The sequence below is a fragment of the Capricornis sumatraensis genome, chromosome 1 (genome assembly GCF_032405125.1).
Source record: "Capricornis sumatraensis isolate serow.1 chromosome 1, serow.2, whole genome shotgun sequence".
In the NCBI taxonomy this organism is placed as follows: Eukaryota; Metazoa; Chordata; class Mammalia; order Artiodactyla; family Bovidae; genus Capricornis; species Capricornis sumatraensis.
In genome coordinates this window covers 19,206,979-19,277,320 of record NC_091069.1, presented here as the reverse complement: position 1 = coordinate 19,277,320, position 70,342 = coordinate 19,206,979, and the positions used below count along the sequence as shown (strand labels likewise).

The window sequence follows — 70,342 nt, the reverse complement described above, 5'->3', positions numbered from 1 at the left end:
AAACCTCCATTGGGGTGATGGTGGAGACATAAACTTAGTAACATTTTAATTTTACTTTACACTTGGCCTTTCAAATTTGCCGTAGATTTTTGCCCTACATGTGGCAAAACGCCAGAAATGACTGATGAGATCCAGGAAAGAAATGATTAACCAGGATAAGCTCTAACAGCGCACACACTCAGGGCTGTCACTGAGTGAGGCTTGGACTTTGTACAATGTCTTTTCTAGATATAATACTTTTAAGAGGTGGGGGTAGGGAAGATACCCTCCCCACAGAGGTCTATTTCTTGGAGTACTGTATACTGTGTTTAAAGTGTTCTCTAAGCTTGAGAAGAAAGATCAGCGACCATTATATCTCTTAGACAAAGCAACAACTAAAACTTTGGTCTCAATCATGTGTTTGAAAGCAACTCACAGACATTGTCAGTTTCCCCGTCGGCATGTACCTCCAGAAAATGGGTGTTTTTATTGACAGATGTGATCATAGCTTTATCAGCCATAAAACTAACAAAACTATCGAGGAGTCCTTGGTATCCTCTGATACCTGACTCACATTCCGATTTCGGGTAATCCATATCCGAGCTGCTCCTTTTGGTTGCTGCCCCAGGCACCATGTGCTTTTTTATAAGCTCCTGCTATATCGTCTGTGCACGGGTACCATAAAGGCACTCTGAGAGCCAGAAGCTGTGACTTCATTTTCTGTTGAACAGCCACGAGGCAGTGGTGGTGGAGGTGGGGGACGGTAAGCCGCCTTCCTCACCGTCCCCTCCTCCCACCTCTGAGTCATTCCGGCTTGTCCCGACTTCCTCCTACATCGGGTTTTTACTGCTCTCACTTTACAAAGGAGGAAGAAACGGCCAAAGGCTACGTGGCCCCGCCGAGGGGTCACACATCCGGATCAAGGTTCTGGTCTGCAGTGGCCCCGTCCGTCTCTTTCCCTGGGTACTGTAGAGGGAAAGGGCCCCGGCGGGACCAGGTCCGGCCCAATCCCCGGAAGAGAGGATGCTCCCGGCAGCCGCCAAGCGCTGGGATCTTCCCCCTTTTCCCTTCAGCGCCCGTTTTGACAGCTACTCTGCGACTGGTCCGCACACGGAGGCTCCGCCCCCAACTTCCGGGAGGCCGTGCTCATTCATACCTTTGCGATCCCACGCCGGCCACCGCAAGCCTCACCCCGCTTCCGCCGCCCGCCCCCCAGTGGCCACGCCCCACAGAAGTCGCACTTTTTTTTTCCGCCTGGAGGCGCGTGAGATGCGGCGTAGAGACATCTACCCTGCCCCTCGCTCGCTCCACCCTTAGGCAGCATCACTAAGGGTCAGCTCACCCAGGGAGCTCAAGTGAGTTTCAGGGAGCTCAAGTGAGTTTCCCGATGCCGCTCACGCCTCCATATATACCTGACATCGTGCTGGAGACTGTCATAGTAATACTAATGACGATGACCCTATAGCCGCTGGACCAGGCGATTTACACTTTAATCCAGAGACAGTGGGAAAGTAGGTGTTTTCAGCCCTGGTCTTAGGTTGAGACTAAGTGCTTTGGCCACCTCATGCGAAGAGTTGACTCATTGGGAAAGACTCTGCTGCTGGGAGGGATTGGGGGCAGGAGGAGAAGGGGACGACAGAGGATGAGATGGCTGGATGGCATCACCGACTCGATGGACGTGAGTGTGAGTGAACTCCAGGAGTTGGTGATGGACAGGGAGGCCTGGCGTGCTGTGATTCATGGGGTCGCGAAGAGTCGGACACGACTGAGCGACTGGACTGAACTGAACTGAAGGCCCGAGAGGCAAGGAGACTGCCCGAGGTCTCACAGCTCCTTTCACTGCACAGCTGCAACTTTTCTCTTCCAACTTTATTAACAGTATTTTCAACAGGGACTTCCGTGGTGGTGGCCCAGTGGATAAGAATCTGCCTGCCAATGCAAGGGACTCGGTTTCATCCATGGTCCAGGAAGATCCCACATGCCTTGGAACAACAGAGCCTGCGGGCCACAGCTACAGAGCCCACGCGCCCTGGAACCCAGAGCTCCAGAACAGAAGCAGTGGCAATGAGAAGCCCCTGCTCCCAGCAACTAGAGAAAGCCCCCGCACAGCAACCAAGACCTAGTACAGCCAAAACATAAAATAATAATAAATAAATTATTATTTTTTTTAATTTAAGAAATGTATTCTACAGCCACTTCCCTCGTAGTCCAGTGGCTAAGACTGTAGAGGTCCTGGCTTCAATCCCTGGTCAGGGAAGTAGATCCCACATGCCACATCTAAGACCCCACACAGCCAGATAAATATATATATATATTTTTTAATGTTTTCAACATACAGAAAAATGGGAAGAAGTCTACAGTGTTCACCCATCACCTAGGATTCAATAGTTTTTTCCCTTTTGCCCTATTTGCTCCATCCTCCTTTACAGGTATGTGACACTTTGTTTTTTTCTGGATCATTTGATGTGTGTTGTAGATGATACTTCACGCCTAGATATTTCAGTATACTGCAGCATGTAGCTGCTAAAAGCATCCACATTTTCTAACATAATCACAATACCATATTCAGACCTAAGAAAACTAACATCAATTCTGTATATCACTTAATATCTAGTCCATACGTCTCTTAATTTGGTTTGTTCATTTTTGGTGCAGGATCCTATTAAATGCGTGCATTACAGTTGGTTATTGTGTGTTTTTAGTCTCTTTTGATTCGAACAGCTCCTCCACCTTTTTCCTCCATGACACAAACTTTTCAAAGTCCAGGCTAGTTTTCTTGTAGACTGTCCCACATTCTACATTTCTCTCATGTGTCTTCACATTATCATTTAACTTGTCTTGCTAATCCCTGTATTTAAACTGAAAGATCTAAAGGTTTTATTAGATTAATTTATCTTTTTTTGCATGTGGTAAAATATACATAAGCTAAAATTCACTGTTTGAACCATTTTCAAGTGCTCATTTACAGCATTATGCAAACATTGTCACCATCCATCTCCAGAACTTTTTATCATCTCATTAAACACTAGCTCCCCATTCCTACCTCCCAGCAATCTCTTGTAAAAACTATTCTACTTTCTGGACTTCCCTGGTGGCGTGGTAGATGGGAGTCTGCTGGCCAGTGCAGGAGCCACGGGTTCAACCCCTGGTTCAGGAAGATCCCACATGCCACAAAGCAGCTAAGCCTATGCATCACAACTGCTGAAGCCCTGTGCACCCTAGAGCTCTTGTTTCCCAACAAGAGAAGCCACTGCAATGAGAAGCCCACTCACCACAATTGCCCCAATTAGACAAAGCCCTCACAAAGCAACAAAGACCCAGTGCAGCCAAATATAAATAAAGTTATTTTTTAAAATTCTACTTTCTATATGAATATAAGGGCCTCATGTGAATGCATTCTTAGAATATTTGTCCTTTTGGGTCTAGCTTTTTAAATTTAGCATAATGTCTTCTTTATTCTTATTTTTTAATAGAAAATAGTTTAGGTATTGCCATGTTTTACAGCTTTTTAAAATTGAGGTACAGTTAACATATAATGTTATATTAGTTTCAGGTGCACAACATAATGATTTAGTATTTGTGTGCATTGCAAAATGATCTCCACAATAAACTAGTTAACATCTGTCACCATCAGTTCAGTTCAGTTCAGTTGCTCAGTCGCGTCCGACTCTGCAACCCCATGGACTGGAGCACACCGGGCCTCCCTGTCCATCACCAACTTCCAGAGCTCAGTCAAACTCATGTCCATTGAGTCAGTGATGCCATCCAACCATCTCATCCTCTGTCGTCCCCTTCTCCTGCCTTCAATCTTTCCCAGCATCAGGGTCTTTTCAAATGAGTCAGTTCTTTTCATCAGGTGGCCAAAGTATTGGAGTTTCAGCTTCAGCATCAGTCCTTCCAATGAATGTTCAGGACTGATTTCCTTTAGGATGGACTGGTTGGATCTCCTTGCAATCCAAGGGACTCTCAAGAGTCTTCTCCAACACCACATTTCAAAAGCATCAATTCTTCAGCACTCAGCTGTCTTTATGGTCCAACTCTCACATCCATCCATGACTACTGGAAAAGCCATAGCTTTGACTAGACGGACCTTTGTAGGCAAAGTAATGTCTCTGCTTTTTAATATGCTGTCTAGGTTGGTCATAATTTTTCTTCCAAGGAGCAAGCGTCTTTTAATTTCATGGCTACAGTCACCATCTGCAGCGATTTTGGAGCCCCCCAAAATAAAGTCTGTGTTTCCATTGTTTCCCCATCTATTTCCCTACATAGTTACAATTTTTTTCCTTGGGATGAGGACTTTTAGGATCTACTCTCAGCAATATTCAAATATGCAATACATTATTATTAACTAGATATGCATTACACCCTATGACTTGTAGCATAATGTCTTCAGCATTCAGCCATGTTGTAGCCTGAGTCAGAACTTCATTCCTTTTTAAAGCTGGACAATATTCCCCTGTGTGGATATCCCACAGTTTGTTGATCAGATTTCCTTTCTGCAGTCTATCGGGCCCTCCCCTCCATGGAGTTCTTTGTTTCCCAACTGCTAGGGAGCAAGTCAACCCTCCTCTAAACTGAGCTACGTATGTGGCTCTAGAGCACCTCCTTCCTCTTCTTGAACTTGACGCCCCACCTTTCAGACCTTCTGGATGCTCAGGCTTCTCTGTTGAAAACACATCATTGGGAAGCAGGAAGATGGAATACTCCATTCCAGGCATGACTGTGGGCTGTGGAATTTCGAGAGCAAGGCAGTGGGCTGAGGGGTGGAGTTGGATCCACCTCCCTCTGCCCTCCAGTCTCTCTGCCTAATGCCAGAAAACTTGCCAAGGGACATCCCCCTCCATATATCCATTTCCTTTGAAAATGCACACCCCTATCTTACCCCGGGGGGACCCCATATTACCCTCCTTCCTCCAGTCTGGGCCTTTCCATACTCTCCTGTCTGTCTCCAGAACCCTGCTCTGGTCTTCCTGGGCCCAGGTCAAGCCCCTCTCCCAAAGGCTGTGGGTTTGCCCCTTCCAGGCTATGTCTGAAAGACTGACTTGAAAAAGAAAGAAAAATAGGAATGTCAGGCCATGATTGTGCAGGTCCAATGGCACCCCACTCCAGTACTCTTGCCTGGGAAATCCCATGGATGAAGGAGCCTGGAAGGCTGCAGTCCATGGGGTCGCTAAGAGTCAGACACGACTGAGCAACTTCACTTTCACTTTGCACTTTCATGCATCGGAGAAGGAAATGGCAACCCACTCCAGTGTTCTTGCCTGGAGAATCCCAGGGACGGGGGAGCCTGGTGGGCTGCTATCTATGTGGTCGCACAGAGTCGGACACGACTGAAGCGACTTAGCAGAAGGTTAGTTTAGTTCTCTCCCCAATTCAGCTTCCTGTCGGGTTATTACTGAATAATTTCTTCTCTAATAGCCTTTTTCCCTGGATAAAGAGGCCATCATATTGACTTTTTTCTAAGTACAACGGTGTGTGTGTGTGTGTGTGTTTGGGAGAATGGGGGTGCAGCCACCTTAATGTTATTCTGAACTGGTCGACTGAGAGAAACCTAAACAAACAGGATGTAATTCCTGCTTTTAGTGAGTGTGTAGGGGCCTGCGGGCTTGCTTCCCTGATGGCTCAAGTGGTGAAGAATCCGCCTGCCAGTACAGAAGACTCAGTTCGATCCCTGGGTTGGGAATATCCCCTGAAGATGAAAATGGCAACCCACTCCACTATTTTTGCCTAGAAAATCCTGTGGACAGAGGAGCCCGGTGTGCTACAGTCCATGGGGTTGCAAAAGACATGACATAGGGACGTGACTTAGGGACTAAACAATAAGGGGGCTAGGGAGGGGAGGGGGAAAAGCAGGGTCAGCTCCAGCACAGAGATAAAATATCCTAGGCCACTGCCCACCATCTTAGCTAAATAACAACTTCAAGAGGGAGAGAAGAAAAGCCCAGGAGAATCCACCCACAAAACCCCGACAATTCACTTCCTGGCAGTTCAGGTGCTTTTAGACCAGATCAGTATAGTGGAATAAAGGGCCCAACACTGGATTCAGGTCTGAATTTGTGTCACTTCTTATTTATTTGATGGCCTTGGACCAATCACTTGACATTTCTGAGCCTGTTGCTCTACTGATAAAATGGGCGTGATGATTTCTACACCACGGGGTGAGCCTAAGGACTAAATGGGGTAAGATATTTAGCTCAATCCTTGCCATTTAGTCAGTCTCGCTGAACACTCTTAGCTCCTTGGAACACAAAACTCAAATTACTCCAGTGTGTTTTTCTTAGGTTCCTAGCTCAGTTCATCTCTGGGTTGTCAGTTAACCACAGCCCTGGATTTGCTATTCCAGCCCCTCTGTCCCCATCTCTTTTTTCTCCTCCCCATCACCACCACAGTATTCCTCATGCCGATGAGTGAAGCAGAAGCAGCCCCTGTCATCCAAGCCAGAGGGCCCTGCTGCACCCGCCGGCCATCACAAGTGGGGGCCAAGTTTCCTCCAAGGAAACAAAGGGGTAACTCATTAGGAAGAGGGAACCAGGCCCAATTGTCTCAACTCCACAAAGCCCCTATGCCTCCTCTCCTAATTCTTACTCTCAGGAAAGCGTCCATCCCTTGAAATTCTGACCTGAGGCCTGTCCTAACTAGCCAGGTCTGATGACATCCATGCTAAAGGGTGTCACCTCTGGACATCCCAGCTGCAGTGTGTGCCTGGTCTTAGCAGCAACTTGACTGCTGTCTTCAGGCCTGATGTCTGTGTTATGCAGCTGCCCCATCACTCCTCAGCTTGTCATTGTCTGCTGTGCCGTCTTAGGTCATCAGATTGAGCATGGGGATGGGGGTGAAGAAGGCAGTGCTCGTGAGTGGACACACGATGGTTGAATTCAAAGAATGAGGAAGAAGAGGCATCATGGCATAGAGATCTTGAACCTAGACTGTGAATCCCAGCTGCACCAAGAAGCACTTCCAGCCTGCAAGAACTTTGCACTGGACCAAAGAACAAAGAGATACATGAGGGGGCTTGGGTCAAAAGCCCAGGAAAAATTATGTGTTCCTTTGTGTCTAACTCTCTGCAGCCCCATGGACTGTAGCCTGCAAGGCTTCTCTGTCCGTGGAATTTCCCAGGTAAGAATACTGAGTGGGTTGCTATTTCCTGCTCCAAGGGATCTTCCCGACCCAAGGACTGAACCCACGTCTCTTGAGTCTCCTGCATTGGCAGGTGAATTCTTTACCACTAGTACCATCTGGGAAGCCCACTCAAAAGCCCAGATTTTCTCCTATTTAATAGAAGGAGGACATCTTTGAAATTCACCTTTTCATTGTTCGAAGAGAACTAGCCTTTGTTAAAGAGAATGTCTCTTCTTGGAAGAAATGCTGCCCACAGGTTTTCTCTAGTTGCGTCCAGCAGGGGCTACTCTCTAGTTGTGGCAGGCAGGCTCCTTGGGGCGGCTTCTCTCCCTACAGAGCACAAGTTCTAGGGTACCGGCTTCAGTAGTTGTGGCTCAAGAGTTAGTTATCCTCATGGCATGTGGGATCTTCCCAGACCAGGGATCGAACCTGTGTCCCCTGCATTGGCTGGCAAATTCTTAGCCACTGGACTACTTGGGAAGCCCTGGCCTACCCTTTTAGTTAAAACTTTGAAATTAATTTATGTACAGCTCACCAGAATTGGGCAGGAAATGGTTAAGCAGGAAGAACCCCACCCCTCCTTGCCCCAAACCGTTGGAGCATTTGATATGGGCCTCAACCATACCGAAGATGGGAGAAGAATTTAGGCAGTTCTTGCCCCCACAGCCTGGTGGAACCCTAAATTCCAGACAAACAGATTCAGGTCATCAGTCATCCAGACAGAACCAGGCAGCCAGCACAGTGCAGGACTGAGACCAGGGCTTTTCTTTTTCCTGGGGTAGCCCCTAAAAAATGACATTGAAAAGTAGCATGCTCCTTTGTACACATGTAAGTTGATCTTTAAACATCTTCGTGGCAAGTTAAAGTAGTTGCAGGGGATATCATTTCCACCATGTGGCACAAATATTAGCATCTCAAAAACAATGTGTTTCTTAAAATCCCAAATCCACAGACTTCTGTAGGCTTCTTATGTTTAAATTCTTACTCTTTTCCTTCTAATCTCCAGTGTTGATGGTATGACTTCCATTCTAGGTGGCTCAGTGGTAAAGAATTGCCTGCCAATGGCAGTAGATGCAGGAGATGCTGGTTTGATCCCTGGGCTGGCAAGATCCCCTGGAGAAGGAAATGACAACCGGCTCCCGTATTCTTGCCTGGGAAATTCCATGGACAGAGAGCCTGGCGGGCTATTGTCTATCGGGTCACAAAGAGTTGGACATGCCTGAGCAGGTATGTGCATGTAATCCAGTTTATTGTTTTTCTTTTGAAGTTAGTTTACTTTGTTCGCCTGGGAAGGGTATCAGCTCCCCAGGGTAGAGCCGGCCTTGGAGAGCTCTGGAGAGGGTGGTCCCCCTACATAAGTCAGCACCTTCTGCATCCTCCTGGAAGCTTCACTTTCACCTCGAGGGAAAAATGAGCTCCAGCCAGAGGAAGAGCTTTGCAAGACACACGTCCCCTGGCTGGGGCGTGGGGGCTAAGGGCAGCGCCCCAGGCTGTGTAGTTCCTATATGCTTTTTTCTTCCAGTTTCATTGAGATATAGTTGACATACAGCACTGTGTATGTGTAGAGCACAATGGATTTTTATTATTTTTTGCTTATGAAAACATGTATTTCATGGAACAAAACACAATTTAGGAAATGCTGATATAAAAAAACAGCATAGGCTCTAGAGTCGGGCTCGGTGGGACACACCACAGCTGTGTGATCCTGGGAAAGTTACAGAATTTCCTTGGGTCTCAGGTTTCTATCTCAAGGAGTTAGGAAGACTGATCCTGCCTATCTCAGCATCTCCAAGTTGTGCGTGCTTAGTCATGTCCAACTCTTTGCAACCCCCATGGACTGTAGCCCCCACCCCAGACTCCTCTGTCCAAGGGATTTTCCAGGCAGAAGACTGGAGTGGGTGGCCATTTCCTGCTGCAGGAGCAGAATGATTTTTGAAACCATTTGATGTCACTTCAGGGGCTCCGAAGAGCTCCTGTATCCCAGTTCTTTATGTCTCAGACCAGAAAAGAATTCAGTGAGAGGCAAAGTGATAGATAAGAAGTGGCTTATCAGAATAAGATGCTTGTAAGGTTTACAGTCGGGTGGGCAAAGGGATGCCACACCCCCAAGAATATACTGGGCTACAGTTTTGTAATTAAAGGAAAAGTGGGGAGAGTAAGAACTTTGTCTTTTTTGGGTAGACATGCTTCCATCATCAGCTCCTCACTGGCCCGTCTCCCCAGTGGTAAAACAGGCATAATAACAGTGTTTAGAACCTACCTCATAGGATGGTTGTGAGGGTTAAACTGAGTTACTACATGTAAAATACTCAGGAAAGTTCCTGGAACATTGAAAGCAACAAGTGAGTAGTAGTCGCCATTATTGCAGTTTGTCTAACCAGCCCCCTGTAACAAGTATGCAAGCCATCTCCAGTTTTTTACTATTATAAATGACACTGCAACATATATCTTTGTGTTTCCTAGAAGCAGAATTACTGGATCCAGTGAGGTAAACATTTAAAATTTGGATAGGTGCCACCAAGTTGCGGGTTAGACTGTTGGCCAATCCCTACTCTCACTGGCAGTGCCTGGGAGTGGCTCTTCCTCTGAATCCATCAGTCTTTATGGATGGAAACTCAGATTTCCTTGTCTTATTCTGAATGTATTTGATTATTAGTGAGGTTGAATGTAGACATATGGACATTAGTATTTCTTCTCTGAACTTCCTGATATTTGTCCACACATTGATTGAGCTATTTATTTTCATGGTGATTTATAGGCGCTCCATACATTTTGAATGGCACCTCTTTTTTCTGTAATATATGTTGCAGTTTTATTTCATCATTTTTCATTTACATCTTTTTTTCTCTTTTTTTCCTAAAGGATAAGTTTTTATTTTGAAAGATTTCAAGACACAGAAGAAACTGCAAAATTAGAACAAGGTTCTTGTGTATTTCACTCAGGTTCCCTTTACACCTTACACAACCATCGTGCATTGTTAAAACCAGGAAGCTGGCACTGTTGCAATCCTGTTAAGTAAATTATCACCTTTATTTGACAATTTCACCAGTTACTACATGCACATTTTACCAGTTACTACATGCATTCATGTGTGTGTGTACATGATTCTTGGAAATATTATCGCATGTGTAGATTTGAATAAGCATCACCAAATCAGGATGCAGAACTGTTCTGTCACCGGAAGGAAACTCCCTGGGCTAGTCCTTAATAGTTGTCTTTTTAAAAAATATATTATTTGTTTACTTTTGGTTGCATGTCTTCGTTGCTGCAGGCGTTTTCCAGTTGCAGCGAGCAGGGACTACCCTTGGTTTCCACGTGTGGGCTTCCATCGCAGTGGTTTCTCTCGTTGCAGAACATGGGCTCTGGACACGGGGGCTTCAGCACTTGCAACGCGTGAACTCAGCCGGAGTGCCACAGGGGCTCAGTTGCTCCACAGCACGTGGAATCTTCCCGGGCCAGGGATCAGACTCGTGGTCCCCTGCATTGGCACTTGGTATCACCAGTGTTTTATTATTTCAGCTGTTCTAATAGGCCTGTAGCATTGTCTCATCAATGCTACATGCCTATTTGAACACGTTGATCTGAGTTACTTAGAAGGTCAAAAATGTTAATTATCCATGTTAGTTTGATTTCAGTTTGGGATTCTTATCCACTGTACCACCAGGGAAGACCTAGTCCTTAATAGTTAAACCCTCCCCAACCCCCGACTCCTGGCAATCACCGGCCTGGTCTCCTTCCTCACAACTCTGTCACTTAGAGAACACCGTATAAATGGAATCCCAGTGTGTACCCTTTGAGACAGGGTTTTTTTCACTCAACGTAGTGCCCTTGAGATGACCCAGGTTGCCGAGTGGATCAGAAGTTTGTTCCTTTTTGTTGCTGAGAGGTGTCCATGGTGCAGATGCGCCACTGGTACAGGACCTTGGGGTTTTCTCCAGGCTTTGGTGAGAACAGATCAAGCTGTTAGGAATGTGTGCACACAGGTTTCGGTGTGAACGTAACGTTTTTATTTCTCTAGGATGACTACACAGAGGTGTCATTGCTGCATCACATGCTGAGGGGATCCTAAACTTTATAAGAAACTGACAAACTGTCTTGCACGGTGGTTGTGCCCTCATTTGCATCCTCACCAGCAATGAAAAAGAACCCCAATCACTCCCCTTCCTCACGAGCACTTGGTATCACCAGTGTTTTATTATTTCAGCTGTTCTAATAGGCCTGTAGCATCGTCTCATCAATGCTGCATGCCTATTTGAACACGTTGATCTGAGTTACTTAGAAGGTCAAAACTGTTAATTATCCATGTTGGTTTGATTTCAGCTTGGGATATCTTTTAGTTTCCACTCTCAGTTTTTATTGCAGTAGTTTGTAACATTCTTTGGCATTGTGATCAGAAGACGTGGCATGTTTTTCTTCCTCTTTAAAGAAAAATGTCTTTAAGGGGACTTCCTGGCAGTCCAGTGGTTAAGACTCCCAGCTTCTGATGCAAGAGGCACACGTTCTATCCTTGGTAGGGGAACTGAGATCCCATGTGTCACACAGCCAAAAAAAAAAAAAGTGTTCTCAAGTACAGAGAATAATCTAATTTTTTGAACAACTGCCATATTGTTTTCCACAGTGGCTGCATCGTTTTATATTCCCACTAAGACTGCATAAGGGTTCCAACTTCTTTATCTCCTCGTCAGCACATTATTTCACTTTTTTTTTTTTTTTAAAAGAGGGACTTCCCTGGTGGTCCGGTGGCTGGGACTTTGAGCTCCCAGTGCAGAGGGCTTGAGTTAGATCCCTGGTTGGAGAACAGGATCCCACATGCTGCCTCCTGAATGTCACAGGTAAGACCCATCACAGGCAAATAGACAAATATATGTATTTTTTAAGGTGTGATTTTTATGTACATTTCCAGCATTAACTTTTATAGGAGTATTTTAATAAGCGGACCATGTAGAGTTTGGAACAAAATTGATACTATTATCTGTTGCATATCACATGACACCATTCAGTGAAAAATGTTGAAAAGAGACCAGATTCATGTGAGGTGGACACGGAAACAGTGGGGGCCTTTAGAGCCAGACACCCCGAGGCAGACCCTCCCTGCCACCTGCTGGCTGTGTAACTGGACAAGCTGCTTTTCCATCGCACTTTACCTCCCTCATCTGTGAAATGGGTATCCGCACTGCAGGAGGATGTTGTGAGGCTTAAGTGAGGACCCACGGCAGGTCTGACACAGTGGCTGGCGTGCTGCGATCCTCAGAAAAATTTGCTCCAGGAGTTTCCAAGGCCCCCGCCCTGTACCCCTCACCCAAGAGGCCCACTGCTTCGTTGCCCGAGGAGACCGGGGAGGCATCGGGAGGCGTCGCTCTCCTCTCTCCACCTGTGCCTGATGGGAGGCTTATCTGGGCTCAGCTCCGGGCAGCAGGGGGGTAGATTAGACATGTGGTGACTGGGCCTGACTGATGCACATTTTCAGAAACCTGCAGAATCACACTTAGGGTGGGTAGACATAACCCAAAGGGGCCAGAAAATGTCCCAGGAAGTAGAAGGATGAGGATGAGGTCATGGAGAGAGTGCAGATGGGGGCCAGGATGCCAGGGTCCCACATTCTGTGCTGATCCTGATGCCCTTTGTCTTCACCTGTCTCATCCCACGCAGAGCAGAAGTGCGAGTCCTTACGAGGCCCACAAGGCTCGTGAGATTTAACATACAACTCATTCCAAACAGTGGCTTTCCAAAGGGCATCAGTCAAGCTCCACAGCCGCTCCCACTCCCTCAATTTAGGGGCAGGTGGCAACCCCTCTGCCTCTCCCATGTGGAGGTTCTGGGAGCCCCCTTGTTGTTGTTCTTCAGTCCCTGAGTCATGTCTGACTGTTTGTGACCCCATGGGCTGCAGCATGCCAGGCTTCCCTGTCCATCACCATCTCTCGGAGTTTGCTTAAACTCATGTCCGTTGAGTCGATGATGCCATCCAACCATCTCATTTTCTGTCGCCTCCTTCTCCTCCCACCTTCAATCGTTCCCAGGATCAGCGTCTTTTCCGATGAGTTGGCTCTTCACATCAGGTGGCCAAAGTATTGGAACTTCATCATCAGTCCTTCCAGTGACTATTCAGGGTTGACTTCCTGCAGGATTGACTGGTTGGATCTCCTTGCTGTCCAAGGAACTCTCAAGAGTCTTCTCCAGAACCACAGTTCAAAAGCATCAATTCTTTGGCGCTCAGCTTTCTTTATAGTCCAACTTTCACATCCATACATGACTATTGGAAAAACCATAGCTTTGACTAGACGGACCTTTGTTGGCAAAGTAATGTCTCTGCTTTTCATTATGTTGTCTAGGTTGGTCATAAATTTTCTTCCAAGGAGCAAGCGTCTTTTAATTTCATGGCTGCAGTCACCGTCCGCAGTGATTTTGGAGCCCCCCAAAAGCAAATCTGCCACTGTTTCCATTTTCTCCCCATCTATTTGCCTTACAAAGCTCCAACTGGGATTCTTGTCCTGGAGAAAGTATCCCACTAGTGGTCAGCAGGGGGCGTGCTTGGCCTTTGGGACACAAGTTTTTTCCGCAGAAGGCTGGGAGCCAAACAGAAGGCAGCCTTGCTGTTCTCCAGAAGCTGTGAGAGCGACTGTGATGCGAAACATGACAGAATAAGACATGGAAGAAGGAAGCTTAGGCCCCACGTGCCGAGGCCAAGAGCAGTGGTATAGTCGTTCATTGTATAGAAGACACCAGGACATGTGTTTATTACAAAGAAGACATTTTAATCCCTGCATAGTCAGTTAAGGGCTTCCCTGATAGCTCAGTTGGTAAAGAATCCGTCTGCAATGCAGGAGACCCCAGTTCGATTCCCAGGTCGGGAAGATCTGCTGGAGAAGGGATAGGCTACCCATTCCAGTGTTGTTGGGCTTCCCTTGTGGCTTAGCTGGTAAAGAATCTGCAGGAGACCTGGATTCGATCCCTGGGTTGGGAAGATTCCCTGGAGAAGGGAAAGGCTACCCACCCCAGGATTCTGGCTTGGAGAATTCCATGAACTGTATAATCTGTGGGGTCGCAAAGAGTTGGACACGACTGAGCGATTTTCGCTTTCACTATAGTCAGTTATTAATGTGGTTGAGGTCAAGAGCATCAAAGAGATGATTCTGGAAGCAGAGAGACCTGTGTTGAATTCCTCTCCCTCAACGGCTGGTGACGCTGGGAAGCTGTGCACTCAGTGTAACAGGCATCTGATTAAGATGCTTCATCCACGGGCTTCATTCAGTCCTTACAGCAGGACATGGAGTTTGGAGGAGTGTGAGGCACGTGCCAGCTGTGTGACCCTGGGCGAGGCATTTGCACCATCTCCAGGCCTCAGCTTGATCATGCTGAAGGGTGGCATTTAGACTGTCGTCGCTAAGGGTAAGCTTCCTTGGTGGTGCTAGGGGTAGAGAACCTGCTTGCCAGCGCAGGGGACATAGGGAACGCTGGTTTGATCCCTGGGTAGGGAAGATCCCCCGGAGGAGGGCATGGCACCCCACTCCAGTATTCTTGCCTGGAGAGTCCTGTGGACAGAGGAGCCTGGAGGGCTACAGTCCACGGGGTTCACAAAAAGTCGAACATGACTGAAGTGACTTAGCACGCACGCATGCATTGCTAAAGGTTCTCTGAGTTCTGCCCTACTTTGCTTTCCGACCCTATTGATAAGATGAGTCTGGAGCCAGCAGGCAGAACCAAGTTGAGCGGTGGTTAAGAAGCAAGAACTGCCTGTCATGGCTGCGCTGACCAGCATGTCCCCAGTGAATGTTCACAGAACTGGGATCAGCCTTGGGCTGATTATACATCCTCAGTTCCATTACCAAACTCTTCTCATGAGCTCTAAGGAATAATTAGCTTTTTCTATTCATTCTCTGGGAAAATGTATTTTGGATTTTAAACGGTCACCTTTTACAAATGCATCTGAGCTCACATTCTTTGAGTGCTTGTTACGGGCAAGACGCTGTTTTGTGCTGATGGCTTGACATGCGTGACCACATTTAATTTTATTCACTTGTCACAGCAGCTTCATGAGGCAAGTACTATTAATCCCCATTTGATGGATGGAGAGACTGAGGCACCATGAGATTAAGCTACAGAGATGGTGTCAGAGTCACACCTGAGTGTCTCCATTTCCAAGGTGCCACTGCTCCATAAAGCTGACATTTGAGAACAGACCCCATTTCTGGGTTGAGCTAGGCAGAACCATGTTCGTGTGACATATTTCTGCTCTGGAGAAACAAACACCTACAACAGAACAGTTCTGTGAACAGTTTGCCCATGCTTGTCCCTGGAGAGCAAGAGTGACCTCTCTCACACTAATCACTGACTCGGCAAATAGTTACCAAGGGCCAACCACTATTCTAGATGCTGGGGTCACTGCCAGGGACAACACAGAAAAAATTCTGGCCCTGGGAGCTTGTATTGTAGCAGGAGAAAAACAGAAGCAAGTTATCAACATAATTAATAAGTATATCAAATTGTATGTTAGAAGGAGAATGGGCTTTGGAAAGAAAATAGAGCCAAATAAAGAGGATCTGAAGTGTAGGAGGGGAGATTCAATTTAGAATAAGCTTCCTTGTGATAATGAAATGGGAGGGGGCTTTGCGGGGGGTATGGACGGATATGAGCTGTACAGCTTTCTGGAAGGGTGAGGCAGACACAGTCAGTGCAAAGGCCCTGAGGTGCATGTGTTTGGCATGGCTGAGGATGAGCAAGGAGTCCAGGGGGGCTGGAGAGAGGTGAGAGAGGGCAATGGAGGTGGTAAGAAGGGGCCAGATCCTAGATATGGAGTCAGAAGGCAGAACTAAGGGAATTACTGGTGGTTTAAAGGGGGGCTGTGAGAGAAGAGGAGTCAAGGGGGACCCCCAAGTAACTGAGTAACTGGATAATAGGGAGTTTAGAATGATGCTGGAGCACTAAGAAGAGGCCAGTTCTCCGAACTTATGGTTGCTAGAGGGGAGGGATAGTTAGAGAGTTGGGGACGGACATGTACACACTGCTATATTTTAACTGGACAACCAAGAAGGACCTACAGTGTAGCACAGGGAACCCTGCTCAACGTTATGTGGCATCCCAGATGAGGAGGAAAGTTTGGGGGAGAATGGACACGTGTATATGTGTGGCTGAGTCCCTTTACTGTTCACCTGAAACTGTCACAACATTTTTAACTGGCTATACCCCAATACAAAATCAAAAGCTGTATTTTTCTTTTTTTAAAGAAGAGGCCAGTTCTCATCCCTGTTGTCCATGGTCTCCCTAGACCTTTGCCCAGTGGTCTGGATGGGATGACTATGCCAGAATTAGAGGGGCCAACAGGCAGTGTGACAGAATTATTTTACAGTGTGCCAAGATACTGAAGCCAGCACCTTTTATTTCCATGAAGAAATATGCACAATTTTAGAAACTTTTTATTTTAAAATAATTTCCAGCTTATAGAAGATATGAATTGTACAGTTTCTCTACGGCAGCCAGCTCCCCCTACTGTTAACATGTGGCATAACCACAGAAAAGTTGAAAAATAAGACATCAACTTGGGTGTAACATTACTAAGTACACTGCAGACTTTACACAGATTTCCAGAGTTTTCCCCCTACTGCCTTTTATTTTTTAAAACTTTTTACTTAATATAGGAGGATAGCCAATTAACAATATTGTAATAGTTTCAGGTGGACAGCAAAAGGACTCAGCCATACACATACATGTGTCAGGGGAGTGTGTAATTTCCTTGGTTCTGTCTCACCACACCAATCGCTGGAAGCAGCAGACCAGTGTTACAGCTCGGTTACAGCTCAGTTTTATTTGGCAAGCAAAGGAAAACACATCCTCGAGGCGTGAGGGTGGGCCGACCCGAAAGAAGAGAGCGGTTCAATTTTGGTTCCTCTTTTTATCTGTTTTTCCTCCTTCCCCTGAGCCTGCCCTATGTAAATTGGGCTAGCCAGGAGGGCTGTGTGTTTTACCTGAGGTTCTCGCTCGGGTCCTCGGGCCTTCCTTTTTCTATTTTTTGGGGCTTCTCCCTCTTTGTCTTTTAGCCACCGCTATTTTGGACTCCTTCCTATTCTAACTACCTGACACAGGTACCCCTTCTCCCTCACTCTCCCCTTCCCGCCAGGCTGCCACGTAACACTGAGCAGAGTTCGCTGTGCCCTACTGTACTGCCACTTTGATGGTACAGAGTCCCTCCCTAAGCTCTCCGTCACGTCCCCTTACTCTCCTTCAGCTCGAGATGGTTTCTCTGTCTCCTTGGCAGTTGCCTGGCACCTCTGTCCTTTCTCCTTGGGCCCCAGGTCTGGGCAGGAGTCTGGGGCCAGCGTGGAGCTCTGGTCAACCACCCAGGGGGCCACCCCCACTGCCCAAGAGAGGAGCAACCCAAGCTTGGTGTCTCCCTGCCCCAGGCTACCACCCTGGTCCCCACCTCACACCCGAGGACCACCAAACCCCCTGGTCACCACGGCCACTTCCGATCCACAGAGCTGGGTCTGAGGCAGAGAAACATCCCCCACCTCTTGTGGTTTCCCCCAACAAAACACAGATGGTTAAGGAAAGGGAGGACCCCTCGGTCAGGATCAAAGCACTGCCTCTGAAATTTTCCCTGGGGCTGAAGAACATGGCAGCCAGTAAGGAGAGGCCCTTCTGCACCTCCTCCTCGGCCCCCACCCTCCTCACTCCCCTCACCTCATCTCACCCCGACCACGGGAGTTCCGCCTCCGCTGTGCCCAGCCAGACAGTGAGCTGCTGCAGGCGCCTTTTGGAGCTGAGACACAGTGGTGTTGCTGGCACTGTTGAAGTCAGGAAGAGGCTGATGGCCCAGTTACCGTGGCAACCAAAGTTTGCTTTCAGAGCAGCTGGTGTTCAGCTCTTGCTTGGACCTAGAGAGGCATGATGTCACGGCGGTGGTTGTGGCGGCTCCAGGCACAGTCAGATGAAGCTCTCCTGGGGGTGGGGCAGTGCTGGAGAGGGTATGAGGCTGCCAGATTGAAACTGAAAGATGGACTGGGGTCTCCCCGGGGTCTGGAAGATGCTGATACTCCCTGGTCTAGGAAAGAGGTTCCTCAGAGGACAGGAGCGCATGCGTTAAAACTGTTGCCAAAGCCCCTTGTGTCACCGTCTGCAGCTCTGCTAGTTAGGGTGGCTCGTTGGTAATAGAGGGACAGCCAGGGCCCAGGTACCTGGGCTCAGTGTTAGGACAGGTGTCAGGGGCCAGTAGGGATTTGTAGCAAGACCACTGGAGGCTCCAGCACTGAGTAACTGTGTGACTGTGGGTAAGTGTCTTGGGCTCTCTGAGCTTCAGTGCCCCATCCATCAAATGGACGACCACAAAATCTACCCTGTGATGCTCCCAAAGGTCAAACCATCAGAACCTCACGGAGTGCCCAGGGCATCTTAGCTCTCAGTAAACAATAGCTCTGAAATCTTTGCCTGGGGACCCCGCAGGAACCACTTTTCCTTCTTCAGGACCCTGTTCTGAGCATGCCCTCCCCGAGGCTCCCTCAGGGCTGACCCCACACCCCAGCCTTTGCTGTGTGCTCCTCCTTGCCACACGTGGAGGACCGCGTGCTCCGAGTGGCAGAATGACATCTGTCTGTCCTGGGAGGGTGTGACGGTCTGGGGAGGGAGAAGCCATCATTACTTTAGGATTTCATTTTGTACCAAATGCAGGATTCTTTTTAAAAAATCAGGGTGCTGCCTTCCCCACTATAGCAGTAAGCTAAGGACCAGGAGGGCACTGGACCAGAGGGCACCAACTCTCATTTCCCTCCTCCCCCCCCAGCATAGGGAGCATCCATATGTCCTTCCACATCTTGATCCTTTCTCATCTGCAATTTGGAAACTCTCCTCCTATTAACACCCAGCTCTAGTGTCTTCTCCATGATGCTTTATTGACCTCTTATCTTTCCTCAGTATTTATACCTGTTATGTCACATTTCTCTCTTTATTTTAATTTTTGAACACGGCTGTCTCCCTCACTGGTCTCTGAGTTCCTGAAGCCAGGAACTATGAATCATTTATTTATATATTCCCCAAGTTTATCACATGGTAAAAGCTTTACAAGTGCTTATAGAGTTGAGTCAAACTGCATTTCTGTGAGATATATACTGGTTCAAACAGACTGAGTTTCTTTTCTGGTGATTTCATTTTGGTGTTTGCTTTCAGTTTAAATAATCAAAACATATTTGGATAAGTATTCTTGAGTAGATTAAAAATAACTCTTAATATATTCCTAGGGTTGATACTTGCAGAAACTCAGAAAGACTTTTTATTTGTATCTAAATAAGAGAAAGGACAGGAAGGAAAATGCTGATAACATTTTATCTGTAGAGAAAAAATAAAATCTAGAAGTAGAAAAAGAGACCTGACTTTGAGATCTCATTTCTGGTTCACACACAAGAAGGAATTTAAATATTAAAAGGGCTTATTTGTCTACAAGAACCTTTTCCCTTGGGTTTCATAACTCAGCAATCTCACCTGGGGCCCCAAGTGAGCACGCTGAGTTAGGTATGAAGGCAGAAATAAGTTACTAAAAACTGTAGGTGGTTAATATTAACTTCCTTTTCTTTCATGAATAAACCCTGTCATCTGGGACGAAACTCAGAGCGCTTTCAACTAAACCAGGGCTCCATGCAGTTTGTGTAAAGGGCCAGATGGACATATTTCAGGCTTCATAAGACAAATGATCTACACGTCTTGAACCTGTGCCCTCTGCAGTGAAAACAGCCCTAACCACTTGTCCATCAGGGAACTCCTTTTTTTTTTTTTTTTTTTGCCAAATGGTCTTTGAAGTAAACCTTCATACACTAGAGATGTATGAAGGTTAACACTAGAGGTGTTAACCTTTTGACAAATGTAGGAAGCGTTAGTCGCTCAGTCGTATCCGACTCTTTGTGACCCCATCGACAGTAACCCGCCAGGCTCCTCTGTCCTTGGAATTTTCTAGGCAAGAATACTGGAGTGGATTGCCATGCCCTCCTCAGGGAGGAATGCAGGAAAGGAATCACTAAAAAGATACATGTGCATGCATGCTAAGTCACTTCAATCGTGTCCAACTCTTTGTGACCCCATGGAATGTATGTAGCCTGCCAGGCTCCTCTGTCCATAAAATTCTCCAGGCAAGAATACTGGAGTGGGTTGCCAACACAATAAACTGTTAACAGTGATTACCTTGGGAGACCTGGATGGCCTGTGGTATAGCGCATGCTTTATTTATACATTTATCTTTCTGCACTCATTGTGCTTTTTTCCCTCTGCCATGAGCATGCATGCTTTGTAGTTTAAAACACTAGTTAATAAAAAGCTATGTTAAAAAGTGAGGGGAAAAATGTCAGAAAGGAAATCTGCCTCTTTTATTACTCAGAGATTTTATGTGACTTGCTGTATTAGTCAGGCCTCTCAGAGTAACAGAACCATCAGGATTCTTGTGCTCAGTGGCGTCCCACTCTCTGAGGCCCCAAGGACTGTAGTCCGCCAGGCTTCTCTGTCCATGGAATTTTTCAGGCAAGAATGCTGGAGTGGGTTGCCATTTTCTCTTCCAGGGGATCTTCCCGACCCAGAGATTGAACCCATGTCTCCTGCACCTCCTGCATTGCCAGGCAGGTTCTTTACCACTGAGCCACCTGGGAAGCCGGAAAGAATACATAAAGAGATGCATACAAGAGGACACAGCACAGGAATTGGCTCACAGGGCTATAGAGGACGAGAAGCCCCACAACCTGCCATCTGCAAGCTGGAGACCCAGAAAAGTCAGTGATGTCAGTGAGTCTGGCTCTGAAGGCCTGAGGATGAGGACGGCTGGTGTCCACGGGCAGGAGAAGACAATGCCCCAGCTCAGGCAGGGAGTGAGAATCTTCCCTTCCCCCACTTTCCGTTCCCTGCGGGCCCTCAACTGCATTGAAGGCCTCGGCTATATTGAGTCCACTGACTCTTCTTGAAACACCCTCCCAGGCGCAACCGGAAATAATGTTTTGCCAGCTATCTGGGCATCCCTTAGATCTGTCAAGTTGGCACATAAGATTAATCATCACAACTACCATTAAAGTAACTTTTACTAAATATATATATATGATATATATTATATCATATATATATATGTTTAAGATTAACTTGACTATTAAACATATTCATGTTTTAAGTCCCCAGGGAAATAGTGGTCTGTGACAACTACAAACCTGACTTTTTTTACTCTCTAGGACCCTGCCTCATTCACAGAATTGACTGTCAATATCTTTTATATTTGGGGGGATTTTTTTTTAATTATATATTTATTTTTTGGCCTCACTGGGTCTTAGTTGTGGCACATGGGATCTTCAATCTTTGTTGCGGAGTCGGACACGACTAAAGCGACTTAGCAGCAGCAGCAGCAGCAGGATCTGTAAGTTGGGGCATGTGAGATCTAGGTCCCTTATCAGGGAATGAAGCCCCTGCCCTCAGCATTGGGAGCTCAGAGTCTTAGCCACTGGATCACCATGGAAGCCCCGAGTGTCAATATCTTTACTTTAGAGTATCATTGTCAGTAGCCTGGATTATGTCACAGGAAGAAACAGCCCCAGTGGAATTGGCTTGGGACAGCCAAGATTTAGTTCTTAGACCTCAAGATGAGTTCTTTAGCGTATCCATCATGAGCAGGATGCTCCGGAACGCTGACTGACAGAGCTGCCACCAGCTTGACCATGGTCCGTCTCCACGGTGGAAAGAGAATTTGAGGGGCTATTTCAGCAGAATTGACTGCTCTAGTCCATAAATGACACACTCACTTTTTTTCACACAAGATTGTCCCAGGACCATCCAGCCCCATGAGGGGAAGTCATCCCACTCCTACATCCAGGAGGAAGCGTTTGCAGAGCAGTACTGGGGACCACCAGACACCGCATTCTAGACCTACCATATTTCTCCGGCTTCCTTTCCCATCTGTGCCCGACTAGTTTGTAAAAACATGACTGGGGCTTTGTGTTTTGATGCTGTGTGCGTGTGTGTACAGGGATTGGGAGAAATTCTTTGGCAAGACAGTGTAAAAAGCTTAGTTTAAAATGAAGTCATTACCTTCATCACTGAACTACTTAAAGTTCTGGGTCAACAGTGTCAGAGGAACTGGTGGAGCCTTGGTGAGCCCATGCTGCCCTTGTCTAGGGGGATGCAACTCTGCTTTCCAGGGGATAGCTTGGCAAATGGAACGTGGCTGGATTGCAGCCTCGACTTGCTGCTTGGTTTGGTATGTTTGTTCCATGAGCAACCTGTGCAACCCTACATGGAGGGTGATCTACTCATCTGCTTGAAAATTCCATGACCCGGAAATACCCCCAGACCCAGGCAAGCAGGAATGGGTCACTCTCCCTGCATGGTAGCCCTGGGTACCAGAGTAGCAGTTCCTCCTACTCAGAGGTCAACTTGTCTATTCTGCTAGGTTTCTCATTTATTTGGGCATAGTTAGCATGATGAAAAGATCTTGTGGACTAGACAGACCTGGGTTCAAGTCCCAGCTCTGCTATTTACCAGCTTTGAGAACCTAGGTATCCTGCTCTTCTAAGCCTCAGCTTTGCATCCATAAAACGGAGGACCTCAGAAGGCTGTTAAGAGGCTCCTTCAGTGAGTTACAGCCTGGAAGGGAACTGGGGCAGCCTCTTAGGAAGAGGCGGTCAATGGCCTAGAGGAGGAAGTTGTGTTCCTGAGAGCCTTCCCAGCAGGAGGACTTAGGCAAACAGCTCACCGGCGTTCATCAGGAACAGCTGTGAGCAGGCTAGGACTTCAGCTCCACTTGACAAGTTAAAGAGCTGTGAACAAAAAAGTCAAGAGATTTAATGTTTAACCTGAGCTTTAAGCAGAGACCTCTTTCCCTTCAGCTCATTAACTCGCTAGTTCATTCTCAGGTCTCCAGTGGGAAGTGGGGAACTGTACGTTTTTCCGCCTCTTTGGGACCATAGGCTGTTTCTGTGCAGAATGGACCATCCAAATAGGACAACTTCCACATTGCAGAATTGCCATTCTTGGTGACAACGTTTGAGCTTAAAGTGGGACATTTCAAGTATGTTACTCTTTTAAAGAATGTGTTGATTTACTGGCTGCATCAGGTCTAGTGACAGCACACTGGGTCTTCACTGTGTCATGCGGGATCTTACGTTGGGCGCACGGCCTCAGTAGTTGTAGCACGGGATAGTTGCCCTGCACATGTGGGATTTTAGGTCCCCAAGCAGGGATCAAACCCACATCCACTGCATTGCAAGGCAATTCTTAACCACTGGACTACCAAGGAAGTCCCGTTACACCCTCTTTTTAGCCCGTGGTACCGCAAAGGTTGACTTCTGTGATAAGCAGAGCATGTTAATGGCCACGTTTACACAGGCTTCCTTGCCCCCTCCTCACCTCCTCTCCTGCTACACAATTTCCTCAAGGTGATCAGTTCAGTTCAGTTGCTCAGTCATGTCCAACTCTTTGCAACCCCATGGACTGCAGCAAGCCAGGCCTCCCTGTCCCTCACCAACTCCAAGAGTTTGCTCAGACTCATGTCCATCAAGTCGGTGATGCCATCCAACCATCTTATCTTCTGTTGTCCCCTTCTCCTCCCGCCTTCAATCTTTCCCAGCATCAGGGTCTTTTCTAATGAGTCAGGGTGATAAATAACCCTACCAAAGCCTGGAATCTGAGTGTGCTTTGAGTGGCCTCCAAATCTCCGATTCGAAACTATGAGTTTATGGAAAGGAAAGTCAGCCCGTGGGCTCTGGGCAGCAGCTCTGCCAGGAGAGGAGACCGGGTGCACTAAGGCCAGCAGATACTGAGCTACATAGTCAGGAGGCCTGCCCTGTCCACCACCCCGGGGAAGGACAGTCCTTCCACAGGAGCCATCACCACGGTTCAGTGGGCAGGTGTGGGCACCTGAACCCAGGGGAGCCCCACTCTAGAGTGACCAGCAAATACCCACCCCCAACACACAGCTCCACACTCCATGTAAAAGCTCAGCAGGAAAAGAGTCTTCCTCACGCAGAAGCAGAGTGAGCCACGCCGGCCACCTGGTCCCTTTTCCTCACGCATGAAGGGGTTTGGGGGTGATGCAACGTCCACCGGAAGAGTCCCAAGCCTCGTCTGTCAGAAGGCCGACCCCTGTTTCCCCTCCAGCCCCCAACAGCTTATCTTAGGTTGTCACTTCTCTTCCTATTTCATCTGGCAGCTCTGTACCGTCAGCTTTCCATCTTCCAAAAGTGTGTGGAAATCTCTCATTTGTGGATTTCTCTCCCTTTTACAATTCCTTCCCCGACTCCCCCTCCTTTTTATTCTTTTTCTGAACTTCCTTTTTTTTAAACTTCAATATCTTAATTTTAGAGTAACAAGGAACAAGAGAAGCAAACTCTGCCTGCTCTGTCCTTTTGAACCAGAAGCCTGGAGATGTCTCTTTAAGCAGTGAGACCTGGTCAACTAATGGAAAAATCTGCATCAGGAATCCTGTTTCCTACCTTTTGTTCAAAAGGATGTAAGTCATCCATGTTTTACTGCAGGGGGTCAGAATCTTTTACAGTGTTATAGAATGAGCCAAAGCAATCATGATGCAAACATGCCAGTTCTGAGGACTTAAGATATGTTTTTTCTTTTTCTATTTTTTAATTTAAATATATGTTTTTAAAATTTTTACAATGTTGTGTCGGTTTCTGCCATACAACAATGCAAATCAGCCATCATTATACATACATCCCCTCTCCCCTCTCCTCCCCCACCTCCTCCCACCCCATCCCTCCAAGGCCATCACAAAATGTCAGATTGGGCTCCCCAGCTGGTACTGCACAGCAACTTCTCACCAGCAAGATATGATTTTTCTGAGTAAATCTTGCAAGAGAGTTCTGTAACTCATTAATAGTCCTTAATGAATGGTTGACCCTCCCTTGCAACTTCTCCTACCCCTCTCTGTGGGGAAGCCATGAAACAGGATGCAAACCCTTGGAGCTTTGCAAGAAGACAACAGCAATTATATGAGATGCTGCCCGTCAAAAGGTATCAGCAATAATTGATAGCACTGTGGCTCTCTCAAGTTACTGATTAAGCATTCAAGACTGAAATCTGGCTTGCCTGTGTTTCAAATACTGTCTCATTTCTCATCTGAATACAAACATTATCCTTCTGGATATTCATAATGACCTGAACCCACACAATATCTCTCTCCTATGTAATAGCTTGGGATGGGCAGGAATGGTGGGAAATTATACTGGTTCTCAGGAGGGAGAAGAGATCTGGAGGGTCCCAGAAGAAGGGTCCTTGAGTATGGCTTTGAAAAGGGAGTAGGTTTTGGCAGCCTACTACAATGAGGGTGGCCCCCAGGCTGCAGTAAGGAGAGGACCTCCTTTATTTCCAGATGCCAGGCTAGTCCCATTGCCAAGAGAAACATCACTCAGGACACACATCCTGCAGAAAGTATCAAGAACTGCAGTTCTCTCCCGAAGTTTACTTTGTTCATTGCAGGATGTTCTTATTTTCTGGGAGCTTAAGCAGACAGCTCCCAAGCGGAGCCTCATCTTCCACCCCCTCACCAGCCACCACTCCAGTCACTACATAAAGAAGTCCTTTGGTAGTGACTGATGAACCTACATGCAGGGCAGCAATGGAGACACAGACATAGAGAACAGACTTCTGGACACGGCAGGGGGCAGGGGTCGGGGGAGGAAGGAGAGGGTGGGATGTATGGAGAGAGTAACATGGAAACATACACTTTACTGTATGTAAAACAGATAGCCAATAGGGATTTGCTGTATGACTCAGGAAACTCCAATGGGAGCTCTGTAACAACCTAGAGGGGTGGGATGGGGAAGGAGGTGGGAGGGAGGCTCAAGAAGGAGAGGACATAGGTATACCTATGGTTAATTCATGTTAATATTTGGCAGAAACCAACATGCTATTGTAAAGCAATTATCCTTCAATTAAAAATAAATAAATTTAATTATGTATAAAAAAAGAAGTTCTTTAGCTGGAGGAGTGTGGCTGCCAGGATGCTTCCCTAAGAGGGATCAGACCCATTTTCAATGTCCCAATAATCCTTTGTCTCTTTGGGACAAAGAGATTCTTGTTTATTTCTAAATAAGATCTTAGGCAGCCTTGGTCATGTGGGAAAATTCAGGCTGTTTGCTTGTTATGGGAAGGTGCTAATAAAATCAATCTGGGTTTTAAGCACGAATAAATGGAAGCCAATCCCAGAATGTGGCTGATTTTAAACACACTCTCAGAGTGGAAAGAACACAGGCTTTGGCGGTTATGCTCACTGAAGCCCAGTGAGCCAGGGAAGTCTGGGGAAACAGGGTTGGAATCAAGAGCCATCAGAAAAATCAGTTGCCCTGGGAGGTGAACACAGGGAGCTCTGGATATATTTAAACTATGAGTCACATGACTAGATGCTACTTAGGCAGAAGTAAAACATGTTTTCCTTTAAATGATTAAACTTAGTTGAACTTAGTACAAGAAAAATGTTTTTTCCCTATGAATGTTTTTTCCCCCAGGCTTAATTAAAGAACTTCAAGATGAGATTTGTTTTCTTAAAGAGAAAACTTATATCCATAGCTTCAAACTAGATACATCTGTGGACTCAGAACACCCAAATGACACCAGATAAGGTAGCCCATCTCCTGCATCTGGATGGTTAAGACAGCACATTTTAAAAAAAGAAAGGTTAGCCAAAATTCATCTTAACAGTTATTCTGCAGTCCCATCTGGATTCAGGTTAATGTCAAGATGAGAGTTAAAACTCACCATGTTGGAGCTGTCTTGCTTTGGAGAGGTTGGATTTTTTTTTTTTAATAAGTGACAAAGGGAGAGAAAGAAGTCTTAAATAAAATGCAAGCACAATCAAAAACTACACCATCGGTTTCAGTTTGAACTGGACACGTCTGGCCTGTTTGCCGCTGTTCTTTTGGGGTTGGTTCACTTAAAAACAATAAACGTTTTTGTTCTTTCTTTTTTACTATCCAGTGACCCAAAAGCTAGAATTAATTATGATCAGTACCTACTGGCTTTTTCCCTGTGGGGAGAGAGAATGCTTTCGTGTCTCTTTTTAAATGTTTTCTTTCTCAAAAGTGGTTACCTTTCTGATGAGGGTTTCTAATGAGGCTGGCATTCAGGTACCAGATTGCCTTTGGGGCAGGAGCCGAGGGACAGGAAACCCAGGGCACCACTTCCTGCTGCCCGCTCCCTTGCTGAAAGCCTGGAGGGGGTAGTCGGTCCGAGAGAGTCGCTCCCTTCCCTCCTTCTGTCCTGTCTTAGGTCTGTCCATGCGCGCGAGGGAGAAGGGCAGAAATGAAAGGGTGCGAGGCCCTGCACCTGTGTCATCTTCCTCCATCCTCAGAGGTGTCTTTACCGTCCTCCCCCCACCCCCAACTCAACCTTTGAGGAACAGGAGGCTGGGACAGGTGACGTCCCCATGCGCTCCACACTGGGGCTGGACCGAACCGAGGAGTCACCTCCGCACGCATCACCACCGCAGGCAGGCCGGGTTGGCCTCTGCAGTGCTTTCCATAAAGGAACGAAAAAGTGCGGCCGAGTTCTCCCAAGCGCCGGTAGGAACTCCAGGGTGTTCAGTTCTTAACTGGCTGCGGGGACTAGGAGGGTCCCTAGTCCCCAGGAGCCAGGGACTGGAGGGCAAACCCCCGCAAGGAAGCGCAGGACCCAAGGTGGGGAGGGGCGGGGAGGAAGAAGTCGGAGGAGGAGAGGATGCCGCGCTCCAGTGCCCTCGTCCCCCAGCCAGTGCCCCCAGACCCGGCCCTCGGTCCCCGGCCCCGGCCGCCGGCTCCCCCAGAGCGCTCACCACCCCACCCCCACCCCCACCCCCCACCCCGGGTCTCGGCCCCCACCAGCAGGCCCGGGCCAGCATCCCGCTCTCAGCCGCCCCCCGGCCGCCTCTTCGCCGTGGGATCTCGTCCCCACCCCGGCCCCTCCTCCCGCCCCAGGCCCGGCTCAGCACCCCAGCCCCAGTCGCGCCTACTCGCACTTTCCCCCTGGTCCCGGGCTCTGGTCCTCTCACGGTGACATCAGGCCCTGCGCTCCCCGCACCGGCGGCTTCGCCCCGCCCCCGGTCCGGCTCGCATCCCCGCCCCCAACTGCGTCCCAGACCGTGATCACCTCCACCCCCCCAAGCCCCGGCCCGGCGCGCCCCCCGCACCTCCCCGCCCCCGGTCCGGCTCGCATCCCCGCCCCCAGTCGCGTCCCGGGCCCGGGACCACCTCCACCCCCCACTCCCGGCCCGGCGAGCCCCCTCCCCCCCACCTCCCCCGTCCCGCTCCCAATCGCGTCCCGGGCCCGGGATCTCCTCCCCCCCGCCCCTGGCCGAGCGGCGCGCCTCCGGGCCTCCTCCAGTCCCGCCGCCCGCCCGCTCCGCCGGCGCGTCATGGGCAGCGGCAGCAGCCGGAGCGGCCGCGCCCTGCGGCGTCTGCGCAGCCCCGACAGCCGGCCGGCGGGGCCCGACGGGGCAGTCCCGGAGGGCGGGACGGGGCCGCGGGTCTCAGCGCCGGCGGCGGCGGCGGCCGGGGAGGAGGCCCCGGAGGCGGCTGCCGGCACCGATCCCAGCCCCGCGGCGCCCCCCGACGGCGGGGACGAGACCCTGCGCCTGCTGGACCAGCTGCTGGCCGAGTCGGCGGGCTGGGGCCCCGGGGAGCTGGCCCCGCGGGGCCCGGCGCGGCCCAGACCCGCACCCGGCGCCGGGAGACCGGTGAGTGTGGGGGCCGCGGCACCCGTTCCCGCCCAGGTGGGGGGTGCCCTCGCCGCCGGCCCACACCCCGCCCCCTGTCTCCCAGCCCGTGGCGCCGTCCCGCCTTGCGCTCCCTGCTCGCCCCCCTTCCTCCCACCGCCCCCCCGTCCCTGCCAGGCTCCCTGGGCTTGCGCAGTGCCCTGCCCCCGCTGCCCTGTGTCACCCACCGTCTGGCCGTCCCCGAATCCCACCGGGGTCTCTTGCTGATTGCACGGCCTCTCCTTCCCAAACATCCCCTCTGAGTCTCTCTGCCTCTTCTGGGTGCTGGTTTAACTGTCTCCAACTTGGGGATTGACAGGGAGCCGGACAGGGACCCAGACATCCCTGAGCAGAAAAGCATCTCCTGGGCTTTCTTCTGGCTAGAGGTCACTTTTTTTTTTTTTAAACTGTGGCTCCTTCCAGCCTAGGTAGGAGCTGGCCAGGGGGCTGCTTGTCTCTCTGGTACCTTCCCCCTCAGCCAGCCTCCAGGGCACTGTCAGAGAAGAATCCTAGGAAATGGGACCGGTAGCCAAACCGTGGTAGCAAAGCCCGGCGCCCGACAGAGGCGTCAGGATCTTTGCCAACTTTGCGAGTTGTCAAGCAACTCGCACCCTGCTGGCTATTTTTAAGATGCTGTGCAATTTCTTTTTGGCTTCCCTCTTCTCTCTTCCAGAACACTTGTAATAACATCCCCGCTGTTCTAGAAAAAGATAATACAAATGAGCACCTTCTTTTGGCAATAGCCACCACTCCGGCAGAACTGAATGAAGGAGATCAGTAGTATCAGCTCCCGGGCTTGGGGAGGATGTACAAGACGGCCCCCTGCCCTGGAGCCCTGCAGGCCCCCCTTAACGACTGTTGGGGACGGGAGGGAAGTGTCTTGGGGGCAGCAGGCAAGCAGGAGAAAGTGGGAAGCTCCTCCGCGAGGTGGAGGTGGGGAGAGGTGGAAAGGACGGAGCCAGCCTAGACTGTGCGGGGTCTTCCTCCCCTGACCACCTCCTGCCCACGCCCTGCTACCCTCCCAAAGTGAGCTGCAGCAAGAGGGACCGAATTATATAACAAGATTCCTTTAGGATTACATCAGCGTTCCGTTATATAACCCTCAAAAGGGATCAACAGTTGAGAAATTCGGGGGAAATTCTGAGGTGGCATGGAAGCAATCTTTGTGTTCAGTTTTCAAGTGCTTTGGAAGTTTCAGAAGTGAAAATGAAAACAGAGAGTTTCCCATCTCACCCCCTGTCCCACCCTCATTGGCTAAGTATCATAGAAACTCCTAGGGTGCTGGGGCTGCCTTATTCACCCTTTCAGTCATTTCTCAGGTATTGTTTGAGCATCTGCTGTGTGCTGGGCATCACTCTGGGTGCTGGAGATGAACACAGATGGCACAGTCTTTGCCCTAAAGAAGTTCACAGTGTAATGGGCGAGAGAGATCCACAGAGTGGAACACCAGTGGGCAGTCCGTCTAGAGAGTCCACTGGAGGAGGAGCCGGTCCCCTGGAGAAGTCACATCAGCATCCCAAGCAGGACAGGGCTTGACCTGTATCTGGAAGGGTCTATGGTGCTAGCCAGGCAAAGAAGCAGTGAAGAGCATTTGGGCAAAGAGAATCCTGAGTGTGGGCAATGGTGGTTGGGGCACGTGGTACCCAGGATGTGGGTGCTAACCGTGGAGTTGAAGAGAGTGGGAAGGATGAATGCCAGGCTCCAGACATGTCATGCTAGGAGTGTTCTGGGTTGAGGCGTTTGGACTTGATCATAAAAACCGTGGGTATTTTGAGGGGCTAAGAGGAGGGGTATTTTGAGGGGCTAAGAGGAGTGGTATTTTGTGTCTCAGGAAGGTTAGGCCAACAGCCATGGGGAGGAGGAACTGGGCCCAGTAAGACAAGGCTCACGGGACTGCTGCAGCGGTCCACACAAGCAGGTCCTGAGTGAAGCAGGGCAGTTAGAGGGCTGAAGGGGAGTCAAGAGACATTAGGAGGTGAAGTCCTCAGTTGTGTTGCTCTTTTGTGTGTGGATAGTATGTATCTTCTGTGCCATAGCTATTTCTTGAATAAATCCTGGAGTCCTAGATTATTATAGCAGAATAGATGCTCCCGAGTCCTATCCATTCTTTTCAGTTCTGGGGAGACTGAGTAAAACAGCTGATGGTGCTTCATGTCCTGGCTCTAGAGGTCTCAGGTAGAAAGTTAACTACCTGTATGGCCAAGTGTGGGGGCTTCCCAGGTGACGTTAGTGGTAAAGAACCCTCCTGCCAATGCAGGAGACAGAAAGATACCCTGGAGAACAATATAGCAATCCACTGCAGTATTCTCGCCTGGAGAGTCCCACGGACAGAGGAGCCTGGTGGCTACAGTCCATGGGGTTGCAAAGAGTTGGACATAAATGAAGCAACTTAGCATGCACGCATGCACATATGGCCAAGTGTGGAGTCTAAGCCTTTCTGCTTTATAGTTTATGCCCTTTAATTGGGTCTCTGGCGACTGCACATTTTCTAAGACTATGAGTTATTAATAAATCGGTAAATAGTGCTTTCTCTGTTTTATAAACAAAGCCGTTTTAGTCCCAGAGAGTGATCATGTACCCAAAGCCACACTGCCAGTAAGTGGAGGAAGCAGAGTTTGTAGCAAGTCTGCCAGGCCCCATCAACAAACCTGGAATGTTACATACCTTTTTCATTTTCCAGGTATCTAGCACTTCCGATGCTCTACTCACAGCAGCTCTAATGCCTGCCCCATTTTTCTTTACTGAATGACCTTTTTTTTAATACATAGTCATTTATTAATTACAACCAAATGACTTTTTTTTTAACATTCAGTAATCCCGAGTGTTCCTCATGCAAACTCATCAGAACCTTTATTTTGTCTGATAAAGGTACTCCACCTTGCCCTCATAATATGCCCTGAATGTTATTTTTGGCAGCCTCCTTGTTCATTCAGATGTTTATATGCTTAGAGATCATACCAGTTTTACTAAAAGTTGGGAGACTCCCTATTATTTACTTAATACATCTGTCACCAGCATCCTTTTCTTTGAGCGTTTTCATGGGCCTGTGCATGTAAGCATGTTGCTGGTCACCCAGGGGCAGAGGCAGAAGAACAAAGAGTAAAAAGACTCAGAATGAGGTCTGGTCCCCGTCCTGACCAGTTTTGATTTGCTCTGAGGTTCACTTACAGTTGCTCAGAAATTGTTAATATGTTGTATTACAGCCACTATTTACTCAGGCTTTTCCGAGACCCTGCTCCTAACATCCAGTGTTTTACTTAATCCTTGTCAGAATAGGTCCTTGCAGAACTGCTGTCATTTCCCCCTAACTTCATGTCACAGGGGAGGGGAGAAGCCCCAGAGAGGCAGTTCACTTGGCCAAGCCCATGCAGTTGGAAAGAGCCAGTCCGAGTCTTTCTGAACACACTCTCTGCAGAGCCCTGTGTATATTAGAATTTCTTTCCCACACTCAGGATCTTTAGTTGCAGCATGTGAACTCTTAGTTGCGGCACGTAAGATCTAGTTCTCAAACCAGGGATGGAACCCAGGCCCCCTGCAATTAAAGCACAGTAGTTAGCCACTGAACCACCAGGCAAGTTCAGTAGAGTTTTGACAGAGCCAGTTTGCCATCAGGAGGGATTATCACTTGTTCCCCAACTCCTCTGGGGCTCAGTTTTTCTCTGAAATAAGTCTCCATTCCCTGGGTCTAGGAGCCTTCACCCATTTCCCTGACTATATAAGATGTGTCCCAGTCACTGAATATGAGTCCAACCCAGCAAAGGTTATGCTTACTTTTAAGTGTTTATTTTTGAAGTTAGAATAGGTAATATACATGTGAGTGAGAAAAATTATGTTCTTGGCTGTTCTCTCCAATAAAAAAAAATCCTTAAAATGACTTTACTTATGAAAGGGTTTAAATAAAAAGATGACCCCTATAATTAGCTTCACTTTACAGCTGTAAAAGAATGTTTGCTCATTGTAGAAAAGTGAGAAAACAATATATATATGTAATATATAAAGGAAATAAAGATTTCGGAGTAAACTGCAGATATTACTGATACTATTTTGATGTACTTCCTTCCAGTTTTCTCTCTCTTTTGTATGTATCTTTTATGTCAGTAAGATCATGGTGTTTGTGCGCTCAGTCCCTTAGATGTAACTGACTCTTCGTAGCCCCATGGACTATAGCCCACAAAGCTCCTCTGTCCATGGAATTTTCCAGGCAAGAATACTGGAGTGGGTTGCCATGTCCTATACACATGTCAAAACCTGTCAAATTCTATTATTTAAATGTCTACAGCTTGTCCCATGTTAATTATATATATTATTGATATGTGTACATATACACGTATAAAACTGTTAAAACCTAAATGTTAAGAACAAAAGAAGCAGGATATAAAGCTGGTGGTTTAGTCACTCAGTGTTGTCCAACTCTTTGCAACCCCATGGACTGTAGCCCACAAGGCTCCTCTGTCCATGGAATTTCCACATATTGTTAAAATAAAATATGCACTGGATTTTCTATAGATACTTCACTTTTTTCCCAAAACCCCTAGTTGTAAGAGACATGGGAGGCTTTAAGAAATCATCTTATTCATTTCTTCCACATATGCTTCCTGCTTCTCATTCTGCCGTGGTGTGGTGTGGTTCAGCCTCCCCAAGACCTGGAGTGATGACACGTCACACGCTCACCCTGAGCTCAGCCCGGTTCCCATGGCCCCAGCCCAGTTCCCATGGCCCCACCCCAGGCGCCATAGCCTCCCCGGGGTTGGACAGAAGTCTGTCCTACTGACCAGGAGAGGCAGGCAGGCAGCTGGCTGGAGGCTGCAGCTTGAGTCTGCACTTGGCCTGGAGCGGCCACCAGGGGCTGCTGTGTCTTTGCTCTTCATCCAAGCTCCTGCGAAGCTTCCACCAGCTGGATCTTATGGGAGATCCACGGTGGGTCAAGCTGGGAGGGTGTCTAATGCGTTTTGCATCTAAGTCAAGTTACAGACAGATTAACGAGAGAAAGAACCACACATGCGAACCACAAGCGCAGAAAGAAACACGGGTAAAAAAGTGAAAGAACAAAGCTGAACTGTCAGGAAAGTTATAAAAGAAAGAGTATGGTCTTCCGTTTGAGTGGAGCTTCAGGGTGTCCAGTCCTCGTACACAATGGACCTCATACTTCATTGCCATCTTGCTTGGCCAGCAGCGTGTCCCCCTTAATAGTGAGTAGAACAGCTCAAGGAAGTGGAAACAGGCTGATTATGCAAATGTTTGATTCCAGTCTGAGCAGTCTTTCACTCAGTTGCCTTTTTTTTTTTTTGCTTATGAGATCTTAGTTGCCCAACCAGGGATTGAACCCAGGCCCTCATCAGTGAAAGCGTGGAGTTCTAACCACTAGACCTCCAGGGAAGTCCCTCAGCTGTCCTCCTGAGGGCAGAAACTATATCTGAACAACCCTTACAAAATCTGGTGATGAAATGAAAAGCCCCATCTGGTGATGACAAAAGCTGGTTCCAGCAGAAATGGGCAAGAAAAAACTAGGGTCCCTACTGGATGACTTCATGAAAAAAATCGCTGAAGAATGGTTGGGTAAAAAGTATTACTTTCCTTCTGTGTTGTCCCTGAGACTATAACTAAGCTCAGTGACTAAAAACTGCAGGGAGGCAGATTGGTGTCAGTAAAAGAAAGCTTTCTTATATGCCTGAGAGAACTGAAGGTAGGATCTCAAAGAGGCTTCATATTCATATGAGCATTATTCACAATAACCAACAGGTAGAAGCCACCCAAGTGTCCCTTGATGGATGAATGGATAAACAAAACATGGTATATACGTACAGGGGAATATTACTCCACCTTAAAAAGGAAGTAAGTCCTGGCATAGGCTACAACGTGGATGAACCTTGAGGACATTATGCTAAGTGAAATGAGCCAGGCACAATATTGCATGTTTCCACTCAGGTGGGTTGTCCAGAGGAGTCACTCTTGTAGGACAGAAAGCAGGATGGCAATTGCTGGGGATTGGGGGGTGAGAGTCGTTTAGTGGGGACAGGTTTCAGTTTTGCGAGATGAAAAGAGTTTGGGAGGTTGGTTGTAAAACAATGTAAATGCACCTAGTACTGAAACGTATTCTTAAAAATGCTTAAGATTGTACATTTTAGATGCTGTGTATTGCACCACAATTAATTTTTTATTAAAAAGAAATTTAAAAGAATTTTTGGATAGTCTGAGCTGCCTGAGCTGAAATGGGCTGTTTCAGGAGGCGGAAGAGGTGAGCGTGTGTGTGTGTGTGTGCAAGTGTGTGCAAGTGTGTGCGCATGCAAGTGTGTGCATGCACGTGATTTCCCCTGCTTGCTCTCGTATTCATCACCCCCTCTTCCCACTGTGAATTCCTTGTTGACGTGGGAAGCATCTCCTCTTCATCTTTGCACTCCCCAGAGGCACGGTGAATTTTCAAAGGAATCTTTGGGGAACACTGACTCCCCCTGGCAGATCTCCAGCATCCAGCAGCCCCCGCGGCCCCTCAGGTATCCCAGGACCAAGTCTGTGCACCTTCGCTGTGCAGCCCGACTCCACATGGAGAGAACGCCAGGTGGGCAGGACAGGCTCTTCTAGCTAGGGCATGGGATGCCCACAGTAGCGGGTTGCCCACCATGGACCACGCCATGGGGCCTGTGTGGCCAGATACACTCAGGGTCAGCTCGCTTCTGTTCAGCACCTCGGGTAACAACCCCCAAGAAACACTAGTTTCTCGGGGAAGAAAGTGCTGTCCTGAACCTCTCAGGCCCCGAACACAAGATCTTCCCTGGGCTCTCCTCCTCCTCATGCCTTCAGGTTCTCTTCTTGCCGGGCCGGGTCAGAGGCTACTTTGGGCTGGACACTGGGTCAGATGTTTTTTGTGGTGTTTGCATGTATTATACTAAGGATGAGACAGACAATCTGTATTCTTTCTGTGGCCCTCAAGGCTAAGTACCTATTACACAGATGAGTAAACTGAGGCTCATAGAGCCTCACAGTCCACCCAAAGGCACATCATGATTAAATGGCAAAACTGGGCCTTGAACTCTTTTCTGCATTGTGCTATCTTTACTCTTACCCCAACTGCTATATAGACAAACTCAGGATTATGACTACCCATCAAAGTGACGTTGAATCTGATTCAGGATCTATTTTATGTTTGTTGTGTGCCCTGCGTAGAGATCTGTAAACTTTAGGAGAGGTGATATTCTTCTTGGGGAGGATTAACTGATGTTAATGTTAATGGCGCTGGGTTTTTCTCCAGTTGTGTCCTCATGTGGGCTGCTCTGGGCAGGGATATCATATCCTGTATGGGCCATAGAACCCTGCGCCTAGCAGGGCACGTGGGAGTTAGTGAGTGAAGACTTACTCACGGCCTTTGATGACTCCACGTATTTGCATATGCTCTTCCTTATCCAGAGTACCCTTCCCTTCCTTTCTATCTGGTAAACTCCTAATCTTTCAAAACTCCAGCTAAAATGTTATTCTTTCCACTCTTCTCAAAAGAGTTTTTCCCATTCAGAGTTGGTTTCCCCTCCTGTTGCAGAGTGTAGGCTTTCCCAGCACCTCCCAGCACCTTATAACTCAGCTATAGAATTCATCATGTGGCATCGCATTGCATCTTTACAAGTCTCGCCCCATGTGCTATGGGCTCCTGGGTTCCTGACAGCCACGGTCTGTATTTAGGATGCTGCTTGTGCCAAGGAGGACCTGTTGCACAAAGCAGGCTGACGTCTGGATGGACTGTGGCCTTGCTCAGCTTCATAGGTCAAAGGCTGGATTCCACAGTGCCAAGTGCCTTATGCTGGGGAACACAGTGAGGAAGCTTATTCAGACAAGCCCCTCTGCTGAAGACAGTTTAATATTCTGGGTATAATTAATGTGATAAGAGTGTCTTTGAAGCATAAAGTGGCTCATGAGACAGTGAGGAATTACCAGCCCAGATCTAAGGAAGGCAGAATCCAGAGAGGCAGGTGACCCACTGGAATGTGCTTGCCTCAGGTGAACGCGAGCTTTGGGTCTGACAGTGTCCAATAGTAAAGGGGACAGAGTTTAGGGCCCAGTGTAAATAGAGACTAAGAGTAGATCCTTCGTTCAGGACCCTCACGGGACTGCAAGGCGAGTGTCGCAGCACAGAACAGTGCAGGAGGGTACAAAAGCCATAGTCTAGCTGTCCCTTAGGTCTGCAGCCCCAATTCCCATCACCTGGCTGGTGCAAAATACCTGAATCCGTCCAGTGCAGTTCAGTTGCTCAGTCATGTCTGACTCTTTGAGACCCCATGGACTGCAGCATGCCAGGCCTCCCTGTCCATCACCAACTCCTGGAGTTTATTCAATCACATGTCCATCGAGTTGGTGATGCATCCAACCATCTCATCCTGTCGTCCCCTTCTCCCTCCACCTTCAATCTTTCCCAGAATCAGGATCTTTTCAAATGAGTCAGTTCTTTGCATCAGGTGGCCAAAGTACTGGAGCTTCAGCTTCAGCATCAGTCCTTTCAATGAATATTCAGAACTGATTTCCTTTAGGATGGGCTGGTTGGATCTCCTTGCAGTCCAAGGGACTCTCCAGAGTCTTCTCCAATACCACAGTTCAGAAGCATCAATTCTTTGGCACTCAGCTTTCTTTATAGTCCGAATCTCACTTCCATCCATGACTACTGGAAAAACAATAGCTTTGACTAGACAGACCTCTGTTGGCAAAGTAATGTCTCTGCTTTTTAATATGCTATCTAGGTTGGTTGTAACCTTTCTTCCAAGGAGCAAGTATCTTTTAATTTCATGGCTGCAGTCACCATCTGCAGTAATTTTGGAGCCCAAAAAGATAAAGTCTGTCACTGTTTCCACTGTTTCCCCACCTACTTGCCATGAAGTGATGGGACCAGATGCCATGATCTTAGTTTTCTTAATGTTGAGTTTTAAGCCAACTTTTTCACTCTGCTCTTTCACTTTCAGCAAGAGGCTCTTTAGTTCTTCGTTTTCTGCCATAAAGGTGGTGTCATCTGCACATTTGAGGTTATTGATGTTTCTCCCTGAAATCTTTTTTTTAAATTTCTTTATTTTAATTGGAAGCTAATAACTTTACAATATTGTGGTAAGTTTTGCCATACATTCACATGAATCAGCCATGGGTGTACGTGTGTTTCCTGTCCTGAACCCCACTCCCATCTCCTTCCCCATCCCATCCCTCAGGGTCATCCAAGTACACCAGCCCCGAGCACCCTGTCTCATGCTTCAAACCTGGGCTGGTGATCTATTTCACATATGATAATATACATGTTTCAATGCTATTCCTTCAAATCATCCCACCCTCGCCTTCTCCAGCTTGCTGGATTTAATTTCAAGTGGGCCCAGACTGAGAGTGCCGCCTAGTGCCTGAACAGAGCAAGTGCATGTCCTCCCCAGAGGAAGGCGTCTTCCTCTCAGGCTTCAGAGAACACCCACAAAGCGTTCTCAAGAATAATGAGCATCAGACAAGAAAAAATAATCAACCACCCAGAGAGTTGTTCTGATGGCTCAGACGACAAAGAATCTGCCTGCTATGTGAGAGACCCAGACTCAGTCCCTGGGTCGGAAAGATACCCTGGAGAAGGGAATGGCAACCCACTCCAGTGTTCTTTGCTGGAGAATTCCATGGACAGAGGAGCCTGGCAGGCTACAGTCCATGAGGTTGCAAAGAGTCAGACATGACTGAGCAACTAATACTTTCGGAGAGCCAAGTGAAAATCAGAAGAAACAAAAACAACGAAAATAGGCTAGTGAGGGCCTGAGTTATTTATTTGGATTACCAAAGATTATTGGCCAAAAAAGGTCTGTATACTCAAAGCTATGATTTTTCCAGTAGTTGTATACAGATGTGAGAGTTGGACCACAATGAAGGCTGAGCGCCAAAGCATTGATGTTTTCAAGCTGTGGTATTGGAGAAGACTATAGAGAGTCCCTCGGACCGCAGGGAGACCAAACCAGTAAATCCTACAGGAAATCAACCCTGAATATTCATTGGAAGGACTGATGCTGAAGCTGAAGCTCCAGTACTTTGGCGACTTAATGCGAAGAACTGACTCATTTGAAAAGACCCTGATGCTGGGAAAGATTGAAGGTGGAGGGAGAAGGGGACGACAGGATGAGATGGTTGGATGGCATCACTGACTCGATGGACACAATTTTTTGAGCAAACTTCGGGAGATGGTGAAGGACAGGAAAGCCTGGCAAGCTCCGGTCCATAAGGTCACAAAAAGTTGGACACAACTGAGTGATTGAACAAAAATAACAATGTTAAAGGATCCACCTGTGCTTCAGGGGATGCAGGAGACACAGGTGCCATCCTTGGGTTGAGAAGATCCCCTGAGGAGGGCATGACAACCCACTCCAGTATTCTTGCCTGGAGAATCCCATGGATACAGGAGCCTGGCAGGCTACAGTCCATGGGGTTGCGAAAGAGTCGGACACGACTGAAGCGCCTGAGCACACATGCATGTTTATTTGTGAAGAAGGACCTATAGAAAGTGACCGAGCATATTTGAAAAACAACCAGATGGAACTTGTAGAAATGAGAAACACAGTAAACAAAATTAAAGATTCTGATGGATTGGGTGAACAGGAAATTAGAGATTTAGAGACGATCAGTGCCCTGTAAGACAGAGCTGAAGAAATGACCAGCACAGAGAGACCAGGATCTGATGAAAGACAGCTTGAGAAAAAAGCCACAGCAAAACTAATATTACATTTGAAATAATTAAACTTTTCCCTTTCACTACAGGAACAAGGCAGAGATGCTTATAATCATGAATTCTTTTCAAGGTTAATACTGGATGTCCTAGCCAGTGCAGGAAGGCTAGGGGGAAAATATGGAAGGATCAGAAAGGAAAGAACCTGAAGGGCCATTATTCCCACATAATGTGAATGGGAAGCAATTAAGTCCCAAAGAATCTACAAATAAATTATTAGGGCTGATTACGAGAGCTTAGTAAAACTGCTGAACACAAAATGTATGTATTTCAGTCGTATCTCTGCACAAACAAGCAGGTAGAAGATAAAATTTTATTTTAAAAAGATATTATCAATAATCTAGAAATTGGTTTAAAAAGAGGTGTCTATGACTTCTACAGTGAAAATGATTAAGACTTCTTAAAAGACATTAAAGAAATCCTAAATAAATGGAGAGATGTTCCCTGTTTATAAATTGGAAGGCTTGCTATTATAGAGATTATGGCCTGGGGAAGGGAAAGGAGAGGGCAGGGTGAATTGAGAGAGTGACACTGAAATATATATATATATATACACACTGTGCTGTGTGCTTCTGTGCTTAGTTGCTCAGTCATGTCCAACTCTTTGCGACCCCATGGACTGTAGCCCGCTAGGCTCCTCTGTCCATCAGATTCTCCAGGAAAGATACAACAGTGGGTTGCCATGCCTTCCTCCAGGGGATCTTCTCAACCCACGGATCGAACCCAGGTTTCCCGCATTTGTAGGCAGATTCTTTACTGTCTGAGCCAGGGAAGCCCATATCTATACACTACCATGTATAAAACAGATGGCTAGTGGGAAGCTGCTGTATAGCGCAGGGAGCTCAGCTTGGTGCTCTGTGATGACATAGAGCGGGGGTAGGGGGGAAGGAGGCTTAAGAGGGAGAGGATATATGTATACTTACAGTGGATTCACTTCATTGTACAGCAGAAACCAACACCACATTGTAAAGCAATTATACTCCAATTTTTTAAAAAAGATATCAAGTCTGCCTGGAATGATTTGTATATTGATTCAACCCCAACAAAACCCCCAAGGGGGACAAGCTGACTCCAACACACATGTTTAGAAGTGCAAAGAACCAGGACCAGTCCAGCTTCATCTGAAGCTGTGGTCACTGAGACAGGGCGGTGCTGACTACAGGACAGGCATAAATCACTGGGAGAGTTTGCAGACAGACGTGAGCGACGCCTGTGCACTCCTGACTCCGGACAGACACGGTACAGCAGAGCAGCAGGGCAGGCTGCCAGGCAAGGGCTTGGGTGGAGGTCAGGACCTCCACTCCCAGAGTGAGAGGTGGGGGCTTGCTGGCTGGTAGCTCCCAGGGAGGAAGGGGCGGCGGCGGGGGTGGGGGGGGTCTCTTGTTTTGAGTTGTGTAGGTCACTCCCTTCTCCCAGCCTGTTTCCCACCTACCGAACAGGCAGTTGGAGCTAGACAGCAGGAGAGCCTTTCCACTTTCCAGCTCTGGTTTATTAGCCGTGGGTTGAACGCAGCAGCTCTGTGTCAGCAGGAAGCCAGTGCGAAGGCAGGCTGCAGCACGGACAACCTTCTGATGCCTCTTCCGTTTGTCCTTCTCAAGGTGTCCCCAAAGCGGAGCATTGAAGACCACCCAGAGGGCAGCTGTATCTCTGAGTAAGTATGGGGCAGGGAGGTGCATCTCTGCAAGAAATCACAGCTCCCCTCCTCTGCCACCCCCCAAGCATCTGCATCTCTGCACCTGCCCTCACTCATTCACTCAGAAACTGTGTTCAGTGCTTATCTGTGAATGAGGCGCAGGCCTGGCCTTCAGGAGTTTCCAGCCTAGAGGGGTGATGGGTGGGTCCCCAATAATCCTATTACAGTGTTAGCAAGAAAACACATTTAAACCCCCCGGAAAGTGTCAGCTGAGGACTCCAGGTGTCCGGTGTCAGCACAACCCTGGGCTGTGTGAGGATTCCCGGGGCCCCCGGAGCATCCTGCACCTGGAGGCTGGGCTGGGCTGACCTGGGCCCCGGCCCATCTGCCCTTGCTTTCTCATCTCTAAGGAGTCACTGTGATGGCTCTTGTCCCTGGGACGCAGGGGATGGTGGTGCTCAAGACCATGGATGTGAGCAGCTGTGAAAACGCTGGCTCAACAGCTATTTTTATTACCAATTCCAAATGGTTGCGGGGCCAGAACCTTGCTGGTTTCCCTTATTTAACAAACATTTGCAAAAGCCTTTCCCTGAAGAGTGGGGTCTCTTCAGATAGGCTCAAGGGAGGTCCAAGAGGGGACAGAAGCAGCCGGTGGGCTTGTGGAGGAGCTGAGGCTTAAATGGCTTGAAGGACAAGTGGTTTCACTGAGGAGGGCAGGAGCACACCAGGTGGCTAGAGCCACAAGCAAGATGTGGAGGTGTGAACAGGATCCTGAACACAGGCTGGTGGCATTTAGAACAGGGTCTGGGGGAGAAGGAGGGCTGAAACCAAGAGCTGTAGATGGCCTGGCCTGCACCAGATTGGAGTGGGGGTTGGGTTCCCAGCATTGAGAGCACCAGATCCTGGCCACTAGACTAGTGGTCAGTGACAAGGACCCTGGCCCTTCAGCTTTGCAGGAAAAAATATCCACAAAGATGAAAAATAGTGAAGCAAGTCAAGTATTGATTAGGAGGGAGAAGAGTACAGTCCGTGAATAGATATAGGCAGACTCAGCGGGAGAGTCCCTGAGTTGCTGAGCGGTGCTCTCATGGTAGTTTGAATTACTTTTATGGGATGGTGGTGGTGGTGGTTTAGTCACTCAGTTGTGTCCGACTCTTTGCGACCCCTGGACTGCAGCCCACCAGGCTCCTCTGTCCATGGGATTCTCCAGGCAAGAATACTGGAGTGGATTGCCATCCCTTTCCCCACTTCTATGGGATATTTTCTTCCAATTTTCCTTTGGCCAATCATTCTGATTTGCCTGGTTCACAGTCCATATTTTGCATATCTCAGGATCCTCCCATGTGTGCACAGGTATCTCTTAGACAAGATGGATCCTACCGGAAAGGTGTCTGGATAGAACATCCCTTAACACAGCTCCTCTTTTGACCTCCAAAGAACTTTTTCTATGCATGTATGGCTGGGGAGGTCTCCTAACTTTAGGAATGAGAAATATGTGGTTTGTGCAAGGTCCAGCCTCCTCCCTTAATTGCCCTGCTATTCTTATCTTGGAGTTTCGGAACAGAGAGAATGTATCTCAATTGCTTTACCATGGGGAGGGGGCCCGTCTGTTTCCTGCCTCAGGGCCACTGCTGTTGAGTAGGAGGACACTGGGTGGGCGCTGGGCCTCCATCATGGCCCTGGAGGTGAAGCGGTGAGAGCTTGTACGCTGACTCGGCCCCCCGCCAAGGCCAGAGCCTCTCTCGGCAGAGTGGAGTATCCCTACCCATTCTCCCTGACGGCCCCCTGCCCCTCACGTGTTCTGCAGACAGCACCGGCCGCACCTTGCACACCAGCTCCAGGGGGGCTCGGCCCCTTGGGCTCCCATGCAGGACTGGGTGCCGGGTCACACTGCAGTGACCAGGTACCAGCAGCCAGCTCTGCTCAGCTGACCCAGAAACCTGTGCCTATGGCGATGCTGAGGACATGGGCCCAGCCTGGTGCCCACGCTGCTTGGTTCCAGCTGCATATTTCTGCTGATTGTAAAGAGGCAGTGACTTTCAGTTTTCATCAACCCGAGGACGTTAGGAGGGTTAAATTCCACCTTGAAAGAATTAGCTATTTATTCTTATTTTGAAACAAATGGGTCCCTTCCCCTCACATGCACATTCCAGGATGTCCTTCACCAGGAGTACTTCATTCATTCATTCGCTCCCTCAATAGACTTTGGTGAGAGTGTGCTGAGTACCACCCTAGGCCCTGGGCTCAGGCTGGGTGACTCCCAGGCAACTCCTGGCACAACAACTGGAAGGGGAGAGAGTCTTGCAGGTGCGGTCAGGGCTGTGCCCTCGGGCGACAGGCTCTGAAGCCACACAGGCCCTCCCCAGGGTCTGGACGTCTGGCAGCCTCCCTCCTCAGGGGAGTCTGGGGTCACAGATTAGTCCAGAAAGCTGGAGAGGGCGTGGGCTGTGGGTCGAGGCCAGTGGGAACCAGAGTCCAAGCAGTGAGATGAGGAGCCAGGACTTGGTCACTTAATACACTGCCCAGTGGGTGGGGGGCCTAGTCACGATCCAGAGGACCCTGACGCCAAATCCTGTCCTGTAGTGGCAGCTCCTGTGAGACCGCCCGAGGGTGCAGACACAAGGAGTGAATCAGCCGGTAGAGGATCTCGACACAGTTCACCATTCTGAGGGCTCTGCAGGGTGCAAGATTCAGGGTCACATGCCGTCCACGCATGGTCTCATTTATGCCTCAGAATGAACTTAGGAATGCGGGTCCATTTTAGAGAAAACTGTCACTGAGCTAGTAAGTGGCAGAGCCAGGATGCAAACCAGGTCTTTCGACCCCCAGGCCCTTGCCCGAAGCACTGCTGGCACTGGCTTCCTCACAGGGGAAGGTCTCGGGTTACACAGCGGGAGGTGAAACCAAAGAATGAGTCAGGAGCTGGTCGTGGAAGAGGTTGAGGATGTGTCCCCAGGCCAGAGGTTTTCAGTCTGAGTCTGAGGATGGATCAGAATTCCATCCATGGCCACTGCGGTTGTCCAGTGGAGAGGTGGAGTTTGAAGGTAACATCTTGCTTCCCGTGTCCGTGTTTCTCACCCATAGAGCCCCAGGCAGCTGCCACAAGAAGCCCGAGAGGCAGTCGGCCATCACATATGACTACTCCGAGGAGGAGCTGATGGCCAGCATTGAGCGGGAGTACTGCTGATGAGGCCAGTGCAGCAGCAGCCCCACCATCACCCAGCAACCAACCAAGGCCCCAGGGGACCGGAACTGGGCTGGGGGCACACGTTCCAAGATCTTTCACAACTGGCCTCTTCAAATCCACATTCAGACAATTCTGAACATGGCTGGCTGCTGGCCATCGTGCTTGCTGGCAAGAGATGATCAGCCATGCAGACCCAGGCAGAAGGAAGGTGTGGGTGCCGGGGAGAGCCGTCTACAAGGGTCTACTGGATCCTGAAACACTTCCCCTTTCTGATGCCCCCTCGCCACCTGCTCCGAAGGAGGCTCATTAGCTGAGTGTGGCTCAGACTCGCGGCTTTGGGGCCTCACACGTGTCCCACAGTGCCCCAGGGTCTCCCGCTGGAGGGCACATCCAGGAGGTATGCCTCATCGAGCTGGAGGAAGTCGCCCTCAGGTCTGCGGATGAGTCTCCCGGAGATGTTGCAGATGCTGATCCCATGGGTCTGGGGCACGGCCTGTGAGTCTGCAGGTCTCAGCAGTTCCCAGGTGAGACCCAGGCTGCTGGGTCCCAGCCGCGCCCAGAGCGGCGGGAATGAGCCCGAGCCTTCGGCCTGGCTGGATCTTCCTTCCCTGGTGCCAGAGGCCGCTCGGAGCCACAGGCCACCCCCCTCCCCAGAGAGAGGCCTGTGCTCCTGCAGTGCATGTGTGTATAGGTGGGGGACAAGAGCCAGAGTCCCCGGTTCTGATCCTTGCCCTCGAACTAACCTGCAGTCACTTCCCCACTCTGGGCCTCAGTGTCTCTCTCTAGAAAGTGAGTCCCGGAGGTGTACCCCCCACCCCCTGCTCTGACCATCTGGGATCACACAATCCCAGACATCCTTGGTCTCTGTGGTCCCCCAGGGGCACGGGACTGCCTCCCCTGCTGGGGTTGAGCCCGGGTCCCACCTGCTCAGGGCTGCCTGCTCTTCCCACCCAGTAGAAGGAAGAAAATCACAGCGGTGAGGCCAGAAGAGCCTTAGAACATCCCCAGCGGACAAATGAGGAAGCCGACACCTTGTGAACCAGGAGGACCCCAGGGGGGAGACCCGCAGCCTGGCTGGAAGGGAGGCCCCTGCTGTGGGCCCAGCATGGCTGCTGTCAGAAAGCTCGGGGTGGCAGGCGGTCAAGAGCCCAGGAGGCGGAGACCAGGAGGCGGGCTCTCCAGAGCAGCTGGCGAGGACATGGGTAAAAAGGGCCATGTAGAGGGCACCTATTTGCCTCCCGAGGCCAGAACTGGTCTCGGCTTGTCCAGTGCTTCCCACCTATGTACAGGTGACTCCTCCACAGTGTCACCTGCAAGAGCATCTCGGGGCTCGAGCAATGGCCACCTGGCACCGTGCCCAGGCCACAGGCCTGCTGCCCAAATGGGCAAACAGGCATTTCCACAAACCTCTGTGACTTGGCAAGGGTGCCTTTGATCAGATGTTTCATGGCAGGGAGATTTTAAACTTCGAGGCTTTGATGGAACCATGGAGCCTTCCAGCAAACGCCCTGGAGGGTTGGCTCAGAACCTCCCCTAAACCAGAGCTATTTCTCATCCAAGCCCAAACCATTTGTTTTGATATAAAGATTAAACCTGTTATTATCTCAATAATACAGATACTTCTTTTTGAAGTTAAAATTTTGTTTCTCCCTACTAGACAGATCAGGCCTTGATTTTAACGATGTAAACGTTTAGTTTTACATCATTCATTTGGTGAATTAATTCAGCCAGAAAGCTGACACCCTGTACTTTCCTGTGGAAACCTCATAAAACCCTTTATGAGACAAAAGCATTAGGGAAAAGAATTCCTCAGGACATCTGATGTCACCGATGGGGACACTTCATCAAAGCTGAGAAGTCACAGCGGTCATTCTCAGGTCTTCATATTTTTTTTATTTCCCCAATTCAGGAAAAAATGTGTCTTCTGGATGGTGTTTGACAATAAAGCGGCATGTCCCACCTTTGAGGCATTGCCGCCCTGTGTCCAGGGGAGGGAGGCCGATCACGCTTGGTGGTGGGGAATAGGGTGCCAGTCCTGGTGACAAGTGCTTCTTGCACTAGGCGTGTGGACAGGGCCACCTGGGTGCCCAGCGCTGCTCCGGGCCTTCTCTTGGTCGCTCAGTGTTGCCTCTCAGCTGCAGCTTTCTGCCGTGGAGCTGAGCGTGGCATCTTCTCATGGACACAGGGAATGTGGCTGAAACAGAGGCAGGAAGGAAAACGTCTCTGTGTTGAAAGAGATGACACTTTGATGTCCGGAAAGTCCCAGCACCAGAGACGGGCCTCCTGCTTTGTGAGGTGGCAGGTTCCTCTAAGAGGCTCCCAAGCGCAGGGATTTAGAAAATGTGCCCCATCCCCAGCTCTGAGAAATGTCATGTCCTTCTTCCTGGGGAGGGAGCCACGGCCTTCATTGTGCCAGCCACAGGCCTTCTCAAAGGGGTCCTGCCCAGTTCAGGCTCCCCATCCTCACCTAAAATAAGTTTTTCCCAAGACACTCCCTTTGATGTGCCAAAATCTCGGGTCCGATTCTCACTGGGCTGCCATTCTGGGTGGGCTGAGATTGCAGGGGAGGGTGGATGTTCCCACGAGCATCTGTTCAACCCACATTCATTCTCATTTTCTGAGCCCCTGCTGCTTTGAGCCCAGCCCCTCTACGAGACACCAGGGTTCCGGTAGCCATATCTGGTCTCCGCCAGCGAGGACGTACTGTTTCTAGTGAGCAGAGACACACTCATCAGTGCTCCAGAAAAGCTTGTTGTTGTTCAGTCGCTCAGTCACGTCCAACTCTTTGCTACCCCACGGACTGCAGCCCTCCTGGCTCCTCTGTCCATGGGATTTCCCAGGCAGGAATACTGGAGTGGGTTACCATTCCCTTCTCCAGGGGATCTTCCACACCCCAGGGATTGAACCTGAGTTTCCTCTGTCTTCTGCCTTGGCAGGCAGGTTCTTTACCTCCGTGCCACCTGGGAAGCCACAGCCCCCCTTGGTAGGGATGTCCCTCAGCAAAACCATCTGGGCACCTCCTGTCCCAGCTCTTATGATCCACACACACAGCCATCTCCCCAGGTTCCAATACCAACCAGGGGCCACGAGGGGCCAGGTGCCCAGCACACCAAGCCCGAGGCCCACCACTGTCCTGGCCCAGTGCCCAGGCCCTGTGAGCTTCTCCATGCAGCCTTACCCTTGGGCCCCAATCCAACCATGTCGGGTCGGCCTTTGAGAAGTGATGTGAGTAGAGACTCCTCAGCCCAGAGGATGGACACGCGCCCCTGTGCACACAATTTGCCTCCAGTGTCAAGGTGTTCTCCTCCCCTCTAGACACACCCTCTGTAGATCTCCTGCGTTTTCTGAGCTGTTTTCTCTACCTTGGCGCCCTACCCCACACCCCCATCACCTTGGCATCCCTGGACCCGCAGCTGCATCTGCTCAGCCTGGGGACTCTGCTGCGTCTCTCGTGAGTTCCTGTCCCTGCACCACAGTCTGGAAAGTTCCTCAAAGCCGCAAATCTGGGCAGTTACAGGGTGTACCCCATTTACATCCTGTCTCTCAGGGTCACTGACTTTCATGACCTAAGGTCTAGTTCCTAGAAAACTCTCATTTGATAATTTTGTCTGGTTATTTTGGGTGTTGAGAGTGTATTTGGCTTTTCCTGTTACTCCATCTTGGGTAGAGGTGTGAAATTCCTATTACTATTACGTTCATGTTTAAACTGTCACAACTTGGCCAGTGGGAGCCCTGTGCCATTTAGCAGTCCCTGACACCCTTGATGGCAGCTGGCAACAGAATACTCTAAGCCCATTGTTATTTCTGTGCTCCAGTTACCCTTCAAGGAGCCCTGAATGCTTTTGGTAAACAACTAGGGCTTTTTCTTCTATGTGTAAAATAAAAGTGCCAGACCCTGAGACAGGCCCCTGCTCTCTCTACCTAGTCTTCACTTTATAAATAAGGAAATTAAAGGTCCAGTTGTTGGCTTAAAGCTCAACATTCAGAAAATGAAGATCATGGCATCTGGTCCCATCACTTTATGGGAAATAGATGGGGAAACAGTAGAAACAGTGTCAGACTTTATTTTGGGGGGCTCCAAAAATCACTGCAGATGGTGACTGCAGCCATGAAATTAAAAGACACTTACTCCTTGGAAGAAAAGTTATGACCAACCTAGATATTATATTCAAAAGCAGAGACATTACTTTGCCGACTAAGGTCCGGCTAGTCAAGGCTATGGTTTTTCCTGTGGTCATGTATGGATGTGAGAGTTGGACTGTGAAGAAGACTGAGCGCCGAAGAATTGATGTTTTTGAACTGTGGTGTTGGAGAAGACTCTTGAGAGTCCCTTGGACTGCAAGGAGATCCAACCAGTCCATTCTGAAGGAGATCAACCCTGGGATATCTTTGGAAGGAATGATGCTAAAGCTGAAGCTCCAGTACTTTGGACACCTCATGCCAAGAGTTGACTCATTGGAAAAGACTCTGATGCTGGGAGCGATTGGGGGCAGGAGGAGAAGGGGACGACTGAGGATGAGATGGCTGGATGGCATCACGGACTCAATGGATGTGAGTCTGAGTGAACTCCGGGAGTTGGTGATGGACAGGGAGGCCTGGCGTGCTGCAATTCATAGGGTCACAAAGAGTTGGACACGACTGAGTGACTGAACTGAACTGAATTGATCTTTCTCAGCAAAAACACAGCTAGATGGAGACAGATCTGCACCCAGGCCTGTCTCAGGTGCTCCAAGGTTTTGCACCTCAACAGCTAGAAGGATAGATTCCCTATTATTTTTAAAGACAGCAGGGTCAACTGTGAGAAAAGCAAGTGTCAGGGGGGGCGAGGGGGAGATGAGTTTGGTCATTTATAGGTTGGGATGCTGGTTAGACAGGTGTCAAGCAGACAGCTGGATATAGGAATTTGAAGCCAGGTGCATAAGTGTAAAGGAGAGACAAAAATGCGGGGGTCTTTATAGTAGAGATATCACTTTTATCTAAATCACAAGGCTGGAAAAGATCACCAAGGTTATGAAGAGAGTACAAGAGGGGTCAGGGAGAGGAACGAAGACAGAGAAGGAGCAGTGAGGTTAAGAGGAAAGCAGGGTGGTGTGGCCTGCAGGGGAGCCATTGACCCTGTCCAGGGCTGCTGATAGACCCTGAGAAGCAGGAACTGAGGCCATCAGGCCGCCTCTGGTGGGGTGTGGATACACAGCCCCAGCACAATGGCTTAGCAAGAACGTACTCACATTACTTTCCCAACAAAGGTCCGTCTGGTCAAAGATATGGTTTTTCCAGTAGTCATGTATGGATGTTAAAGTCGGACCATAAAGCAAGCTGAGCACCAAATAATTGATGCTTTTGAACTGTGGTGTTGGAGAAGACTCTCGAGTCCCTTGGACTGCAAGGAGATTCAATCAGTCCATCCTAAAGGAAATCAGTCATGAATATTCATTGGAAGAAGGACTGATGCTGAAGCTGAAACTCCAATCCTTTGGCCACCTGATACGAAGAACTGACTCATTAGAAAAGACCCTGATGCTGGGAAAGATTGAAGGCAGGAGAAGGGGACGACAGAGGATAAGATGGTTGGATGGCATCACTGACTCAATGGACATGAGTTTGAGTAAGCTCCAGGAGTTGGTGATGGACAGGGAGGCCTGGCGTGCTGCAGTCCATGTGGTTGCAAAGAGTTGGACACGATTGAGCAACTTAACTGAACTGACTCCAGAAGCAGGCGTGAAAGCTATGGCTCCTGGATGTTCTTTGGAAGCCTGGGCTGGGGGTTGGGGGGCGGGAAGCTGCTGCCTCCCATCTCCACTCTTGGCACATGGAGAGCCTGAGGACAAGGGCCACAGTTACCTGGCATCATGGTCCTGGTTCTGCCAAGGCCAGTCCCAACATCAGAGTGGCCAACATGGAAACTGCCTCTTCACATTATTTCTTTCAGAAAGAATCCTCCAAAGAGCCCGAAGGCCAAACAGAATCCCAGAAAACAAAAAGGAGGGGTGGTGGTCAGGCACTGGGTACATTACAGTACAGGACACAGGTCCAGTTTGCAAATCGAGAGTTTTATATGATTCAAAGAAAAGTTACATCACACATATTCATTTAAATAGTATGTCAAAGTCTGTTACATAAAACATAATTCTGAAACATTTAAAATTTTATCATTGAAACTACTTTAAAAGGCTCAAAGTCAAAAAAGAACAAGCAAAACTGCTTGGGCAGTAAAGTGCTCTAGGGGCCGTGCCTCCCGCGTGCTTCTCCGATGCCCTGGCACATGGAGGGACCCCATGCTGAACACGCCCCATGAGGATCTGGTTCTCATGTTGCATTTTTCAGGTGAAGCTATTTTGCAACTTACAATCTTTCCATCAACAACAGAGGGCCCAAAATGTTGTTTACAGAAGGTATTTCAAAGTCTCATCAGGAAATGGAAGTGTAAATCAAAACCCTTTTTCCTTTTTTTTTTTTTTAGCACACCTATTCTTTAGAAACAACACTGTTCAGAGAATGAACTTCATTCAGGGTGACAAGCAACCAAACACTCAAGAGACATTATCCACCAGAACCTTAGTCCAACCAATACTATTTTGGGTTAATTATGAAAAATATCCAAATGTAATGCCATTTACAGCATACACATAGAAATGTTTACGCTGATCTAGGGCATGAGTGGGAGAAAGGACAGGGTGGTGGGGAAACAAGGGCTATGTACATTGAATTCTGGTTCTCTTGTAATTGTAGTATGTCTCACGACCAGTAGGAATGCTTAGCTATAGAAGTGATCAAAGACACGAAGCCTCCTAAACACAGCCAGCACTTACAGACCTGTATGTCAATCAGCGGTTGATACTAAAGAGTAACTTAATGCGTATCAAGTGACATACAGTGAACGACCGGGTGAGGGCCATTAGACTAAAAAAGACCTGAACACAAAGCCTAATTGTACGTATTCAATATTTCACCTTTTACCATCATTTTAATAAAGGCAAATGAAAATAAATAAGCAGCAAAGACAGAATCTGATTACATACAGCATGACAAAAACCATTCCCAGGCTTGAAGGGCAGAGTGACATTACCATGTCCCTTATGTACATTCTCTTGCCTGGGTTCCCAATGCTGCCCAGTGGAAGCAGTCTCAGCAGCTTCCTGGACACCAGGGTGCAGTCTCTACAACGCTGGGACCTGTGCTCATGGCTTCAGTGAGGCCCGTGGTCTTTTCTCTAAGCAGACTGCAAATTACCCCATTCCAAGTACTGCTGTGTTTGATCAAAACAACTCCCTTCCAACAAAGTGAATGAAAAGACAGTTTGGTAGGATTATTGCTGTACCATGTCACTAACATTCCCCATTACTAATACTCAATAAGCAAAGGAATTGGAACATGGCAGCTGGACTGCACACACAGCTACTTCACCTCACATAAGCTTTCCTTAGGTGGAAAGTTCCTCCAACCATTAAGGATATCTGTTTCTCTAAGAAGTGATTCTACCCACAAAACACTTGGGTAAGGCCACAGCAAAGGAAGTCAAACGGACAGAGCAGCTGGGTCTGAGTGCTTATGTCATCTTTTCTTGGTGTCTGAGGTACGGACAGGAGGCTGTGAATTGACCACAGACACTTAGATGCTACAGCAGCTCTCTGCTCACTGCGTTATCTACCGATTATTTTAAGTCTACCGATTATTTTAAGTTCATCTTTGGGGCACAATCTTCACAAGTCACTCCACGGACACAGGTGACTAAGTTCTACTTAAAGAAAATTCTAATTCCTTGGGCCACATAAAGCCTTAAAGGGAACTGTTCTCTGGAATTTCCCTTGAGAGTATTAGGAAGAAGCTGCCTGCAAAGGTTTTCCTCCGCTCCCATTTCTTTAAGAGGCCCCTATTCAACTAGTTCTGACTTTAAAAACTCGTAGATCTAAAAGGCCTGATTGCAGAGTTGCACATTTTTTTTGCCTGAATAATGTGTCAACTTTACCAAAAGCAGGGTTATTATAAAAATGTTAAACATTGAAAAGATTTTAAAATCATCTATATAGAAATCGGTGATCTGAGAACCAACAATGTAAGTATCTTTTTTATAAAAAACAGTATAAAAATTAGTACCCTGTCTCAATCCTACAAAATAGGAATAGGAAGGTTGTAAAAATCCAAATTTTTCAAAATTTATTGCCAAACTGTGTGTCTGAATGCTGGTGATTTAGATTACCAAATTTTCTTCCATTTCCTTAAAAGAACTTCTGAAACTACAAAAGATACTGAACAGGGTCCCAACCAAAAAAAGACAAGTTAACAGAACGTTCATCAGAACCAGCTCCCCTAGCCCTCAAGACGATTTTTTGTTGTTGTTGTTTTTGGAGAGAAAACCATCACTTCCATGATTCCTGAAAAGAAAAAAGGCTTTGGAAAATTCCCGTCCACCACCCCCCCGCAGCCCTTTCAGGAGGAGGCTGGCGCGCACTCCGGCTCCAGTGGGCTCCCAGGGTCCTCCGCAGAGGCCACTCTGTTCAGCCTGCTGACCGCTGCCTGCCAGCCGGGGACCCTCTTGGTGGCCATGTGGCGCCGGGCGTGCTTTGTCAGGTGGTCACTGCGCATGAAACGCCGGTCGCACACTGGGCACACAAATTTCTTCTCCCCGGTGTGAGTTCTGCGGTGGCGAGAGAGTTCATCTGAACGAGCAAATTTCTTGTTGCAGCCGTCCCAGCTGCAGCTGAAAGGCTTCTCTCCTGAGGGGCAAGGAAACAGACAGCAACGTAAATGCCCAGCACCTTAGTGGACACGTTAAATCATGTCGTTTTAAAAATTCTGTGCGTGAAAACCTAAGAGGCAAGCAATATCCCACTATTCCAGTAACAGGTTATTTGCAAGTCAAGAAATCGTTCAAAACGCGTTTCTTCCTGCCACACCTAAGACACAACATGTCAGGGGCCCAGGATGTTGAATTAATCTTATCTTTAGTTTTGAACTTTCTATTTTGTATTGGGGTGCAGCTGATTAACAATGTTGTGACAGCTTCAGGTGAACAGCGAAGGGACTCAGCCATTCATATGCGTGTATCCATTCTCCCCCAAACCGCCCTCCCATCCAGGCTGCCACATAACTCTAGGCAGAGTTCCCTGTGCTGTCCAGTAGGACCTTGGTGGTCATTCACTCTGAACAGAGCAGTGTGTACATGTCAATCCCAAACTCCCTAACCATCCCGTCCCCCTGCCAATCATAAGTTCGTTTTCTAAGTCTGTAAGTCTCTTTCTGTTTCATAAGTAAGTTCATCTGAATCATTTCTTTTCAGAGTCCACATATAAGGGATGCCATACCATGTTTTCAAATTAAAATCTTTGACTGTGAACTTGGGGTAGGAGGAAGATTCTTGAAGAGAATCAATTCCTTTAAAAAAAAAATGTAAAAGAATTCTTTTGCTCTCTGAAACTGCAGATCTTAAAAAAAACCCTCCCAGGACCTTCACGACTTCTCAGAATCATTAACTCCATCTTCATGTCTGTTATTACACTGACGATGAGGTTAATCACAAGACTGGTGAGGATTCAAATAGCTAACCTCTTGTTGTCACAAGCTTCATGCGTCTGTCACTCGCTCCATTCAGAGCGCCTGGCAGCTGTCCCGCCTACACTGGGTCTCCCTCGAGGTACGGAGTGGAGCCAGGGAGCACTTGTCTGCAAAATCCTCCCGGCCCTTTCCTGCCTTCCAAGGCCCTCACCTCGACCAGGCTGTGACCATCATACACTGCTTGTGCAACTTTGTGAACGTATCTGTTAAATGCTGTGGCGTACTGTCAGGACCTTCCTCCTAGAAGGTTTACAACTTGTCTAGTTCACCCATCTGTGTACAGTTTAGCCCCTCCAGCACAGCACTTTGTGTGATAGGTGGTGAATAAATGGTTCTGAGTGAATGAGTACTGAAGAGACATCAACTAAATCTTTGGTATTTTCAAAGCAGATTTAACAGGAAAATTCAGCATTCCAGTGGGTTTTTATGAATCACTCTAAGAAAAAGGGCTCGCACTTATTGGATTTCAAAGACCCCGTGTTGAAAGCATAAGATTACGTTTCCAGGAAAACGCCACTGGTGGCAGCGTACCAGGTGGCCAGATGTTGGAGACAGACAACCCTTTGGTGTGGGATTTATAAAGTGTCCCGTATTTTCAACTTAGCAAAAATGTAGCCTTTGCCCACTCTACCTTATCCTAAGGAAAACATTTTCAGGTTGGTACAGTGAAAAACCATCTTATCTAACGTAAACTTACCCAAGGTTTCTATTTCTTACGAAAACTCCAATTCAGTGTGTACAAAGTAGCACCAGAATTTGATTCTTCAGAACCTTTATGGTTCCTGACACTTAAGAACTTTGGGAAACCTGAAGACAGCTTGCTTGGTCACCTTATTTCATGCCATCCTATCAGTATTTCTACCAAGGGCAGCTGACCGAATGAACACTAAGACATCATCCCACTGCATCCTCAGATGCGGAATCTGTGTTTGGACGTGATCTGAAGCTCACCTCTGTAGTCTCAGTGAGAAGCAGAGCTTGCCAAGTCAAGGAGCCACTTAGAGGTACCTGTTCACCCTAACCCTACAGCACCAATAATCAATCGTGACTTTACTAGAGTCAGGCTCCTAAGACAGACACTGAGTGTATACTCAGTGAGATCAGACAAGTATGCTGCTGCTGCTTCTAAGTTGCTTCAGTCATGTCCGACTCTGTGCGACCCCATAGGCGGCAGCCCACCAGGCTCCACCGTCCCTGGGATTCTCCAGGCAAGAATATTGGGAGTGGGTTGCCATTTTTCTTCTCCAATGCGTGAAAGTGAAAAGTGAAAGTAAAGTCGCTCAGTCGTGTCCGACTCTTTGCGACCCCATGGACCGCGGCCTACCAGGCTCCTCCGTCCATGGGAGTTTCCAGGCAAGAGTACTGGAGTGGGGTGCCATTGCCTTCTCCGTCAGACAAGTATACAAGTAACAAAAACACAAAGGGAGAACATGGTGAAAAGCACAGCAAACCACTAGGGGCAAAGAAAGGAGGAGAGATGAGGAAATACCTTAAGAACTGGCTCTTACAGGGTTTTCAGTAAGTACAGACGGGCAGAGGGTGAACAGGGGCATCGTGGGGCTGCAAAGAGAAGGTGAAGCCAGAGAGGCAAGTTCTTCACGGGCCAAGTTTGGGGCTCATCTCTGAAGCACACAGCCCCTCCACAGAGTGGAGGGTGGTAGAGCTCCTATAAGGCCTGTGTTCCAGATGCAACTTCATTCCGCAAGTGGGAGCTACCACGGTCAGAGTTTTAATGTGCTAATTACAAACTGCTCTACCTCAAATGCATCTCAGAGTAAACTACCATAACCACTCCCTTCAGTTCAGCTTTTCCTCAGCTGTATTCTACAATTCACTGCCGTCCCCCAGGCCACCAGCAGACACCTGGGGTTCTGTGACCAAGGGTGCTTATGAAACACATCTTGACTGCAGAACCCATGACCTGCTACTGTGCTTTCATGTATGAATGTATATGAACCTTTCCAAGCTGAGTTTAGTGAGCAGACTATTTAGCCACTGCCACTGCTGCTGCTAAGTCGCTTCAGTCATGTCTGACTCTGTGCGACCCCATAGACGGCAGCCCACCAGGCTCCCCCATCCTGGGATTCTCCAGGCAAGAACACTGGAGTGGGCTGCCATTTCCTTCTCCAATGCATGAGAGTGAGAAGTGAAAGTGAAGTCACTAGTCGTGTCTGACTCTTAGCGACCTCATGGACTGCAGCCCACCAGGCTCCTCTGTCCATGGCATTTTCCAGGCAAGAGTACTGGAGTGGGGTGCCATTGCCTTCTCCACACCAGCACTATGTAACTATGTAAATGCAAACTCCATGAAAACGTAAAACTAGGTTCCTCAGATACACTGTTCACATTTCAAGTGGGTGTCACTGGTAGCTACCCTCCTAATGGACAGAGAACATTTCCATCACTGCCAAAAATCCTTCTGGACAGAATGGACAGGACTACAGAGAGATCACTAGGTCATTAGTTAGTTTTCTTCTGTGACTTCTGAGTTAAAACTACATATTTCCAAAAATAAAAAACCGAAATTCCTTTAAAAGTTCAAATATTCTAGAATTTTCCACACTTTGGAGAGCTCTTTCCCCACAGTAAGCCTGATAACACTGATAAAGAGTGTTTACTGAATGTGAATGGACATTTTCTAAAATGCAAAGAAAAGCCTCCACTGCAATATGAAGAGAAAGAGGGTGCATGAGCCTCATCCTAAAAGCCTATCAATCACAGGTTCAGAGAACAACACTCTGAACAGAAGATTCTAGAAAAACCACTGACAGATGTACTAATGTTCACCCCAAGACGATGAAGGCTTTTCAAAACCAAAGAAAAATGGTCACCTTCTCCAGTGGGTCCCAGCTTTGCTCCCACCAAGAGAAGGCTGGACGTGTATTTTCTAATCACAGGATCTGACCTCCCCATGCCCTACCTACCCTGCAGTACTCACCTGTGTGAGTGCGAAGATGAGCCTTGAGGTGGGAACTTTTGAAGTAGGTTTTCCGGCAGCCTGGGAAATGGCAAACATAGTTCCTCCTTCGGGAAAAGTCTACCTGAGGGGCACAGCTCTGACTGGATGCAATGAACACTGGAGCAGGGGCAAGGGGCAGGAATCTGGTGTTCCCGACAGGCATGCTGCCGGCTGAGCATGTGGTGGGCTGGGGGAGGGCCCCCTGCGGCAGAAGCAGCATCACGGTTCCCTGAGGCACAGACGTTCCCACGAACACAGGCGGGGGTGCGGGAGCCGCATGGGGCAAGACAGGCTTGACAAGCCCCGCAGACACCTGGGGAGGCGGCTTCAGAACGGCTGGTAACAGGCCACTGGGTCCAGTCACAGGGATCATTTGGCAGAGGATGGGGGGACTAGGAATGGGGACAGAGATCAGAGGAGTGGCTTTCCTTGCCAAGTCGTTTTCATAATTCTTTGGTGAGCAGGTCTGAATTGCAACGGGCCACCCTGCCTGCTGGCCTTTGTTGGTGGGGATCAGGCCACTGGACTTGTGCGAGCAAGGCTGACAGGACACTGAGTTCACGCTGAGTAAACTGTCTGTGAGGTGCATGCCCTGCAAAGTTTCAACATGTCCCAGGAACTGTGCTTCTCCTTCTGTGCAAGTTGGAAGTTGCTGTTCTTGAGTCTGGGCCGTGGGACAGGAGTGATGGGCAGAAGCGGGACTCCCGCCAGCGTGGCCAGTGATACCTGTTACCGTGGCCCTGCAGGGCGGGCTGGCAGCTGGCTCCAGCAGCTCAGGTTTCAGACCAGGCAGGACCCCCTCCGCTGTCCTGCTCAGCACTCTGGCAGCCCCAGCAGAGGCTGGGGGGACCGCCACGACCACGGGGGCTTTGGAAGCAGTTACTTGGGGAGGAACAACTGTCCCAGTCAATGGTTCCAGGAGGTCAGGGCTCTGAGGAGGAGTCATGCACTTAAAAAAAAAAAGTACCATGTGAAAACGTTGTTCTGGTTAAATTTTAAGAAACTTACTTTGAACGTGTTGTCTCCCCAAGGCCTTTACAAAGAAGTATCTAGAAAAGACTGGTCAAGGTCTGCTCACAGCAGCACCCAGTGGATACAAAGGCTGTACCAGCCACTCTACTTCCTAGCTTCCTCCCCTTTTCCTGCCCTCTCAAAGCCATCCATTTGCTCAGTTGTAAGAAAACCAGTGCCATGCTTGGCCTTGCACATCTAATGAAATGGACAATTTAAATATTAGGACTACAAATGAAAGATGAAAATTTATGTTCAAGATGAGTGCTTTACATGATAATTTTAGATTCTCAAAAAACTTCTAAAAATTCTAGTGGAAATCATCACACTTATCCATTAATCACACATGTATCCTGCACCTACTGAATGCAAAGTAAAACCTAACAGAATGATCCCTAGAAGGCCATGCTGCAACCAGGGGTTCTGTCTAAATCAAGCCTTTCTTTGTGTAACAGCCCCCCTGCCCCAACAATTCCCACTTATTTTCAGCCTCCGAGGGGAAAATTCCAATGCCAAGTAACTCTGAGAGCATGAAGCAGGGCACCTCAACCCAGGTGGGTGGGGGCGTGTGTGGTATGGTGTGATGTGTGTGTGGTGTGGTGCAGTGTGGTGTGTCTGTGTGTAGAAAGGCTTGATGGAGAAGTGGTATCTGGGTAGAGGTGGAGGAGAAAAAAGAAGGAACCAGTATAAGCTAAGACCTGTGTGTCTGTCATGTGGACACACATGGAAAGGACAAGTGGACACAGGGGTGACCAGGCATTGGGGGCTGGGCCAGAGGAACTGTGTGGGAAGTGCAGAGCCCAAGGCAGACCGGCACTTCACCCTAGGATCAGAGCTGTCTGGGTAGCCAGGCCCACTACCTAGACAATCCTCTCTACTACCCACAAGTCCCTTCTCATCCCTCTAAGTTGGTTTTCCACACTCCTTTCAATACAAGCCTCTAGCCCAGGACAATCAGATTATAATCTCCAGTTTTGTTGGCAACTGACAGCTCTCAACGTCTCCAAGTTGAGAAGCAAGTTTTCTCCGGGAACTTCATAGCTGTAGCAAGTTAAGAAAACCAAAACCAGTGCTTGACTGCACCCAACTCACCCAAGAAAGCTGGCTGCCACAGAGAGGCCAGGATTTCAATCCAGCTAACAAAGGCCACCTGGCACCAGAGCACAGGCCTTCCCCAGCTGCAGCTGTTGATCCTGACCTTGGACTAGGGTATCTGGGGGAACCAAAGCCCTGCCCTGCAGTTTCCCAGGGAAATCAGTACACTTCACTTTCTCCCATCAATCTGCAGGTTTCAGTCGCTGGACATTTTCACCCCGTGGCTACAAACCATGATCAGCTGAAAGCTATTTTCAAGAGCAAAAGGAAGTTTTCACCCTCTGGACCCACACACAGGGAGGACATGAACTTGCTAGCCAGCATCAGGCAAATCTACCTAGGATCTCTTCAGCACATTTAATGAACGTACTTCAGTCACTGCACAAATTACTCCTCTCCTTCGCTCTTACCAGAGTTGATAGAGAATGGAAGTCCTTTGGTAGCTCAGATGGGGCCGTGTCCACATGCACTGACGTGGTGACATCCCCAGAGTCAGAGACGGGTGTGAGGGGTCTGATCTTCAACAGGTCAGCTTTCTGAGATCTCTGACCCCAGGAGCTCATGCAAACAAGAGCCTCAACAGCTTCCATGTCATTCTGCTCCAAGATGCTGCATGTGGACCTCTCGCTGTCGTGCCGTTTCCTCTCCAGGATTGACTCACATATGTCCATGATGTCAACCTAAAGGCAGAACAATAGGATGGCTACTCAGTTCCTGGAAACACAGGGAGGGGCACCCCAACAGACAGCATGGGGACACGCACAGGAGCCCGCCCAGCACCATGGGCAGCACGTGGATGCACTCTAGCTTTCAGGAAGGATGCCCACAGAGCAGCCGAGGACCACCGAGCTCCAAGATAGCATTCTGCCAACGGGAGGAGGAGCAATGAACTCAGCTGGCCAGTGGCTTCCACAGAAAACCTTGATGCTTAACAAAGGTTATTAAGTTCCTGTTTTCCATCGGTAAAATGAATAATAAGACTTATTTCTAGAGGTATGAGCCTGTCTAGTACCTAACTGTCCCCGGTGGAGAAGAAAAGACACCCATGGCTCAGGTCGGCTGAGATGAGAGCACGGCCCTTCTGAGCCAGTGAAGCCACCAGAGTATCCCCACAGGCCCATGTGTGACAACCTTGGAGGATCCACACCAGGCAGGGCATCCATTACTCAGCAGAGCTTGAGGCAGGAAAGCCCGTGCTGTTCGGTCCGGGTCCCCACAGCCGGGGGCACCATGTCACTTCTGAGGCCACCAGGCCAGCGAGGAGACGGAAGAAAGTTTAAGATCCGCCACCAGCCGGAGGCCTAAGGGCTTTCCAGTGCAGCACCCTTTTTAAGCGAGAGAGGGGTGGGAAGCAATTGGAATGGATCTGTTCCCAAAGAAACTTTACATCTACGAAGATACACACTTCTAGTCAGTTCAGTCGCTCAGTCGTGTCCGACAATTTGCGACCCCATGAACTGCAGCATGCCAGGCCTCCCTGTCCATCACCAACTTCTGGAGCTTGCTCAAACTCATGTCCATCACATTGGTGGTGTCTGCCAACCATCTCATCCTGTCATCCCCTTCTCCTCCCGCCTTCAATCTTTCCCAGCATCAGGGTCTTTTCCAATAAGTCAATTCTTCACATCAGGTGGCCAAAATATTGGAGTTTCTAGTCAGTTTGCCTCAATACTCAACCTGTCCTGCCCACGTTGCCCCCCACCCAACCCCCAGAACCCAGGTAACGCTGCTGCTTTTTACAAAGGCTGCTCTGGCCCCGCTTCTGCCTGAAGCTTCTGCCCGCTGCTCCGGGCCTCCTTGGAAGGAGCTGCGAACTCACAGACGTGGGGTCTGCCGCCTGCTTGGCGAGGAGGAACAGGGCGTTGCGGGGCCCCCGGATCTCTCTCTCGGCTCCTCAGCGGCCCGCGCGGATCGACGACTAGGCCCCAGATGCAGCCAGCGAAATCCACGCGACCCTCAGGCCTGGACCGGAGACACCCCGAGGTAGAGGCGTGGCGCCCCGCCCCACGCGTGCTGCCTTCCCGCCAGCACTTGCCCCGCCCCTGCGTTCCCACAGCTCTCGCCCCGCCTCCACTTTCCCGCCAGCTGTTGCCCCGCCCCCTCGGCCTTCTCACCGCCCGCCGGCCGCGTTCCCAGTCCCCGCCCCTCCGCCGGCGCCCCGCCCCTCCGCAGCCCTCGCCCCGCCCCCTTGGCCTTTTCACCGCCCGAGGGCCGCTTTCCCAGTCCCCGCCCCTTCGATGGCACCCAGCCCACCTCGGCCTTTTCCCCGCCCCCGACGGCGCCCCGCCCACCACAGCCCTTGCCCCGCCCCCACCCTCCCGCCAGCTTTTGCCCCGCCCCTCTGCCTTTTCACCGCCCGAGGGCCGCGTTCCCATAGTCCCCGCCCCTCCGCCGGCGCCCCGCTCCCGCAGTCCTCGCCTCGCATTCCCGCCGGCCGCGCCCCGCCCAACGGCCCCCTCCTCACAGGGCCTGGTGACGTCATTGCTGGAAATAGTCCCGCACCTGGGGGCTGGCAGGGCAGGGCCGCTGCGGCAGCGCCGGACAAAGCTGCGCGTGGAGCGGCACGAGGCACACGCCCCCTTCCCGCCCCTCCCGCCGCGGCCTCGCACGGCCACCGCCCCTCCCGGCGGCCGAACCCACCGGGGTTCCTAACGGTGCGCGCGCGCGGCGGCGGCGAGGCTCCGGGTCCTCCTCCACTCGCCGGGCCCGCACAAGGCATCCCGTCCCCACCTCGCCCCTCACGCCGAGGGGTGGCCACTCACCACGCGCGGCGCGTCGCCCGGGCCCGCGGAGCCCGGCGTGTGCATAGTGCTGGCGGCCTGGAGGCAACAAAGCGCCCGCGAGGCAGGAGCTCGGGGGCTCGGCAGCTGCCGCACGTGCGCGGCGGGCGGCGGCGACCACCCGGAGCACCGGCGGCCGGCGCGCGCCTCCGCCCGCCCGCGCAGCTCTGCCCTGGCGCGGCCCTCGCGGCGCGGGCGGGGCGGGCCCGGGGCAGGGGCTGGAGCGGCGCGGGGGCGGAGCGCGGAGGCGAACCAAAACACGCCCCGCCCCCTCTGGGGCGGGGCCGCTCGGCGACAGCCAGTCCTCGCCCGGCGCGTTCGCCGCCGGCCAATCGGCGCCGCGCCGGGCCGCGTGATCAGAGCCTGGCCGCGGCGTGATCGGGCAGGGCGGGACGCGGCACGTGTTTTGGTCGCGGCGACGGGGCGGGGCCTGAGGCCCTGGAAAGTAGGGGAAAGGTCCCGGCGGCGGCGGCGGCGGCGGCGGCGGCGCTGCGATGCGATGTGACTGCCTCGGCTGCGGCGGCTGGCCGCACGGCCAGGCTCCGGGAACCGACCGCGCAGCTGGGGCCGGGGGAGTTCCTGAGCCTAAGGAGCTGGCTGGGGTGAAGGACTGCGCTTAAAGGCGATGGGGCGGGGCACTGTCCGTAGCCTGCCAGAGGGCAGGTCCCCACTGAGTGAATCCGCACAGTGGAGGCGGCTCACCTAGAGGCCTCTATCCAGATTTTGCTTTCTTGAACCCCAGGTTACGTTTCCTGCATCTGCTCTTTGCAGCAGATATCCAGAGCCCAAGATTCTAAACCTGTGTCTGCTGGACGCGCCCCCCGTCCCCAGGCAGCTCCGGTCTGCAGCTTCCGCTTAGTTCAGGGGGAGTGGGGAATTGAGGGCAAGACGGATGCCCACCCAAAAAAGTCACCTGGTGAAACCCATTCTCCCCAGACCAGGTGTGAGCATCACTCCCCTCTGGGACGTCTTCAGGCCTGAATGAGAGAAATGCCAAGGACCCCCAGAACCGCCCTCTCCCCCACTCCGCCGCCCCCTTCGCCTCCCCCATCTCCCACCAGCATTTCGGTTTCCTGTGTCTCTCTGGGTGTTGTTTATCCATTCGGCAGCTCAAAGTTCCTAAAGAGCAGGCAGAGTTTATTTGTACCCCGCCCCCCCCCCCCCCCCCGCAGCCTGCAGTGAGGCATGAGATCACCCTTCATCCACTTACGTGACCCATGCTTGCTGAGCTCGGATATGGGTTGACACAGTTCACGGTCCAGAGGCCACGGTCAGGAAACCTCGGCCCTAAAAGCTGAGAGCAGGTGAAAGGAAAGGAAACCTGCCCTGTGGGGACTGGCTCCTAGCAAGAGAATCCCTGAGCATAAGGAACAGGCCACCAGAGCACCAGGCCCTCCCCCTTGTACGGATAAGCAAGCAGATGGGGTCCAGGGCTCTGGCCAGCTTGTTCCTCGACAGGCCTTCTCTGTTGGGCTGTGGGATGATAAGCTGGCCTCCGGCTTCTGTCCATTTCGTCTTCTTCAGATCATTCCCAGTACCTTTCATGGCCTGTAACCTTTCTGTTTCTTTAGTAATTTGTTAACTGTCTCTCAACCAGAAGGAACCCTCCCCCCAAGTAGTTAGGGACCTTGTCTGATTCACTGTGAACCTCCGGTGCCTGGTTCCCTGCAAACACACAGTAACCATTGGTTGAATGAGTGAATGAAGGTCAACACCATCCCCCCGCAGGCCACCCCCCTTGGACATCCTGCGGACACCTCTAATTCAATGCCCTTGAAACCGAGTTTCCATTCTACCCCAGTCTGGATTTCTCACCTCTGGAAGGAAACCCACCAGGTACCTCATCCCTTCATCCAGAAATCTGAGTCACCTTTGACCCTTCCCTTGCCTACACTTGCTTCCTACTGCCAGTTACTTTGTGTTCTTCTTCCTAAATATTCCTCAAACTCTTAACTTCTCTCCATTGCCTACTCCTGCTGTGGTTCAAGCCACCATGTTTTCTCCTTTTCTCACATGAATTATTCCACTGCTTCCGAATGGGTCTCTCTGCCCCTAGCTTCATTGCTGCAGTCTGCCTCTCATCTCACTGCCAGAATGATCTTCCAGAAGTAGAGATGTTATGAAACCCTCAGTTTGGAATCCAAAGAGCTATGGGACTGAGGCTTACTCCTTAGGTGGGACTCCATGAGTCTGGGTAACCAGGCCCCTGCCAGAGCTTCCTGCACCATTCAAACCGGTTCCCCAAATCCTTTTCCCTCCTGACCCATAGCCCCAGTACAGAGCCTCATGTCCCCCACACCACATGAACTCACTCTCTTCTGCTTTGTAAGTGGCATTCCCTCTGTGTGGAACACCCCTTCCCTTCTCCTCTTTTACTCTCTAAGACTGCAGTGTGACTCCTCAGTAAAGCCCTTCTTGACCCCTGAATGGCAAGTCAACTCAGCCAGGTGCTAAGTGCAGGATTTTGGAGTCACACCTGGATGCAAATGCAAGCTCTGCCACTGTGGCCAGGCCGTGTGGCCGGCTGTGTTGTTGGAGGAGGCTGCGGCAGCCCTCCAGAAATCTAGAGTAGCAGCTCCTCTCACCAGCAGCTTAGTTTCTGCTCCCTGGACAGCAGGCTGGCTCAGGGCTCCGCAGGCAGGCATAGGCATTGTCTTTCCTATATGTGTCCATGTGACAGACAGACAGGTATTATGCTCGTCCCTCCTCCCTTCTCCACTACCTCTACCAAGATACTGCTTTTCCATGAAGCCTTTGTATACACAACCACACACATGCGCGCGCATGTGTGTGCACGCGCGCACACACATACACACACACACACACACACACACACCCCCAAGCTGAGGTTGCTGCCAGATCCCACATTCTGGTCCTTCTTACATTCAGTGGGATATTGACATGCTTATAAACTGAAGACAGGCACAAGTCAATTCACTCTGAGCCATCACCAAAGCCCTCATCGGCACCAAGCCTCACACTGTCTAGGGCAGAGCACAGTCCAGCAGGCAGACTGGGCCTCCTGTATAGAGCAGAGTATGTTGCCACCAGCTAGACTCCCACCACTTCTCGTGTGTCCTCCAAGAGTCTGTGTATATACAGAAATGCTTTTACACAGAAGATAATGATCTATGCACCTACTGAATCTTGCTTGCTGATTTCACAATGCGTCTCAGAGGCTGTTGTATGTCTGTACACAAAGATCACCCTTGTGCTTTATCATGGTTAAATAACTATTCTGTTATACAGCCGTGTTGTACTTAATTTAACCACTCCTGCTTAAATCACCAGGGAGTTTAGGCTATTTCCAGTTTTCTGGGACATCATCCATGCACTGTCTGTCCACATGCAAGAATAACTTCATAGAATTGGAACTGCTAAACATGCCCTTGGATTTCTTTTTTTAAATAATAATTATTTGGCTGCACTGGGTCTTAGTTGCAGCACATGGGATCTTTAGTTGAGGCATGCAAACTCTTAGCTGCAGCTTGTGGGAGCTAGGTCCCTGATCAAGAATTAGACCCGGGCCCCCTGCACTGGGAGCACTGACCCAGCCAGTGGACCATCAGAAAAGTCCCTTGCATTTCTTTTCCTTTTCCCTTTTCTTCCCCTTTTGATAAATTTTGTCAAAGTATAGCTTAGATATCAGAAAGTGCAAAAACTTGGATGTACAAGGCAAACACACATGTGTCACGGCATGAAGATCAAGACACAGAGTGTTAGTAGAATCGTAGATGCCCACTCCGTGAGTCCACCCAGGATAATGCCTGTCATGACTTCTAACACCATCGGATGCCTTTATGTGTATTGAAACTTGTATCAAGTGAATCATAACAGTTTATTCTCTTTGAGGTCTGGCATGGAGTTATGTGTAGTTCAGATCATTTATTCTTCTTGCTGTAAAATACAGCATCATCTATCCACCTGTTCTTCTGTCCATGGGCATCAGGATTGTTTCCAGTCTGGGGCTGTTATGACTAAAGCGGCTTTGAAAATTCTGATACATCAGTTCAGTTGCTCAGTCATGTCTGATTCTTTGTGACCCCATGAACCACAGCACACCAGGCCTCCCTGTCCATCACCAACTCCCGGAGTTTACCCAAACTCATGTCCATTGAGTCGGTGATGCCATCTCACCATCTCATCCTCTGTCATCCCCTTCTCCTCCTGCCTTCAATCTTTCCCAACATCAGGGTCTTTTCAAATGAGTCAGCTCTTTGCATCAGGTGGCCAAAATGTTGGAGTTTCAGCTTCAACATCAGTCTTTCCAATGAACACCCAGGACTGACCTCCTTTAGGATGGACTGGTTGTATCTCATTGCAGTCCAAGGGACTCAAGAGTCTTCTCCAACACCACAGTTCAAAAGCATCAATTCTTTGGCACTCAGTTTTCCTTATAGTCCAACTCTCACATCCGTATATGACTACTGAAAAAACCATAGCCTTAACTAGATGGACCTTTGTTGACAAAGTAATGTCTGCTTTTTAATATGCTCTCTAGGTTGGTCATAACTTTCCTTCCAAGGAGTAAGCATCTTAATTTCATGGCTGCAATCACCATCTGAAGTGATTTTCGAGCCCCCCAAAATAAAGTCAGCCACTGTTTCCACTGTTTCTCCATCTATTTGCCATGAAGTGATGGGCTGGATGCCATGTTCTTAGTTTTCTGAGTATTGAGCTTTAAGCCAACTTTTTCACTCTCCTCTTTCACTTTTCATCAAGAGGCTTTTTAATTCTTCTTCACTTTCTGCCATCAGGGTGGTGTCATCTGCATATCTGAGGTTATTGATATTTCTCCCAGCAATCTTGATTCCAGCTTGTGCTTCTTCCAGCCCAGCGTTTCTCATGATGTACTCTGCATATAAGTTAAATAAGCAGGGTGACTATATACAGCCTTGATGTACTCCTTTTCCTATTTGGAACCAGTCTGTTGTTCCATGTCCAGTTCTAGCTGTTGCTTCCTGACCTGCATATAGGTTTCTCAAGAGGCAGGTCAGGTGATCTGGTATTCCCATCTCTTTCAGAATTTTCCACAGTTTATTGTGATCCACACAGTCAAAGGCTTTGGTATAGTCATTAAAGCAGAAATAGATGTTGTTCTGGAACTCTCTTGCTTTGCTGATGATCCAGTGAATGTTGGCAATTTGATGTCTGGTTCCTCTGCCTTTTCTAAAACCAGCTTGAACATCAGGAAGTTCACGGTTGTATTGCTGAAGCCTGGCTTGGAGAACTTTGAGCATTACTTTACTAGCGTGGGTAGGTGCATTTTTAATTGAGGGAAATTGTCAAATTGCCCTAGCAAACATGTTTTTATATCCACTGACCATGTCAAATATAAGCTGCGAAGACATTCCCCTTTGTCTTCACTAATAATGGGCCTTCTCAAATATTCTGACTTCTACCAAGCTAGGTCGAAAAAATGAGAACTCGTAACAGTTGATTGCATTTCTTTGGTGGAGTTTTCTTGAGGGTTTTTCATGTACTTAAAAGCCATCATGGACTTCCCTGGTGGCACAGTGGATAAGAAAACGCCGGCCAGTGAAGAGGTTTCATCCCTGGTCCGGGAAGATCCCACACACCGGAAAGCAACAGCCCATGGGTCACAACTGCTGAGCCCCATTCTCAAGGGCCCGTAGCCACAACTGGTGAGCCCCTGAGCTGCAAGTGCTGAAGCCTGCGCACCTTTGAGTGTGTGCTCCACAATAAGAGAAGCCACCACAACGAGAAGCGTGCGCACCGCAACGAAGAGTAGCCCTCACTAGCCACACCTAGAGACAAGCCCACACGCGGCAAAGAAGACCCAGCACAACCAAAAATTAATGAATTTTTAAAAAGAGTCTAAAACAAGATATTATATTTAAAAAGCCATCTTGATTTCTGTTTGTGTGAACTTTGAAGGAATTTTAAATGGCAGTGTGGGGACTTGAGTATGAAGCGAAGGGCTCATTGGAGGAAAATGAGTGACGCTGTGGAGAGGGAAGGGAGGGAGGTTGGGAAGTCAGGGGAGGATGGGAGAGCACATAACAGGGAAGCAGGCCCTGGGCAGGAGGACAGACCTACTTCATCAGAGGTTGGGGGAGGGGAGAGCAGGTGGCCAGGGAGCCGGGGAGCAACCTAGGTGCAGAGGAGACACGGCCAGGGTGCCCACGTGTGATCTACCTTCTTGGTGACGGGGGAGCCATCTGATGGGAAGGGGGCTCTGGTGAGAAGAGAAAGGTTTGGAGCCGACTCCTGGAAATGTGTTAGGGACTCGGCCAGTGAGAATGACAACGATTGCCTCATGCCCTGAGGATCCAGGCAGGATCCTGGACGAAGAATGTGGTTGTGTCCTAGCTCCTGCTATTAGAGTGCTGGGTCACCTGGACAGGTTTCTTTGTCATCTTTGAGGCTCAGTTTTCTGACCTGCCAAATAGAGTTGGATTAGCTCTTGGATTCTAATCAGCCGTGAATTGTGATCAAGTTAGTTTTCATTGTTTGGTTATGAATGAGAAAAATAAGAGCAAGGAACGCATTTTTTTCATATAGTCAAGCACAGTTTAAGGACATCATTTATTCAAACTATCATTAATTCGTTTATTAATAAACCTTTTTTATTTTTCTTGTGAGATGCCATGTCTTTTAGGAAGAGCTGGTGATAGCAGATGGTACATCGTACTCTAACTTGTGAGAACAAAACACTGGCAACCCTAAGGCAGCTCCCTCAAAGTTGTTCTGAAATTTTATGGTCAGTGAAATGCCCACATCTGGGAATTTCTGGACTAGATGCTTCCGAAGGCCCATTCTGCCTTGGATAACCATGGTTCTACAAGGGCTGGTCCTCTTTTCATGTTGAAATGGAAGGAGCTGATTGGCATGTCTCCCTGCCCTGGGCCCGGCAGCCATGAAGAGTCAAGGACCCACAGCAGAGGAGGTGGGGGCATGCACTCTTTCTTTCTCCTGACCCTCAACATCCCCTCCTTGGGTTGCAGACTGGCTGGCCCAGGCTCTGCCAGCCCTTGAGTACTTCAGTCTTTGGCCTGAGCCCAGCTGCAGAGCCAAGAGGAACAAAGCAAGTCTGGAGGCTGCTCTCCCTGCCCGCAGTGCGGCAGGGTGGGTGGGAGTGCTGGAGAGAGCGGACTTGGGAGGGGAGAGCTGGCCGCCTGTGAGGCCTGAGTCCAGCCCATCCTTCCTGCTTTTCTTCCTGGGCTGAGCCCACTGGCTGGAAGCCACACAAGGACCAGAACATGCTATAAACTGACCAGTCGCTTTACCCGCAAGCTGGTTGACTAAATGACCTCATCGATGATTCACTAGTGGATGATTCATGAATCACTGACCCACCAATCTCCCACCTGTTGAATGACTGACCCACCAACCTGACAACAGGCATCTAACACCTTTCATATCTTCATCTATAAAATAGGGCAGACACTGAGGACTAGAGACGTGAAGCAGCCGTGGCTGGCACAGGTGGAGCCAGGCTCCGTGTCTCAGATCCGTGGCCCCTGCTTCTTTCTCCCAACATCTTCTGGAAACAGGCCCTAAGAGCACGTGTGAGTGCAATGAGTGGACTTGGGAGGGGGCCTCCGCAGCTCCCAGCAGACAAAGGGGACAGTCAGCTCCTTCTGTGTGTGCTCGTGCACACACACACACACACACACACACTCCTTCGTGCTGTGCTCTGTCTTCTCTTTGTGTGTCCCCAGGAGGCCAGGATACACCTCTCTGTGTATTGCATCTTCTAACCTGAGAGGGAGAACAGGGCTCTGTGTATGTCAGGCCCCTGGTCCTGGGTTAGAGTGGCTACATAGTCTACAACCTGCACCATTTGCCAAAGGAGAGCTCCAGGGTGGGACTGTGGGCACACTGGGCCCGTGGAGGCTTCCCTTAGGGGACGGTGGTGGGGTCTTGAGAGAGTGGGCTGGGCAGCCTGCAGAGCTGTGGGGAAGGAGGGCTCTGCTGTGTGCCTGGTGGAGGGGGGCCGTCAGTCCTTTGGTCCCACCATTTGGCGGGAAAGACTGACCCATGAACAAGGGCCACGTGGGGAGCGGGTGAGGAGGCGGGCAGACGAGACCCCACAAGCTCTGCCTGCGAGCTGGCAGGAGGGCCATTTCCACAAGAGAGGTCATCGGAGCTGGTATTAAGGGACAAGGGGGAGGTAGCCATCCCGGGAGTGGCGGTGGCGTCTCAGTGTTGATGACACACCCAGTCCACCTGTGCATATGCAGCAGGTGCTGAAGGTGGAAATAAGCTTGGCAGAAGGCCTGAGACCTGGGGAGAGCAGCCGGTCCAAGGACCTCACACGTGAGCAGCACCGGAATGCCCTGGGGGCTGTGTCGAGATAGAGTGCCCGGTCCACCCCATGTGTCTGATACAGCAGGTCTCCAATGGCGTCGGAGAAGCAGCATCTCTGATAAGTCCCCGGATGTCGGTGCTGCTACTGGTCCAGGGATGCAGCTGCGAGAATCAGCTCTCTTGTCCACCCTCCTTATTTTGTGGGAAGAGAAACAGACCCAGAGAGTGGAAACCACTCGCCCAGATCACTCTCAGATGACCAGAACCCACCCCTCCGGGCTCAGTGGCCCCCACCACAGTACAAGGCCCCCTGGATGGATGCCGCAGGGCTGCTGTCCTGAGAGCAGCCAGCCCCAGAAAAAAGCC

At 49.5% G+C, this 70,342-nt stretch overlaps 2 protein-coding genes across 2 annotated transcripts; one reads left to right on the top strand and one right to left on the bottom strand.

The window, feature by feature from the left end:
- The first annotated feature begins 28,438 nt into the window (after positions 1-28,438).
- On the top strand, positions 28,439-44,423 carry CYS1 (cystin 1). Its single transcript, XM_068968671.1, has 3 exons — positions 28,439-28,759; positions 41,084-41,136; positions 44,203-44,423. Exons 1-3 carry the CDS (start codon positions 28,439-28,441, stop codon positions 44,303-44,305), a joined length of 477 nt encoding a protein of 158 aa, XP_068824772.1. The 3' UTR covers positions 44,306-44,423.
- A 6,067-nt stretch (positions 44,424-50,490) lies between these two features.
- KLF11 (KLF transcription factor 11) lies at positions 50,491-61,729 on the bottom strand. Its single transcript, XM_068975302.1, has 4 exons — positions 61,688-61,729; positions 59,333-59,602; positions 56,796-57,765; positions 50,491-53,019 (listed from the first exon to the last, which is right to left on the bottom strand). The coding sequence occupies exons 1-4, from the start codon at positions 61,727-61,729 to the stop codon at positions 52,733-52,735; spliced, it is 1,569 nt and encodes a 522-aa protein (XP_068831403.1). The 3' UTR covers positions 50,491-52,732.
- Between the last annotated feature and the right edge of the window lie 8,613 nt (positions 61,730-70,342).

Excerpts from the sequence above, each read along its gene's own strand:
- CYS1 (XM_068968671.1), top strand. The coding sequence starts at position 28,439 with ATGGGCAGCGGCAGCAGCCGGAGCGGCCGCGCCCTGCGGCGTCTGCGC. Across the intron at positions 28,760-41,083 it reads CACCCGGCGCCGGGAGACCG|GTGTCCCCAAAGCGGAGCAT; the intron begins GTGAGTGTGGGG and ends GTCCTTCTCAAG. Across the intron at positions 41,137-44,202 it reads GAGGGCAGCTGTATCTCTGA|AGCCCCAGGCAGCTGCCACA; the intron begins GTAAGTATGGGG and ends TCTCACCCATAG.
- KLF11 (XM_068975302.1), bottom strand. The coding sequence starts at position 61,729 with ATGCACACGCCGGGCTCCGCGGGCCCGGGCGACGCGCCGCGC. Across the intron at positions 59,603-61,687 it reads GCCCGGGCGACGCGCCGCGC|GTTGACATCATGGACATATG; the intron begins GTGGTGAGTGGC and ends TTCTGCCTTTAG. Across the intron at positions 57,766-59,332 it reads TCCATTCTCTATCAACTCTG|TGCATGACTCCTCCTCAGAG; the intron begins GTAAGAGCGAAG and ends TTTTTTTTTAAG.